Consider the following 72,089-nt stretch of genomic DNA (forward strand, 5'->3'; position numbering starts at 1 on the left):
AATCCTGCTAAGCATTTGTTGTTGTTGTTGGCAGAGAGGTTTGCAGATTTATTGACTTCGGGTTTTCCCATAGTGAAAGAGGGGAAATGCAGTCAGTGCTAAGATATAACCCAGCATTACAGAGCAGCATAATACAGATTTCAACAATACAACTGAGTCGGATCACTCTAAATGCTTCAAGTAACAAGTGAACCTGAAACATGGATATGTTAAAGCCTGCTCCTGCTACAGGCTTGGTAGCCTTTGGTCTACTCAAAGGCCTAGTTGGTGAACTATGGTACCCAGGGGGGTCTCAGTTATTATCCATGTGCCAAAAGCTTTTGTCTGTGCTCATTTCGTTCAATAAAGAGACAGGGAAAGAGAAAAAGCTTTCTGAGCCAGCTAGGTTGTTAACAAGGAGTTAATTAGCAACAACTGTCAGCTATTTGTAGCACAGACTCCACTGTGATCCAACATTAAACTGCTTTCAAGCAGGTTGTAGGCCAACATTGGAGAAATAAATTAAACCGAATAAAGTGACAACAGATTTGTTTACACTGACAGTTTGCTGCAGTTTTGAGAGTCAAAGTTCATCTGAGCTCAAAAATTCAATTCAGTTCAATTTCCTTTGTATATGAATCATAACATACATTAATTCAAAGCACATAGTAAGGTTGAGGGAAGGCAGTCTTCAAATCTTTAAATATTTGTGTTAAACGGCCAAATCAAATTCCAGTGACAAAATCCTTAGTCAGGTACGGGTCTATAACCGTCCCATATTATTATTCTAAGCTCCTTCCCCTGTTCAACAAACTTTCACGCAGTGTTTATAAGCTGCTGCTAAATCCGCAAAATATAAAAAGATAAATGAGGGAAAGATGGAGAGAGAAAGAGAGAGAGAGAGAGAGGGAGGGGGGTTGGGGGTAGGGGGCAGAAAGGAAGAGCAAATGACGGAGGGGGATAGAGAGGGATATTCTCCTCTAAAGCCTCTTAACATTAAGCATTTACAGTTTAAGAACGGCACTGGAAGGTCAGTCAAGGAGGTGTGAGGCAGGACGTTGCTGACACACTTTTAAGGCGAGTGGAGGAGTGTGGCTGAGTAACAGCTGTACCGCGGAGGCAACTGCCTTTTTTACGTAAATGAAACAAGGGGGAGTTATGGGGGAGGTAATTTGTTTCCCTGCCCGTCTTCTCGTATGACTCTCCAGCCACTCGGGTTCCTCTTTAAACATTCACCTGATGTCTACTGGCGTCATCGGCTTTTGAAATGTAAAACCCAGGAGAGAGGCTGAATGTGATAGGAGAACGATAGTGGGGGTAATTCTGGCTTTAATCCTGCTGCTGTTGAATTTGTATCTCACTCTCTTTAATTAAACAACTTTGTCAGGGTAAAAAAAACACGTGACTTCCTTACTAAGAGTTTTACCCGAAGCGTTCTTCTGAGAACACAGAGTAAATACTGAATATTCCCACGAAGGTCAGGAATGATTCACCGTGAGCTCAGTCAATTCCATCAGCTTTATTAAAACAGCGAGGCCTAATAATTGAAGTGAGAACATCCATTTGCAGTCGCCTGTCAGAACAGCTTCATGTCAAACAATTTTCAGTAATTTTATTGCAAAGTGAATCAATTTCCTGCGTTGATGTTGACTGAAAGTGACTTCCCCCACCCTGGCTGTGGCCCCCCCAGGTCACCGTATTACTGTAGGTGCTGATGTATGTTAACAGACCTGAAGGTGTTTATGATGAGCTGTGTATGTGAGCCGCCCCACTCTTTTTCCAGTATTTACTCCTGGATGTGTTTAAGACGGAGAGGTGGGTTTAAGTCTGGATTTAAAGCTTGTGAGACCAACCCAGTCTATTCCACACAGAGGCTGAACAAACGCGTCACCGCCAACTTCATCACCAATGAGTCAGCTGTTTATTACACCGAGGGTATTGTAAATTCAATAATAAGACACTCCAAAGTGGGGTAATTAAGTCTGCACACACTAGGTTATTTTATTACTGGGAGCTGGACCAGTGCATCTGAGAGCAGTGTTACTGACACGTGTCTCTGAGATGTGAAGCAGACTAGTCCTTCTTTTCATCCTGGTTAAATGAAGCTGTATACGTGAAGGAATTACACTGAAACTCATCATCATGTGGATGCAAGAATACATTCACTTTTAAAACTACTACTACACAATAATTCTAGGCTCCTTTTTAATCTAGTTTCTACCTGGATGTCTTCAATCAGATACTCATGTGTACCTTTGGCCTCTGTACTGGAGCCTTTCTTCCTTTCTGTGTTTTTAGAAAATACATAAACTTTAAAGTATTATTCATAGAGCTTTCAGGGGGCTACAAAAACATAATCAAATAAGCTTCAGTAAAATACTGCTTAGCTTGCTGCTACTACCAAGAATTTGATTCCTCAACATGGACCAATGCAATGCTGATGATGTAAGAAACCGTCCATTAGTAAATGTTCGGTTTCCGTCTCCTGCCAGATGGACTCAACCACAAGGGTGAAAACGACCTCATGTTGCTACTTTTACTAACCTCCTGGTTTAGTTGCTGTTGAATATCATACTTGTCTGAGTCTAAATCAATTATTTTGAAGGATTCGTCACTCACACATTCACAACTATACGTTCTACTGAAAAGTAGTGAGTATCAGCACTTTTTTTATTTGTTGTGTAAGAGAGTGACAGTAAAAGTGAGAAAGTCTTGCCTCCTCTTCCGTCTCACTTTAGTTACTCAGCAGATTTGTTTAACCTGGTGTCTTTACTTTGTGCTTTTAACTGTGATCCTGGGTCTTCAGTCAAATGTACTACTGCGCTGCACATTTCATATTTACACCTCATCATATTGAGAAAGATAATGCAATGACTATTTTTGTCAGCACTCAAAAACATCTCCCATGAGTCTTAGTCATTGACACACTGTAGAAGGCTCCTGGGAGCAATTTTTAAAAAGCTGTTACACTCCAATGAATGTGTTTGCACTCAGGAAAATGTGGGAGGAATGGAAATTAGATTCTCTGCTCTAAATAAAGCAGTCTTTTCATGTGTGTGCGTGTACATGTACAGAGATATTTGTGAGGACCATTCTGACTTGAGCTTACATATAGAGGACATTTTGGCTGGTCCTCACTTTTTTCAAGATCTGTTTGGGGGATAAGACTTGGTTGTAGGGTAGGAACAAGTGTTAGTGTTCAGAGTGCACGAGGACGCATTAACCTCCGCCGCACCGCGTAGTGGAAAGCCCCACGCGCCCCTGCACTGAACCCAGTGGAGATCTCAGCATGAGCCGCGTTCTAAAAGTGATGTCAGTCAAAATGGACCGCAGTCAGAAGCAGAAGAGGAAAGGTTGAGCAGAGTAAGAGGATGAGAAAAAGAAATGCCTTGGCTGCAGAAGCAGCAAAAAAATACTGTCAAATTACGGAAATGTTCGCCAGCAAGGGAGCAGCAGGTCAGTCAAAAACACTTCATAAAACAGACACACACAACATACTCAGTGTGGCTAGCTAACTCTCATTAAATACTCCCACTTTGTGGAAGCTAATGGGGATCCAAAAATTATTTAAAAAATATAGTTTTTTAAAAAGCAATAGAGCAAAATCTTAGAATGACGAACTAGTCTGGTACCCGTTGCATCACCAATTTATCTCACCATATTGGACTGACACAGACATTCAAGGGGATAGTAGGTATCTGATCTCTGACCGGGCAACAACATTCATAGAATCACTTCCAGCTTGGCAATTTGTTGTTTGTTCTGTTGCTGCAATGCTTTATTTTAGGCCGAATTACAGAACTTTCATTTTGAAAAGATGTCAATTAAAATTGTCGACATTTAATGGATGAAAAATTCATTTTAAGTTTACCAGTTAACTAAATCATTGTAATATATCAGTCATATTTGCGACACAAACGTGATCAGCAATAACGCAAAATCTGATGAATCTTATGAAAAAAACTGAGCGACCGAAAAAAGAAATCAGTTAAACATAAGTGACTTTTACAATTTCAGGAAGAATGCTGCAACTGGTACATTATAAAAAAGACATTTCAGTTTTTCATTTTATCCCTTTTTATTTTACACAACATAACAACACAGTACATGTTGCCTTTTTCTGTACAGAAGCTTTCCAGGAGCTTGTGACCGACCCAGGGCGTAGTAAACCACAGTCTGTGAAAAGCTCGCAAGGTTTTTATGTTCTTTTTTTGTAATTCTTCGCTTTAAAAAATATCAATTTCATAAGAGGTCCGTTAAAGTCTTTGTCCGTCTGATACTTCTTGTCCCAGTTTGTGTCTCACCGTAAGTCAATAAAACGTCCGTACTCCTCAGTGGGTAAGAAAGGCTATGTGTGAAATCACTCTATTCCTTTGTTTGTCCCCCTCTTTCGTCGATCCCTTCTTCATGGAGCCTTGGTGGAGTCATAGATCCGGTTGTATCATGTGTCAGAGGGTCTGTTAGTGCAAAAGAAGGCACCGACTGCTATTCTCTTGCCACCGCGTGGACGCACACTTCCTGTGGCCGCGTGAACATTGAGATAGGTGCGCTGCTCAGTTCTTGTTTGTGTTATTTATCCTGTGATGCTTTTTTTTCTTTTTGTTCCTGTAATATTCCCTTTTCGTGGTATTTTCAGATAAGGTGAGTGTGAATCTGGTTAAGACGTGGCGAGCCCATTGTCTTGTTTTCTTTTTGTGCTATAAAGTGGAACCGATGAGACGACTCGAGGACGCTACGAGACAAGGCAAGTGATCCACTCGCTGGATGACCGACTTCGAAACAGTTAGGAAACTGTCTCAGAGTGAAAAAAACAACAACTGTAAGATGCATACAAACAGTCGTGAAGAGTATGAAAAATTATAATTAAAAAAACAGGTTGAAAAATGTCCAACAGTTTGGACGCAGAAGACACTCATCCAGCCGTAAAACTAACATGAACACACACCAAAAACACACACTCTAAACGGCAAAAACGTGTCTGACACACACACACCTTAACTTCACTCACACGTCTATTAACAAATCCAAACGAACACACACACAGACACGCCCACACACACACAGAGTGTCAGACACACGCATACAAAACAATAATGGGTAAACCAAAGTTTATTTCATGTTCCATCTTGTTCCCGTTCAAACTGTGCTTTCTAAGATCCAGTCTGAATCACACCGCCCTCTGTCCGAGTCTCCATCCCCATCAGTAAGGAGCAGCATCCCGCTCATTGATTGGCTCCTTTTGTTACGCACTATGCGACCCAACTTGGGCGCTCCTCCTCCCTGATGGGAGTTAGGGTAAGAGTGAGTCTTTGAGCCTCCTTCACTGAGAGAATTCCTCCTCCTCGCCCTGCTCCTCCCTCCTTCCTCTACAGGGAGAGTCTGGTACTTGGCGGTGGTGGTGGAGGAGGCGCGCGGAGCCCGACGCAGAATGGGTGTCTCTCTGAATCTTATTGAAGGGACGGGGCTCGGCGTGGCGAGAGGGCTGGAGAAAGGGAAAGGGACAAAGGGAGGTGGGGTTTGGTTGAGAGAGGTGGAGTTGTTGCGGTTGGTGTTGAGGTTCTCCAGACCGATGGAGGGAGGGAGGAACACAGAGCAAGCAGTGGAGGAGGAGGAGGAGGAGGCAGGTCGAGGGGAGGCAAGATTCTCAGGGACAGCCGAGGTATTCAAGCAAGCCGAGGCCGGCTTACTCGGAGCGGGCTTCCGCTTTTGCTTGGGCAGAGAACCAGTGGTACCGGTTGGCGTCGAGGCGCTGGCCTGAGCTCGATCTTCACCTGCTTTCTCCTGTTCCTCAACTCCTGCAGTCGGGCTTCTGGCCGCCCAAGGCTGGCTGAGAACTGACGTGGCCGTGGAGCAGTCAGGCAGGGAGGAGTCAGACAACTGAGTCACTGTATCTTTGCCTCCGACTCCTTCTCCTGCTGCTCCGCTCCGTTTCTTTGTGCCTCCGGAGAGGTCGTCTAATCCGATTGAGCCGTGTTTAGAGGCGCTGGGAGTCACAGTGCATCCCTGCGACTGCTGCCCGTTGGTCTGTGAGTGGACGTTGGTCATAGACATAGAAACACCTTTTCCACCCTCGCCAGGGTTACACACCTGGGGAAAAAACAGAAGGGAAAAGGGAGGTTATCATCCTTTCCAGACTGATAAAAATGCTGAATATGCAAACATTTCAGAGTGGTTAAGATGATAGGCCTAGCTAAAACTGATGAAGTGCAATAATTCATCAAATTCTTTCTCACATAGGTTTAAATGTCAGCAAACAGTTGTTGAATAAACCACATGATCATTTTGTAGGACGTAGCGTGTGGTGCATTGACTGGTATAAGTAGGTTGGACACATAAATAGAAGCTACTTGACACCCTGGTGTCGATAGACATTAATGTGGCAGTTATAATGGACTATCTTATTTTTTATTTTAACATCAAGATTTGTATTTGTACCGCAAGTGTATGTTGGTCCCACATATTGGTTATCAGTCTCCTTGAAGACAAATAATTAGTAACAGCCCTAATAAAACCCTATGGATCAACCCCTTCACTTGTGTCTTGGTAAAATGGTAAAAAGTATGAAAAAAAATTAGTTTTACATCATGACTCAGCTATTTCAATATGCATCACTACAAAATTACATGAGTTGCAAATGGAAAATCTACTTAAATAAAAAAACAAAATTAACTTCTTCTAAATCTCTGGAAATCCTGCAGAGCAAAATGTGCAGCCAGGGAGCTGGATTAATGTGTTGCATCATTATTATGACAGACTATTGGTTGGAAGTAGCTTCTGTTCTGTGATGTAATTGTTTGTTTCGTAAATCAATCATTGACAGCATTTAGAAGTGTCTGATTGTAGTTGCCCCGTTGCCATTTTTCACCATGAAAAGTAAACAAACAGGGGCAAAGGAAAACTTTCATGAGAACCATAGAGAATCAATGGAATTAGTTGGCTGCTGTGTTATAATGAAAAGCTCCCTCCTCTCGTTCTCTCTCATTTGTGGCCAGAGAGGATTATGAGCGACGGAGAGAGACCCACCTTGTACCGTATCATCAGGATGATGATGAAAACGAGCACCGAGGCCACTATTATCCCTCCGATGATGATGATCATGGTCCCGCCGAGGAACTGCGACTGCATGAAATGACACCTCATGTACTCCGTCTCAGTGCTGAACTGCACACAGCCGACCACTCGTGTGGCCGTCAGGGAGGTGATGATGTCATCGTAGATGGCCAGCACGCAGAGGTCGTACTGGGTCCCTGCTGCCAGGTTGTTGACCAGGAAGTTCTTGCTCGATGGGGGGATCATTCTGTGGAATGCAAAAATGGGGAAGGGAGACACAGTTAGGATTATTGTCCAGACTCATAATGTTGGAAATATTTATTTATATGGCATGACGTCAAATATTATAATTCTAGAAATTTCCAAAAAACTAAAATCTGTCTTACAGCCCATGTGATATCCCTTAAAGTCCTCAAACAACTTCTTGCTCATTATTTTAAGTTTCCCTTGGTACAAATGTTAAAGTTACGGTAACAATCACCAGCATAAAAAACTCAACACGACATAGTACAACCTTTTCAGTTGATGTTATATACTGTAGATAACAATGTGGTGTAGCAAACTTTAGACTATTTAAACATCAATGTTCACGGTCTTTGAGCTCTGCTTTAGGCTCCACCTACTCCTTGTTGCTAGATGCTAATTGTGTTTGTCTGCTGTTGTTGCTGAACAGTTAGCCCACAGTGGGTTTGAGACTGGAAACAACAGTTAGGAGGACAGAGACTGAACCAAAATGTTAAAGCTTGAAGCCTTATTACCAAAACAATGAGCTAACAGATAGTGAAATGCTCTGTGGAGTTGAAGGTAATATTTATTATTTTATTATATCCACTTTAAACAGATCTCTTCAACCCTGTCTTGCCTGATTATTGTCATTTGGGGCACCGACAGGATAAAAGATGATATGTTGTCATAGCAGATATGTTGTACATGATGTGTTTCCTGTTCCTTCTGCACAACCTAAGTTACTAATTTTCCCTGAGGAAAAAGGACAACAAAATATATATTTTTTTTTTTAAAGAGAGGAATGTAGAAAAAACAGAACAAAAAAACAATACTTAACAATGAGGTAAGAATTAAATTGTAAACGATTCAACGCACTCAGCTCTACTGTGTATTGATGGCTGCTGAGCCCTCAGAAACTGAAACCCCAAAAGTCATCAGCAGGACACGAGTCCAATTACATGATTTATCACTGCGCTGGCCCCTTCCTGCCCAGCGTGCAAACTGTGTTCCAACCGAGTAACAATCTGCTTTATAACATCATCTTTTGGTGTCAGAATCCACAGCAAAACACACAAAGGGGAAATCCTTAAATTAATTCGGCCGAACACAAAGTTTCTTTGTCACTCGGAGCTAATGTAAGTTATTCTTCGCTGGACATTTGTCACATTGATTAAAGGATTTGCACATTTGTCCTTCAGCTTCCCCAAAACTGCTTGTCAGCTTTCCCGGATTTCCTCTTTAAAATGCTAATGGAATTCCTCATTATAACCACAGAGGGTTGGAGGGTTCACAGTGAGCGGCCTCTCGAGGAGCAGAGGGCTATTTGTGCCTAGGTTAAGCCTCAGGTTTGGGGTTTGAGTTGAGACATGTTGAGGTTTAATGGTTTGTATTAAGAGCGAGGGGATGAATTTAGCTGTAGGTCATTAGTGTGTCCTCCGTGGCACAAGGCTGCAAGAGTGTATCTGTGTGAGCATCTATATGACATCATGAATACTAAAAGGGCCACGCGAACACTGGGTGACCATGAGAGTTCACCCCTATGCTGCTCTTTATGCTTTCATCAGTATGGTGGTAAACCTTGGCTAAACACACACACACACACACACAAACACACACACACATTTATACACACACGCACGCACGCACAGTGACATCGGAGTGTGCAGGTTAATGATAGGGGCGAATGTCCCCAGTAATTACAAGCTCACATACAAGCAGTTACACATACATACACAGACAGAGATTCATTTCCACATTATTGCCGTGGCCTTTGGCCTCATTTTTGTCCTGGATTGTGTATGTGGTTGTGTGTCACATCAACTGGTAAAGCATTAATATCTTTATGTTTGTTTTATAACTCCTGCTCTCCATTAGGTTCTCCAACAGAGACCATTGTTCACTGATGCATTAATACTGCATGTGTCTGAGATGTGCATTTATATAAGAGCATGAATATTCATTGGTTAGTGGGGACATTTCTTGAAGTTAAACAACTCTACCTCTTGATTCTCTTATGATTTAGACATTTTGGGAGCACGACCTTAACCACTATATGCAAAAACAGGCAGATAAGGCATTTACGCACAAACACACAGGAGATACCATAATCATGCTAAAAAGGTTAAATTACCTGTATTCTCAATAGGAAACAATAATGGTAAATATCAATCTAATATTAACCCACTTGATAACTATGAACTTTAAAATGTCATCCTTCAACAGAGAATAACACAAATTGGAAGGGACATGAAGTAAATCCCTGCTGAAACATACAATAAATAAAAACCTAACAATCTATTTAGGTTGACAATATGAATATTCTGAATGAAGAGCTGTAAATATAAAAAACAAAAGAGATTTGATGATTTGTTATTATCAAAAAAAAAAGCGGTTGTTATCGAAATGTCAAAATTCCGAAGACCTCTGGTTTTACAGTTCCAAGCCTTAGCAAATAGCTCATAGGGCAGCTTAAAGCGCTGCAGTCAGACCTGTGACAATCAAATCTCTCCATTACCCAGAAAGCCTCTTGTGGCTGCACAGCCCGACAGCTCCTATCTCACTGACATCATCTGATCAATCAACGATCTCAGATTCAAAACCAGATCCTCGGCTGGATAAATGGTCAGAGGGTGAGTTATCTTCAGGCTGTTGCTCCACTGAAATATGACATATGAGACCATATGACAGAAACATTCAGGGCTCTGCTCCCATAATGGTAGCTGGTCTCCGTGGTGTTGGGTAAAAAATACCAACATAATCTGCATAATGCTTCACTTTCATCGTGTAAAGCCAATTACTGAGTGAATGAATGAAAAAAATTACCAAGCACTAAACTGTTTTAAAAATGAACTGCAAGATAAATGTAGCAGGGGGAATGCTGTGCATCACCAGGGGTCAGTCCATCAAAATAACTTTATAAACGAAAGACAAAATGAGATTTTTTAAATTTGAAATGGATCCTAATATGAAATGACTACCAGTGGGTGTTATAAATGTTGTATTTATCTTAAAAAGTGAGAGAATGATCTCAATCCAAAATGGAGCAATTCTATTCAGTAGAAAATTGCCAAATTCTACAATATTATTAGAGGATTTTCAGAAGGAAATATATCAGAACTCCCTGTAACACTTACCAGGTTAAAGTTCAAAATTAAATTAAAAAAAATTTGAAAACTGAATAAAATTTTTCAATTTTCTTTTGTTGGAACAATGTCAAATTAAGGTTTTGAAGCAATTCCTCAAAATTTACATTTACATTTTTTCAGGCTGTCAGAGGAGACTGATCTAAGTGTCTGACTGCTTGTCCCCCCCCACCCAACTTAAATCTGTTTGGCGGGAGTTTTTCTCTACATCCATCCTGTGGGTGACTCTCACTCAAGAGGACGAGAGAGTTTATGTAAATGTTCAGAAAATAGCTTGACCGCCATATATACAGTACAGAGACTTTACTGTATTATCCAGGAGGAAAAAGCTGAATACGTTAGCCTCTGAAGCTAACATTAGGCATGTAAGGCCAGCAATATTCCACCAAGCGGTTGACTGATCTTTCTGACACTTCTTCATTTTCATGCAGTAAACACCAACAAAGGTGACGACACTTGACAAGATAACCATTTTACTTTTGTGTACAAAACTCTCCACCATGATAGTAGCTGTCAGCCTCTGACAACGTGCCCATTGACCCTGTTGACCACCCCCGTCTGCCTCCTCCAATATGTCTGTACTGCATCTTGCAAACACGTTGCGTTTATTTTTGAGGACGTACAAAACACTTACCCATAGATAACAACTAGTACATTCCAACCCCTTCACAGTGATACATTATCACTTGCTGCTGCAGCTTCCTCTCCTTACATCAGTGTAAGAACATACTTTCTATTCTGTTCCTCAGAATATCCTAGCTCCATTATAGTGAAAGTGATAATACAGATAGTATAGTGATTATAGTGATTAATTATGTGTGTTTGTATGTTTAAATCTTAACCATGATTCCACAAGAATAGATTCCAAGAAACTTTCAACTCGCTGCCTCCTCCTGGACCCACTTGGAATGTCTCTAAGCGAAGCCCAAGTTAGTAGCTGCTGCTGCTCCCGCCAATGAAACTCTTATTGCATGGTTAGCTTTCATTGTCAATGTGTAAGGCCAAGCTGTCATAATTTATAATTCATAGACACATGGAACAATCATCATACTGACAATGTGTGGCATATTTGGACTCTGTTCCGCTCCACGCTGACTACACAAACTACATTTTCATGCAAATCTGCGTTTTTCTTATTTTTTGGGTCTTGAATATGATTGCTTCTTGACTGTGTGAGCCGTTAGCAATGTGAACTCATCCAAACTGACTCATTCATTGTGGCAAAATTCTTTGTGTCTGAGCTGGATCTTGCTGCCAGTATTTGAAGCCCCACAGTGGGCAGATGATTTCCTTGGCTGAGACTATTACACTAATCTATCTACTCCACTCTGCCAAACCCTCAGCCCAGGGCGCCCGTGTGTGTGTGTCTCTGGGTTTCATTGTCTGTGTGCATGGTCCTCTATGAGTTTGCATTTGTGTGCTTATGTCTACATGTGTCTGCAGTACATACTGAGTGTGTGAGCGTTTGTGTGTGTGTATGTGTGAGTGCGAGTTCCATTACAGTAATCGTCTCCTCCCATGTCAGCCTCCTCTTCCCAGTGGCTGTCACTGTGTCTGGCCTCCTGCCCACAGTCATCACTGATACAGCACTACAAGCTGCTAAAGCCCAACCTCGTATTGTGTGTGCATGTGCACGGATGTGTTGTGTGCACGTGTGATTGTGCGTGTGTTAATCTGCTCCCCTCACTCCAGCCCGGACAAAGCCAGGAGGCCAGTGTGATCTCCATTAGTCGCTCTCAGCTTTTTGTCTCAAGACAAATGATCGCCTGCATGCACAGAACAGTGAACTATGATACCAGATTGTTCTATTCGGGCCATTGCACTTGATTAAATATTGGACAAAGGCTACAGGCCACAAATGTGCATTTTTCCAGGAAGGAAAAAAAGGCAATCATGGCAATGATTCAACACACAAGACCAGAGCTTCCAGGTCGACCTGGAGCGCTGCGATAAGGGGCCAGAGCTACTAACAACTCAGCTGTAGTCTTCAGTCAATGGCTCCCACATAGCAGAGCCCAGTCTGACCATGTGTAGCACTGGTTGAACAACTTTCAATTTAAATGGATTTCGCTGCTCTAGGCGACAAATGCAGGGGAATTTTAATTTTTTTTAAATATTTCATAAGTGGAGTGGAAGTTGTCTGCTTTTGAACGTTTGGTTACCCTTACATAATAATCATAGATATTAGAATAATAATAAATATTAAGGTTACAATAATTATATATTTAAAATAATAGTAAAGTAATACGACTTTTCAGTCTGCATAGAAAGATATAAAGTAGTGCAATTTCCCCTTATTGCACTGAAAAGTATTCTTAGAGCCAAGTGAAACTAAATTCTGTATAAAAACACAGCAAAGAGGGTATTAGAGAATTATATGACACAACCGAGAATATAAAGTTTTTGGTCCAATAAATAATGAATGTTAAGTGAACTTTTATGGTGCCCAATACAATTGTATTTTCCAAAATCTTGAGAGACCTCAGGTGTAGGCCTAAGCACGACAGACATTTCCCAATAGAAAGTGTTGAAAGTGCACACACTCCATAGCTACATCCAGCAGATATCTCAGCTTAACATGGGTCTCTCTAGCTGAAGCAAAACTCTCCTCGCAGCATCTCTAAAGGTGATTAGACACAGACGTGTAAAGACAACATGGTTTTACAGTGGGCTCTATGCTGGATGATTTCTTGGTTGAGTCGAGCAACTTCCCAGGATACAAATTTAGCATTAACGATTGGGTTTTGGAAGTGCTGCTATGTGAATTTTTCCTCCTTTGCATAGAGGCATGCTAAGTGTCACTTGGTATTGCCATTTTGCAAAGCTAAGCTCACCGGCTGACTGAGGCATAATATTATCCATAGAGACAGAAGAGTGGTATTGATCTTCTAATCTAAATCACAACAGAGCAAATGTGCATATTTTTCAAAATTAAAAACTATTCCCCAAAGAGAAACCAAAAAACACTTTCAATATCACAAAATGTGTCATTTCATACCTGACACGTATGTTTTATTCAAATCTTGTGTATTCTAACCAAAATAAAATGAAATTTCTATTTTTCCTAATTCTATCTGCTGTTGAAGATCATATAATGTGAAACAAAGCTCCATTCAAAAAAATGACCTCAAGGTGAAATATCTTTTGCTTTTAATCCACAACAACAACGCAAACTCAACCTGATGAGGATCATCTGATTCGATGAGGGCGCCAGAAAAGCCAGAAAATACACAGCACAACCCTGATCATAAGGCAGTTTGCGTCCCTTAAATGTATCTGTGAAACTAAAGGAGAAAAGTAAATTCAGTAATATAAGTAGTACATTATTTCTACCCACTCTTGTTAGAGGTGTTTGAATGGAAAAACACTCCTCTGCAGTTTTGCTCAACAGTGAAGGGACCAGAATGTGGGTCACAGATATCTATAAGTAGGTTGTCCAATTATTTCAGAAAATGGTATTCAGTGCTTTTGGCAAAAGGGTCCCATACAAATGCAAATCTAAATCAAATAGCCTGCATCAGGGAAAACTTTGTCAGATACTGCATCAAAATAGCACAAAAAAGCCATATTGAGTTTAAAACAAAAAAAAACTAACTTTCTTTACACTGCACTTAACATCTGTTATCCCCACGTGCCCACCTGTTTCCTCTAGCTTTTACATAATGCATACGCTAAAGAGCAACATTACATTTTCATTTCATTTTCCATGTTCATTTCATCAGCGATCAAGCAAACCCTTGCAGATGACAGCACAGCCCTCTGTAAAGCACACCAATGCAATCAAACCAGTGAAGGAATAACTGGTTTTCTGAGCACAAAGTGAAGAGGATTAATGGTGGCTCAACTTCTGCTCCATTACTGCTGACCTTAAAGCTAATGTGGCTTACACAGCAGATGGCACAATGCCAAGCTAATAGGTCTGAGTCTCTGAGGCAGACAGAAAACATTGCACTTGCACACAGCTAGCTTCTTCTCTCTGTGTTTCCATGCATAATGCCCCTGATGCCGGAGCTAACAAGCATCCATAAAGCTTGTAGTCCGAAGCGGAACAGGGGTAGTGTGCTCCTTGTTTAAAGTTCACACAAAGTTAGACTCGGGTTGAAAGTTTGGCACTAATAAAGAAAAAAAACAGCTCCCACTGGTGGTAATAATTTACCTAGAACAGGGGTCTTCAACGTTTTTCAGTCCAAGGACCCCAAACTGATGGAGAGATGGAGCAGGGACCCCCTACTATATATATTGTAAAAAATTGTGTTTTATATTAAACTTGGCATAGGGCTATGTATACACATAGCTTCCCTGTTATTGTGCATTTAATTCTAAGCTATTCAAATAATACACAGGTTCATATATTAATGTTGTTATTTTTGTGTGTCGCTGAATGAAAGATGACGTCTTCTGCCTCCATTTATTTGTTGCTACAATATGTTGGATTAGTGTTAATGTGTATTTGAATACATTTAAATTTTTCGAAACAAAAATTTAAATTTAAAAAATATAAAAAATTGGCTAATCAACCAAAAATTTTGCGACCACCTGAAGTAACTCCGCGGACCCCCTGTTGAAGACCTCTGACCTAGAAGATCAGTGTTTCCCATTATTTATCTAGACTGCGACGGCCTGCCATATTCCTGCTGGTTTAATAATGAATTAATGTCTTTACACTTGGAATGATAACATAAGAGGTACCAAAACTTGGTGTTTTGGTCAGTGCTGCATTGTGTAGCTGTGGGCAGCGCTATTTGCAGCGTTCTTGCTATTATCCATAAAAGTTTTTACCGTCCACGCAGACAGTCCGACCTCATAGTTTCAGCTGCAGTTGTGTACATATCCCCAAGGAGCATGGAATAAAGTTCTCTCTCTCATGTGAAAATGAGAGAGAGAACCCCCGCTACCACCATAGAATGCATTCGTTGGGAAACACTGATCAGGGGAATTTTCCCATCAATAAACAGTTTACAGTCATGATATTATAGTTTCCGGGTAACACAAATTGCCACCTCACTGAAATGCCAAAGTTTTGCATAATTATTTTAAAACTTTAATTATCCCCCACCCTTAGATTTGCTTTGCTCATAATCATCCCCGCACACTGAAATAGCTGAGAAGGGGAAAAAAGAGAAGCTCTTTTATGTTGAAATATTCCCTGTGAGAACTCTCTTAATTATGAAAACAGAGCACAGAGACATCAGCGCTGTTTGTTTGGCCCTTATCAGGTCACATTAGACTCCCTCAATGTAATGTTGGATTTAATTTGAAGTTATTTACAATGTCAAGTGAATATTATGAAGACAGACCTGCTTTCATTTATCTAAAACCCAGTCAGTGTCTACATCTCCAGCTATTTGCTGAGAAGGATTTGGGTAGTATGCTGGCCATTGTGGTAAAGCAAACATGCAATTAATCATAAAAAGAGTTTTAATTAGGAGCTGGGAGGGTAAGTCTGAGGTTTATTAAGGAATGAAGGGGACTAGCAGGGGTTCTGGTAAAAAAAGCGAGGATGCTCGACACTCAGCTCAGCATTGCGAGATCTCGTTAATGCTGAGCTCAGTGCAAACACGCGCCCCACCAAGTAGACGTCAAAGTGCCGAGCGGCGAGGAGCTGTCCCAGATGTGGAGAAGACTTCTCAGCACTATCTGTAGCCGGGTGTAGAGCTCCATCTGCCCACCTCAGCTCCATTCCTCCAGTTTAGTTGACTCATCTACATCTATTCTTAATGCTGTGGTTGGCTCCTCCTGTGCGTTCTCACGCCCTACCATCATTTATTCACTCATCTAACTTAATACTCCCTTTCTTTTCTTGCCGTCCTTTCAATCTCATTTTCCATTTTACCTCCGATCTCTCTGCTCCCCAATCTTCCTATTAATCTTAGGATATCCTTAATTTCTGTCTATCTTGCAACCTTTCTGCGATACATTCTTCCCTTCTTTCCCATTTGTTTTCTTCATGTTCTGTTTATCTCGGTCTGTCCTTCTTTTCTCTTCTAGCTTCCGTTGCTGCCTTTTTACTTCCTCTCTCTCCTCCCGCTGTAAGACTTAGCTACGTTTAAAACCCCATAGACTACTTATAACCATAACACTCTTACATTAGGCCCGCGATATGTTTATGGTGCTATAAAATCTGAATTGGAACATTGCAGCATGATAAAGGCAGAGGTTCTTTCACGCCTTAAGCACAGCTGAGCTAGGTGTTTTACCTGCAGGGACCATTTGGCGTGTGTGTATGGTGTGTGTGTGTGTGTGTGAGGGTGGCTTTGGTTTTAAGACTGGATTCATCCCCAACCCCCACCATGTGTAGCCTCATAAAAAATAAACTTGCCACACAATTTGCTTGATGTGTAGTTTTTTTGGCAAATGGCCACCATCGCCTGTAGCTCGATGGGTGTGCTGGAGTGGAAAACAACTGCTGAAAGAACACGGCGGTAAAAGGAATAAAACACAACAACAGACGGAGCAGACGAGGGCTGGAGGATGGAGGGCGGATGGGGTTTTGCGTGCAAGTTTTCATGTAACTTAGTAAATGTCAGAGGAGAGTTTGTGTCCTGAGAAAGAGTCTGAGATTCTGCACACAGTATTTTGTAGCCGTGATGTCTGCAGGCCTGTTGTGGAGGAACTTTATTCTATGTGAATATTCTTAAAGCATGAAAAACAGTGTTTTTCAATATTCTATTGATTTAGCATGATTGATTTGTCTTTTAGTGACAATGTCAACTTTCACAATCTTTGTCTAGCAGCTCACTCACCATAGAGATGTTTACAGCAATATTCAGATAATAACCTGATTAAGACAATAGTCTGAATACGACACTGTCATACAAACAGCATTTTTCTTAACCAGAATAAGGTCATCATTTCAGAACAGTTACCAACAGTTTCCTAAGTGAACATGAACCCACTAAGAAAGGCAATTGTCTCGTTTCCTGTTGCCATTAAAGGAGTTTTCTGTTATCTTTTGGATCAATCCCCTGGTCGAAATCAGTGGCAATGATTTCTTCGTTACGTCTTCAGTGAAGAAGTAACTAACCTGTGTCTACTCTAGAGTTTATATGACCAAGGAGTGAATGCCGATTGAATCCATTCTCATTTCAGACAAAAGCAAGATGTTAGTAGTTTTATTGACTAATGGAAAATGGGCTCAAGATGAGAAAATAATGAGGAGTTGGAGTTTTTACAAAATTAAAAAAAAAACACTAAAAAGCGTATACTTTCGCATTGTTCGTTAAACTATTCAGCTTGGGCTTTAAAAATTCCGGCGGGAACATCTTATGTATGACCTAGTGGACGTAATGATCAGAGTAGGATCAGTAAAGTGTAAACACTAACATGAAAAGAAGATTCTATTAGCAGCTCATTCAAACATCATAATCGGATTAATGACTTATTCAAGAAAGATTTTCGGTGTTCGTGCAATCATAGCGAATGATTAAGAGGAGTGGGTCATGTAGAGTTTTGCAGGGATGAAGATGAGCATTCATTTCTGAAGGAATAGAAAATAACAAAAATGAATACATTTTGCAACATCCTTAATTATCTGTTAAACTTTTCTAAAATAAAAAACAGGTTGCTTTCCTCTGCCTCTCACACCTCACAGACCTGCAAGCCAGCATGAGGATGCTGCTCCACAATAGAAGAAACAATCCAACCCAAATGCTGGCACCTTATTAAAGACGTCCTATTAATAAAAAAACAATAAAACATGCTATTATCATGTCAAATCAGGTACATTTTTATTAAAAAGCTGTTTCCATCCCTCTAACCTACTTTCCCTGTTCAAGGCTCACATATTTTTAATAACCTTTTTAACCATCATTATTTTCTGCAGCAAAACAATAGATCTTTTCATCTCATAATTGGGGAATTCATATTTTCTATGTTCCAACAATGGCTCGCAATCAACGGAACCCTTAATTATCTTCTCTTCATGTGAAATAGAGCACTATTACACTCTGTAGCGGTTTTATGGACGTCGACATTAGTGCTCGCCGTGAGTTTCACTATCATCATCGACTACGGCTGTGAATTGTTCAATAAACCCAGCAAGATGTAAATGCCAAAGATTGCTGTGGGAGGACGTGTGGAAAAGCTCGGCACATTATGTCAGTGACATCAGCCTTACCTTGACCTGACCATGAAATCGGGAGTTAACAGCCGAGGCTCAGAAAAGGGCTGCGAGGACGACTCAATTTAGTTCCTTACAGCTTCCATTTAGGAAGGTTAATTAAAAAAGGTTTCACTTTACAGGAAAAATACAAAATATATTGGAGTTAATGAGTAGACGTAGCAGAGAATTGGCATGCTACAGGTAAATTCATTTTATTAAAAACCTCAATGGATCCACATGAAAGAAAGATACAGTGCAGGTTTTATACTGATCTCTGGTAATCAAAAACAAGATATTAAATGAATATCTGAAATATGAAATAATAATAAAGTAGATTTATTTCAAAAATATAGCAAAGAAACACTCACCCATGCAAGAAATTACCCAGGAAATGAATATGGGCCAATTCTGACCCTTGTTGTGCATTAGAAGGGAAGTTCTCAAAAAGGATTTTTATGCAAAAAGTAAGAAAGGAAAAAAATTAAATAAGGATTTGTGATGATCAAAAACAAATTAATTGAGGAAATACTGAATGACGAAATTAATTTGCTGTCTGGTCCCCTTTGAACGCTGTTGTGTATCAAAGGGTTAAGAAAGGGGTCTTTATGAAAAGATATAACAGTAATATGAAATAACGACATGTCTTTGAATAATAAACATGTTTTCATAATCCTTAAAAAAATGGTAATGTTGAGCTTGACATGCAAAATGCAAAGTGATCTAGGCTTTTTTAAAGCATAATACAAGTGTCCTAGATTATAAAGTAATCCGTACCAGATTTTAAAACAGATCTGAAACCTGTGCCTTGTCTCTTCTTAATATGAAATCTCAATACTTTCTTCTGGTGTGGTTAGAAAACATGTTAAGGATTTCCGAAAGGTATATGGCCTGATCTACTATTGATTTGCACATGTAAAAAACATTTGCAAACTTGATTTCACCTGCAAGAAAACGGTGCGCACTGAGGACTGCGTGAAGAATAACAGGCGCTGGCCATTTAGTGCGTTTGCCCGGAGGAGTAGATGCTGAGGACGGAGAGAATGTTCTTTTTCTGCTCGTATAAACACGTTTGGATTGACAGCAGAAAAATAATCCATCTCTTGCCATGGCACTAATGGCCCTCAGAGTGTCCAGTCTGAGCGCTGGTGCCACAGAGGACAAAGCTCTCACCTCCTATAAATATTGGTCAGACGCATCCCTTCCACAAGCCCCCCACCTAATTAATTTGCCGCTGTTTTAATATGAGCAGTTTTTCTTTCGTTCTTCTTCTTATGTCCTGCTTTCTTCTCTTGATTTCATCGGTTTTGGTTTTACCCACAGCATTTACTTTCTCGCAGATACTCTCCCATATCGAGTTTCTTTTCATTTATAATAATATTTCTTTGCTGTAGCTCAACAATATGTTTGTTTGCCTCTTCCACTAACACTTCCCATTCCCTGACATTCAATATCACTTTGCGCTTGCGGTCACTCTGCTCTCCGTAATTCAAGTAATTTAAATTCTACTGCCTCTACCATGTATGCACCTGTTATCATTTACACAATTATTTGCAATTTTGAAGGTTTCATATTCATTGTTTCACCAACTCACAATAACTAGGAGCAGAGTACATCATTCACTCACTGCAGCTTGATAAGATTCTATAAATTATGCATGATATAATTAAAACTGGCTCTTTGAAAATGGCACTTTGTCAAAATGCAATTTAGATATAAAGATGATTGATGCGTCAGTGTTTTTAATAGTAATTATAAGGAAATGCTCATCATTACTTTAAGAACTTGTTTCAATTCTGAAGAACCTGAGCTTGAGTGAGCCTGCTGCTCTGCGGGGTTTTTACTCCTGTGACCGACAGGCCTCCCTCTGGAAAAGAAATATAATACTGGAGGCTGGAGGAGTGACATTAACACAGCGGAACTGTGTTCCTGTCTGTCTCCAGTGTCCTCGAGAAGGACACTGAATCCCTGTCAGCTCCGCAAGTGCTTTTCTGCAGCTGACCCTGACCTCCCTGTGGAAGCAGCCGTGGGTGGGGTTTCCCTGCGAGGGATCAATACACAATCAGGCGCTACAACATTCCAGAAGTGCTGCAAGTACATCCAGAACAGGAAGGATGTGTCTCTGCGAGCATTAAACTATCCATCAGGTTTTCATCTGTTTAAACAGAGAGTTTGAAGGAAACGTACAGAACCTCCTCCTCCGCCCAACAACATTATGTCGAGCAGGTGCAGAGTTAAGTGCACAATGTCGATGTGCCGCAAATCAGTTATATCTCACTGAAGCTGAAAAGTAAAAGTTGTGTCTGTGACAACAAGATCAGTCTTCCATTCTGTCATCCGCTTTTCCTCCCACTCTCGCTTTGACACCTCCGTCATTCCCTTTCGTTTTACACTCCTCTTCTCCCTTCATCCCTATTTTCTATTCTCCTTTCTCCCTCCCTGCCCCTCTTCTTTGTCTTCCCTGTGTTTGGGTAATGAAAAGAAAAGAGCACAATCAATGGGCGGCTGTTGTGTGCCAGCAGAGGTGTTGAATGGAAATCAATTTGGGTATCTAAAGACAAGAAAGCTGCAAAACAACACGGAGACACACAAACGACTTCCCCACTTGAAGAAAGAGGAGGATGGTAGAGCTGGAGGAAGAGAGGGAGGGTGAAACAACAGGAAGAAAGAGAGAAAGAGGCTGATTGATGTGGGGTGGGTGGTGAAAGCGTTTCTAATCACATCTCCTCCGTATGTCCCCTCCTCAGGAAGCTGTTTTTTTTGTCTATGCTTTCTACTAAATACTTTGCACAAGTGTTTTAAAGTCTGGGGCTAAAAGTACAAACGTGGCCTTTTGTAGAGTGAAAATCCTTCAAACACACAAAGGCTTCAGTGTGCTTTGTGAATGAACGAGGGAGCAAAAGAAAGAGATGGATGGATGTGATCTACGATGTTATCTTGATGAGAAGAATGTCGGCTACAAACCTATCGGCGCCGTCTTCGGTGATGCCTCCTCTGAACAGGGTTAAGTGCTGATGAATTATGAACAGAGATTATGGAATAATATGGAAGGCGGATAATACCATCAGATTCTTATGTGGGTGATCTCTGTGTGTTAATTATAGGCACGGAGATAAAGACTGCAAGAGATTAAAGATTATAATTCATAGCTTGCAGTTAAATAAATAAAAAAGGAACCAGCCCTCGGAGATGAATTCTATAACAACCATTGGGAATAGTCATCGTTGTGACCCAGACGGTCAGTCCCTATGCTCAGCCAGCTCTCGATGATGATGATGATGATGATGATGGGTACCGATGCAGTATGCTTGGGGGATTAGCGGCGCTATGAAAGGCAGATAATACAGGCAGATATCCCTACGAGGGCTCTTTGTGTTTGTTAACTCCCCCCATTTCGCCGGAGCAAATATTTAGCGCAAATAACAATCATCCCCAGCGAGATCCATCTTATCTCTGTTATCTTGAGCAAATGGCAAAAGTCAAGAAAGACGAGCGGCGCCCTCCCTGTCAACGCCCTCTCCCGGTGAGTCAGCAGGCGGGGGTGAGACCACGTCTTCTCTTCCATCAACAACTTTCGCACGTCTCTCTGCAAGTCTTTGTTTTTCTCCTCCCTGTTTCATCCTCATGTTGTTCGACTTTGAACTGATGTGTCGGAGACTTTGACATAAAGTCTGCACCTATGCTCAGATAAGACAATGCACAGTCTTCAGCTTCACCGGGGTTTTGACAAGAAGAAAGTGTTTATAAGGGTACGCTAATGAATAATTCACACTTCATTATTTCATAGCTCTTTGTGTTAGAATCTGCTCTTTTGATTTATCTCGTGGTGTCACACTTCTTTTTGAATTTATAGACTTCATTTCAGGATCTTGCCTAAGGACACCTTTCGGCATGCTGAATGGGGACGAACCGCCCACCTTCTGGTTAGAGGACAATCCTATTACCCGTAGGCGTGAACAGTTGTTAGGCAGTGTATCTCAGGGCCGTCATACAGAGACAACCTGTTCAGGGTGTAACCCACCTCTCAACCAATGGAGGCTGGGATTGGCCCTAGATTGGATAATGGATGCACTCTGAGATTTTATCTTTGAATTGATTTACTGTCTGTATTCCTCCATCTAAGTGTTAGCAGGATTTCACCAAAACTTCTGGACAGATTCTATGGAAACTTGGTGGAAGGGTGCGGGACGGGCCAAGAGAGAACCCATTAATGTTTCGGGCAGATTCAATAAAATAGCTAGGTGTAAGATTTTATTTTAACTCTCTTTAATATTGCAAGATAGGGCATCAGCGGAGCAGAGGTGTTTGCTCTCCGTGGGCCCTTCTAGTTTGTTAGGAATTCTGTTCTGTTTACCCCATCTAGTTAAGTGCTTCTGTTCTGCTCCCCGGTCATTCCTCCCGTCTCCACTTTGTTCTTCTGGAGATATGGATTTCTGTTTGCCCTCTTACCTGCCAACCTGCCTACTAAAGACTGTAAACCTCTTTTCTATCTGGTCTGTGGTCTGCAATTTGGGTCCTGTTTGCTCCATTATGTAACACTTAATATATTTTTACAACCCTTTTCTTTATAGTATGTTGCCACAGTTATTTCCAATTGTAAAGGCTTGGTGCATGCTGTCCTTTTTGTATGTATTTAATTTGTAGGATCGGAGGATTGTAGCGTCCTCGTAGAGTTCTATAGTACCCTTGTAGTCCCTGTGTAGCACTCATGTAAATGGTAAATGGTTTTGTATTTATATAGTGCTTTTCTAGTCTTGATGACCACTCAAAGCGCTTCACAGTACAGTCTTGCATTCACCCATTCACACACACATTCATACAGTGCATCTATTCGCAGCACTTTGTTATTCTATGGGGGGCCATTCGGGGTTCAGCATCTTGCCCAAGGACACTTCGGCATGCAGATGGGTCAGACAGGGGATCGAACTGCCGACCTTCAGGTTGGAGGACGACCGCTCTACCCCTCAGCCACAGCCGTCATGTGGTGCCCTGGTTGTGAACTTGAGGCCTGCTGGTTGATCCCTCCTATCACTGCTGTTAGCCTGTGTTAAGTTTCTAATACCTGTGATCAGATTTTCCATCAGGATCATTAAAGATGCATTTAATCTACTGTAATCTAATCTGCAGAGCTCAGACTTGGGTAATCGTCTACCTCCACACAGTGCAAACAGTCTTACCATGACGCGGGGGTTCTGTCAGTCTTACCTGTACACCAGCGAGTCGTCCTGGCTTCCATTGTACTGTATCTGGAACATCCTGATGCCCGGAATATTCCTCTGGAAGTTGAACTTAATCAGCGCTGTCGACGACGTGGCCTCGGCCGTCACCACCCTCTTGTCCACCCCGCCCTTCACGTCGCCTGTCACGTTGCTCCCGTTGGCCCCGCCCCGGCTCGACGTGGAAATGTCTGAAGATCCTGGGTCAGGTTCCTGGATGTTGTTGGTGTTGTTGGAAATATGAGGGAGTTTGATTATGACCAGGTCGACCGTTTGGTGGGCTTCACCGGCGGGGTTAGAGGAGATGCAGGTGAAGGAGCCGGTGTCTTTCACAGTACTGATGACGATGTCCAAGGTCCCGTTGGAGTACACCAACGTTCTGGAGGAGTTGGACACCAGCTTGCCCTCTGGAGAGATCCAGTGGATGGCCGGCTCTGGATCACCTCTTGCCTTACACCTTTAAGGATGAAAACCAGTGGAGTGGAACTTATTAGAAACATGACAGAATGGGGTCAACTGTAGGGTAAATGCTTGATGGTGGTTTCTTGAATCCCTCACACTCTTTCCCTCTCAGACCTAAAGTGCAAAGAAAATCTGAACTGTGTCGACACAGCACATATTCTGTGTTATAATGCACTGCAGCCAAGCTGTCAAAATAAACAAAGTATTTGTTTTATTAATCAGTCATGAGTTATAGGTACAGTTGTATGTAGATCTTGGCAAATAGCTAAATAAAAACAAACTCTTTTATATCCAGACCAGCTGTCCTAAAACCCCAAAACTATAAGCAATTACAGATAATGTTAAAGGAATTTATTTGAGTGAGTGACTGACTGTCAAATGAGTTTGACAAATCATTAAGATTGGCTGAATGCCTAATTTGATTATTATGCAGTAAAAACATCAAGGACACATGAGGCTCAGTCATAAATATTAACGCAGTCCATTTAGTTAATTGTGCAAAAAGGAACTATTGTCATTTTGGTTAAATATTGAAGGTTAATTTTTACAACGATCTTCTGTAGGTGTCTGACTGAATTCACATGGCTGCAGTCATTTATCATTTTTAAGCCATTCAATTATAAGTCTATTCGGCAGAAATGTCGAGGTCGTTTCCTGTAACAACAGTGAGGTCTAATTAAGTAAAACAGATTACACGCTGAGGAAAATGTAGGAAATGTAGTTTTCCCGGTTGCTGCAGGGTCACATTGTACTAGGGCTCTGCACACGAGCAACAGAGCCTGTCCATATATTTCAGAGGTATAACCTTTTACCCAGTAAGGAAAGGCTAAAATAAGAAAATAATCATTTTAAAAAAATGAAATAATCTGCATTAAGAAATCATTATCAAGCTGTCCTTGTTTTTTGCAGTTCTCTGCATTTTAATGTTGAAGATTACAAATATGAGATACGTTGACTCTGATGTTCTCTACCTATGAAGACGACACAATAAGAGACAAAGTAATGTCCTCCCATTGATTTTCTTTGCCCTCTTATTCTCATTTTCATCACATCTCCATATTTGAAAGCATAACATGTGTCATGAGTGGAAGCATGCAACTAATATATATGCAAATGGAGCTGTCTTCATCTCTCAGTCCTGTTTTGTCCTCTTGTGCTACATTTAATTTGAATGTAATGCCCTTGTTTTGTGGTTCATTGAACAGATGACTTTTCATATATTTTTCAGCAGCTTAAAACACAATGGACAACAACATCAATTAAAAGAGAAATTCATTTATAAATAAAGTATTAATACTGATACCTTAGTGCGACTCGCTGCCCTTCGAGCACCCTCATCTCATGGGAGAATCTGGTGATGAGGGGGGGCTCACACAGGAACTCCTCCTCGGGGACGGACCAGAAGTATCGACCGGCGAGCTGCTGCGGTGAGGCGCACGTCTCCAGGTCGTCCTCCCTGTTCAACCTCCTCAGCCACAGCAGCTCACAGTTGCAGTGGAGAGGGTTCCCACCGAATGACAGTGCGAAGGAAGTGGGCGTCATGAACCCAGACGTGGCCAGGACCTGGTCGTATAGAACAATAATTGCATTTTTAAAAACTTTAGTTGTCACAGAAAAAGTACATTTTTCCTGTAAGTTATTTCAAATGTCCACCTTTGCTGTGGAACCTTAACCCTAATGATGGATGGGTGACTACATCACCAGGACCAGAAACTAAATAAGAATTTTTTTTAATTATCAACATTATGAGAGAGTTGTCCCTCCTATAATTTCCCCACTGACTGCCATTCATCTATATGCAACACATGGGGTTGCTCTTTTTACCGAGTTGCATTTTTGCTCTCTGCAGTTTGTTGTTTTTTTATCATTATTTCAAAGCTGTGCTGCTTTTGAATAGTTTGTGTAGAGTAGCTACCTGTGCTCGTTGGAAAAGAGGGTCCGGTGGAAGCTTCTGCAGTTTGTTTGAGGTTACGTCCAGCCGGTTGAGTTTCTGTAGCAGCGAGAAGGTTCCCTCAGGAATATAGTCCAGCATGTTGTGGTCTAAACTCAGCGTGTGGAGGCTCGTCATTCTCTGTTGAAAAGAGAAAGAGTAAGATTTTGATTACCTTCGCACATGGGGATATTTTCTCATTTTTCATTTTGTGTATTTTCTCTCCCTTAGTTTGTGATTTCTGTTCCGTCTGCAGATAACAAAATGCCACTCAGAGTCATCCATCCATTATCTATATCGCCTATCCTTCAAGTGTCATCAGCCCATCACAGAAAACAGGCTCTAAGTTTCACTTATTATTATACTTATAACAATCAGTCTGACAGTGCTTGAATAGAACAGTTACGTAACTTTCTCTCTCCACTCCCACATGCAAAAAGAGAGCTTTCATTTAACATGCTCATATATTTGGTGAACAGGGAACCGAATGTATAAGTTGCAACTGCTGAACAACGCTCACGTTTTACAGCATCACAAATTAATAAATTTAATTTCGGGGGCTAACAAAATTGTTGCAGTTGAAGCCCCAAACCTCTGGCAATCCATAGCACAAGATCTGAACATGATGTGTTCCACATTTTAATCTACATCACGTTATCATTTAACTGATGCTTTTATCCAAAAGGACTTCCAATAAGTGCAGCTCATACTATACTAATGATATTAAGCGAATAAAGCTAGAGAGGTTTCAGTAGGGACCGCAAAGTGAACTGAGAAGAAGAAGAAAAATAGTAGGCAAGTGAGAGCCACTGTCACATCAAACCAAAAGTAAAGAGTGATGTAACTGAACTTGTTTTTATTTCTCAGCCTCTGTGGCAGAAGCAGGAAATAAAAACCACATATAAACTCGCTCGAAACATAAAAAATCTATAAGAACATAACAAATTACCTGAAAATGGTGACAAATGTGTTTCAGTCATATCCAGTTTCCGAGGCATTATTCACAATAGAAAGGTTAATGGTTTTTATTTCATGTTTCTGCTTCACAGGCTGAGAAACAAAAGTTTGAGTGAAACCCTCAGGTTTGAGGAAATGGTTTTCAGACTGTGCTCAGGTTAGTAAGTTCTTGCTTATTGTGGGAACTGTTTTTCTCTTTAATATTATAAGATATCGACCTTGAGAAAATGTATGTAATGATTTGGTGCTTTACACATGATATTTGTTTGAAAAACAACGTTCCTTGATCTACAATGGAGGTATAAATGTAAAGCTTTACTAAGTTACATTATTATTAACATGTCTGGCTGTGGGTGGACACTTTCAGTGTTAGAGCAGCTCCCTATTCTTTTTCAGATTGCAGAATACTTCAGGATGATGAACAACAGAGGCTGTGACATTTAGATCACATAAAAATTGTCTGTTGACCGACAAGGAACGCTAATAACATTTTTACTGTCGGCCATGAAAAAACATAGGAATGAAAGAATCTCAAGTGAAACAATCAATATCAAAGTGCATGCACTCTTATTGAATTGTCTATTAATGGCCTCTGTTCTGTCCAAAGCCCATAAAAACTTTTTTCGATTTTATTTCAAAGAAATGGCCAAAAAGGTTTTATGGCCTTTTTTTATTGTGCTTGGGATTGACTCATTATAAAGCCCTCCAGATATAAACAGGATTGAAAAGGATGCTGCAGATTAAAGAGATCCTGACCTGGATGGCTTCCCAAGGAATAGAGTCCAGATTATTGTAGCTCAGGTCCAGTTCTTCCAGCGCCAGCAGGTCGTTGAACGCTCCCTGGTGGATCAGCACCAGCTGGTTGTTGTTCAGAATCAGGTGGTGCAGCTTCGACATCCCGCTGAACGTGTCGTTGCCGATCCTCGTCAGGCGGTTACTGAAAGATGTCGAAGAAATGAAAACTTTTTTCGAACCCGCAGGTCTCTGTAGCTATGGAGATAAAGTAGAATTAGCCCGTGCTAGGTCAAACCTGTTGAGGTGTAGGGCTCTGAGGTTTTCCAGATCAGCAAAGGCATGAGGTGTGATGAAGGAGATGGTGTTTCTGGATAATGTGAGGTCGACCAGTCGTGTCATGTTTGCAAAGTCTTTCCTCTTCACACTATGGACATAGATGAGAACAGTTAAATCAGCAAAAGGACAGACACACTGTTTATCAATGGTGATATCCCTCCAGTACTATGACTATCTAGGTTTACAGAAACATCATTAACATAATGCATAAAAACAGAAAAGTAAGAAAGTGATAAAACATTATAAAGGGCGCATAACTTCGGACAAGTTTAAGATCTACTTAAAGGCTGAAGTATAAAAACATATTTTAAGTTTTCTTTTGAAGGAGTTTACGAACTAGCTTCTCATATATAGCTGCAGTCTGTTCCATAACTTTGGAGCATAGTTTAAAAAAGCTGCATCTTTCATAGACTTGCTGCAGATGATCTCAGTTTTCTGGAGGGAATATAGTTAACAAGAGAGTCAGCTATGTAACTCAGTCCTCGCCCATTCAGAGCCTTGTATGTGAGCAGGAGAACCTTAAAGTCAACTAATACTTATGTGTTCTCTCCTCTTGGTTCTGGTTAACAGCCGAGCATCCGAGTTCTCAATGAGCTGGAGTCTCTCTATTGTTTTCTTTGGGAGGCCTGTGAAGAGTGCACTACAGTAATCCAGTCAGCTAAAACTGAAATCATGACTCAGCTTTTCAGCATCTGTCTGATTTATAAATGGCCGAACCTTTGCTATGTTTCTGAGGTGGAGAAATGTGGTTTTGATCACCTTGTTAATGTTGGTCTTGAAACTCAGATCAGAGTCTAAGATAACACATAGTCTTGTCAATTCTGTGTAAATCCATAGAGTTAGCTGACCAAAAAACTATTTTCCCAGCATTTGTCTATTTGAATTTTACCCTCATTAATCTTAAGAAAATTATTGCACATCCATATATTTTGGTCGAAATACATTTGGCTCAGAAGCAATGGGCAGTTGTGTACCATCTGTGTAACTATGGAAACAGACGTTAAGCCTTCGGATGATATCAACCAGTGGCAGCATGTACACGGAGAATACTAACAGTCCAAGGCAACTCCCCTGTGCAGCCCCAACAGCTGTCATGTTTGTCCGACACGTGATCTCAAACGCTGACATAGAACTTCCTCTCTTTAATGAACCCGCGTGAACAACAGCGAACCGTTTGAACAGGGAATGGACCACTGGGAGTTGAAAGGGATGAAAAGGGATGGTTGCTCAGTTTCCGCATGAAAGTCGGCTAACATCCATTCTCTTTGGCTCACATTCGGCCATTATCGTGTTGTCCTGTTTGCTAATGACTGTGAGTGCTTAGTCAAACAGTTTAAGATCGGTGGTGCACCCTGATAATACCCGTGCATGAACTTGGGCGGTGGAGCTTCTGGAGGAACAGTGGAGGGACGGGTGTATTTGTTTTCTGTCTTTAGCTCATATATCAAAAGTCATTCCCCGGAATCGCTGAAGATGCCAGAGTCAAATTATGGGTGAAAAAATTCACACAACTATTCCTTTTGAGGTTCCTGCTTCATGTTTGTCACTCACGTTAATAGTATTCACTTACACAGCCAACTTGAAAGAGATCTTCAGGGGAGAAAGTCTTTCAACATTCAAAATAGAAATTCATTCTAAAACAGAAGTCACATTTGCTATTCCTTTTTTAACTGTTCAGCTCATTCAATATGTGTGAGCGTGAATGTCTTTCTCTCTGAAGACTACATTCCCGAAACTGCAACGCCATCAGGACACAGCCTTGAGCCGCTCCAATGACGAATCAGGCTTAACATACTCTGCAGCCTTGAAGAATGTGCTTCTTTTCTTTCTAAACCCTCAAATGAGTTTCATTTCTCTCCGGTGCCAGGGGATAAGGACCCAGCGTGATGTTGCACTGTCCAAATACTCTAAGATTTATTTGTCTGTAGCGCAGAAACTTGTCCCCCCATAACTTCGAATTTCAGACGCTGAAGCTGAGGATTCTCTCATGTTTGGACTGAACTTTCCAGAACTAACACTAGTACTTTTTTCTTCTAGTATCCACTAAGTAGTACTGGTTGTTAATGATTGAATGTCAGTGAAGTATTTATTATCACATTAAAGAAAAACTGTGCACACGTCAAAACATGTTCTTCATCTTTTACTTGGAAAAGGTTCAATGACATAGCAGAGACTTTCTGACGACTTTCATTTAACCAACTATTTATTCTGTTTAAGATTTAGAGATTTATTCCCACAGATGTCAGAATTTAGTGTAAACATTTTAAGAAGACAGAAAAAAGAGGGACCAATTTCGAGGATGTACAGCACCAGGAAAATCTGAGCAGGATAAACGTAGCACTTTTAAGCCATTTTCAGACCTTTCAGACTTTTTACACAGATGAACTCAGGGTCAGAGGTTCACAACTAAATGAAAAAGTCAGCCCCACCGTTGTCTTTCCAATTTCACATTTTCATCTTCTCCTTCTACCTGTATGGTTCGTCTTGTTCAATAGAATTCTTCTTATTTTTTCGAGTTTTTTTGTCCTTCGCGTTGTAGAAACTTCATCAACACACACCAATTGCTTCTGCTGTAGTTTGAATTGAATTGTTTCCTGTGTATTCTAACATTGGCTCACTCTTTTTCCAGATATTGTTGCCGTCAATTGCTTGCAACTGTTAACAACAGCAAGTAATTGACTTAAACATTTGGGTCCTCACATACATCCCTTCTGAAAACTTTCAGGAATATATGTCCAATGAGTAGGATTTATGAGGCTCTATTAGCATAAAATAAAGATAATATTATTAGTGTTGCTTTCATTTGTGTACAATCATCTGAATTCAGAATCATTTTGTTTGGATTCCTGTAGATTGAGCTAATAATATTAAGTATTGAAGAGCAGGTCCTCCATATTTCTACAGTAGCCCAGAACGGACCTCAAGCCTTAGAAAGTTAGCTGTGAGGGGGGGGCGTATTCAGTTGGTTGCCATTTGCACAAGTTGCCACTAAATCCTACACACTAGTTTGTTTAAGGCACAGTATACAGTGCTGCACCAACATTAATCATAGCCATTGAAACAAACATGCATTCAGTCATATTAAAATATAAAAATATCTTGAATATCAATATTAGTCAGAGTCAGTATTTTTTTTAGCTGTTAATAATTGTCCTGCCAGGGTTAATAGCGTTAACAAAAGAAGCAGTTCTGGTGGCAGCAGTAGACTTTGTAGAGAGTATCAATAGATTTGAATTGTAACTTGCTCTCCCAGCAGAAGTAACCATTGTACTTTGTACATTGCACTGCGATTAGCACTGGACATCATTTGTTAAGGGCGGTATAGCATTAGCAGGTGTTAGAAATCTGCATAATTGTTTTTCAAAAGTCTCCATTTATTGTTCATCCAGATAAAAATGTGATATTGAGAGAAAATGGGTCCAGCACTTGTTTCTGGAGTCCCTCTTTTAGTGGCTGGGAGTTTCTTTCAACAGTGTGAACGGCAGGCGTTGACATAGCAAAACTGATGTTATAAAACTAAAAGGCATTAAGTGGATAGCCTCAGTATCAGGAATCGTATTCCTGTGTTAACAGAAGCAGAACCTGGAGGGTGTAAAACGTTAAAATTATGTGGTTTTGAATGTGTCCCTTTTGTTGCTGTTACCTGGTGACAAAGTTGTCAGCCAGCCGGAGTTCCACTGTGTGCCTATCAACGTTGGGTGGTACAAACAGGAGGCCTTTCTTGGCACACAGGGTTGCCAGGTTGGGCGACAGGATCTGACACACGCAGCGCTTTGGGCAGACCTGTGCCCGCACCGCCATGGCAACCGCCAGCATCACACACAGCAACAGCCTCTCCATGGTTACCACCCCACCTGGACACAACACCTGTAACATGAGACAGAGAGAGAAAAGCACAAATTAACAACACTGGATTTTGTCTTCCGATAGGTTTTTCCGTCTACCTACTAATTCCACAAATGTCTGTCTATGTGTCGGTTCGGGTACTCAGCTCAGTGCCAAGTTTGGTGCAAAACACAAAACACATTTAATAACCAGCTGACCAGTGCTTTGCAGCAGACATTGGGGGCGGGCTAACATGTTAACAATCTGTGGACCTAGTTAAACATGTCATCTTCCGTGTCCTGTCTATGTGATAAACTCCAGTTGCTATCGACAACTGGGTTCAAACCTCATGCCAAGGTCGTCGTCTTCACTAAAGTAAAAGCATGTTTGTTTTGTTGCTGAAATCCTTTATACGGAACATACCTTTATGAAAAACACTGACATGAAAATTGTCACTGCTGATAAACCAGGTAGGATGAACACAGAGTTGTCTCACTTCACTCTGCACCATAGACTTTTTATACAGTACTGCACACAATGTCCAGCACACAAACAATACAACCTGACAGTATATTGTAGAACTGTTTGAGGGGGGACTCACTAAGGAATAATTGTGAAGTAGCTCAAGAGCATCATCACAGGTCAAGCAAACAGCCCATTCACATCGACAGCTTGGTTTAGAACAGGCACTGCACTAGCACTAGGTAGTAGAGGAAAAGCAATAAACGTATATCTCCCTAGTGTTTATGTCGTCAGTCTGCAGTACAAGAAAAACTCTGCTTCAGTTCTCTATAACTCAAACACGCTGTGCTGAACTAATAAACTACCTGAATGTACTTTCAACTGAATCAAATAAACTGTATGGCGAGTAGAATGTTTATACAGTCAGGTAGATAAGATAAGGGCAGTGTAGAGAGGATTAGTTTAAGGCACTCTGTTAGTATTCATCAGGAGTCACTTTAGATATGTGTGCCTATCAATATAGCTCATTATTACAGACTAATTACACTTGGCAAGTGCAGTGAATCTGATTTTGATGAGGATAAATAAATTAATGACCAGACTTGACTACATGAACCCAAAGACCACACCGCCGACTTTCAGGCATAACTAATCAAACCACAGGAGATGTTTATTAGTCCTTGCCCAGCAGCGTCACAGACAGAGACACGCACACACACACAAACACACACATTGTGAGGATATTCATTGACATAATGCATTCCCTGGGCCCTTACACAAATCTTAACAATATCTTCATACGTTAACAACACACACACACACACACACACAGTGGGTCATCATTAGTAAGCATCAGTGTTGTAGTTAATTAGGAAAGGTTTACAGAGAAAAAGAGAGAGACAGAAAGAGGGAGAGAGAACAGGATGACGCAGGGAGAGAGAAAACGCTCATTAATGACAACCTTGAGTGGTGTTTGAAGGACGTGGGAGAATCAGGATTAAAGGGATCACAGTACAAATGCATGCTGACACACACACACACACACACACATGCGAACCCTCTCACATACGCATGTGAGAGTGAAACAACATGAGGTTTTCACCTCAGTGAACCTTTCTCACACTGTCTCCTGTAAACAGAGGTGTGAGCTGTGGAATGGTGAGGAGAGCAGAGAGATGTGTGATGTGTACAAAACACACTTCCTTCACTGCTCTCCAGGCAGTCAACCTTTCTTAAAGGTTTATGTGGTAATTAATAGCTTAACTGATAATACCAATCTATCAGTGCTTCATAGAACATTATTACCCATTGATGAGCACAACTTTCAAGTTGGGAATGATGAATGCAGACTTTCTTGGCATGGCACTTACTTTATCTCTTTAACTCTTATATTGATTATCACAAAGGGTCAATGAAAAAAAATATGAATGACTCGGTAGCATTTGTAATTCTAGAGGAAACCAGTGATAATTAATATTTAAAAGGTATAATTACCAAATAAGCTTAAACACCGGCAAGAGGGATGTCATTTACAAGGTGGAAACACTGAGCTTTTTCTGAGTAAGAGCTTTCAATATATTATAGGTAAACGATTCATCAACCTCTAATAAAACCATTAGTTGAGACTCATTAACCCTTTATAAAGGGTGTGACTAGACCCTATCAATTTAAACTACAATCTATCACAACAATACAAGCAGAGAATCAATGACTTTTCAAGGGTTAGAGCCGCGTCGACCATTATGTCACTGTCTATGTCTCTACACCTCAATTGTACCCGAACTGACACTTGTCATTTATTACATTTTTGCTGACACGCAGAAACACACTGACACCGTCTCTGATGTCTCTGACCCACTACAGTTTAAACATTGATTTGTTTGTAACCTCATTATCAACACTGATCATCACATGATGATTGATAATTTTCTCAAATCAGTAAACTCCTTCCTCATAGCTGCACCTGACTCCTCTCGTTCGCCTCCTCTTTGTCTTGAGCTGACACACATACACACCATTTCATCTGACATATGGACATAACTCAGAGAGAGTAAAAACAATATATTTTGGTCTCCACTAACACAAATGTCGTGTTTATCTGCATACAGAACAGGGAAGATCCGATCCCATTGGACCAAAACAATGTTTTTTGTTGGTTGCCCAATGGGATCGGCCCCCAGCCTCTAACGTAGGCGATTCTTCTAGATCAGCAACAAGTTGGTGCTACTCTTGAACCTGTTTTTTTGGCCGCAACACAGTTCTTTGGATATCGAACATTACTTATTGGTTCCAGATAAGGTTCTGGCTACGAACCCGCCCTGGAACTGCCCTGGTGGATAAGACGTATAATAAATATATAATAGAGGAATAGATAATGTCATAGAGCTGTAATTTCTCCACACTGAGCCACCAACAGTGAAGGTGTTAAGATGAGAAGTTTGCTCTGATCTGTGGTGTGAACTCAGCGTTCCCACAATGCACCTCTCAGACATGGAGCTGTCAGTCAAACTGTGGTACCTGGACTGAGACCATCACTGCTCATGTTATGGTTGGTGGTTTAGATAATTTATCAGATGTGTTCAACTTTCCTGTTGGTGGATCAAGTTACCTCTACTGAAGACATGTATATAGTTTCACGATAAATGCATCCTGTATAACTTATGTTGTAAAGAATGATTGGATTGTGCTGTGCTGACTTACATGATCACATTACCACACTCAGACACCACCAGGATGAACGCAGTAGTTGAAGAAGATATTTGGGGGAAACTCTGAAGGGTTTATTCGTTAATACATCAATTAATGATTTGCAAATCAGTCTTTATGGTTTCAAAATAAACTATGAAGTTATGAGTTGTGTTTAAGGAACATGTCAGCTTTGACTGGTGCATTGTGTTTTTTATAGATTTGGGCCAGTAACACAGCTCTCTGGCAGAAGGAACAAGCTACATGAGTGTAATACATAGGCAACACATGTTGTTCGAAATCATGCATGGATTATTGAACAGGCCAATCAGGTGCAGACACACACAGCTGGTCTCGTAGGGCTCAACACTATGTACAAGCTGCAACTTCAAAAAAGACACAAAATGACTAGAAATAGTGAAAAAATCAACAGGTGCTTACCAAGGGGCCCTTTGTCTCATAATGCATCCATGTCTTGATGCATTGTTGGTTTTGGTCTTTTTTAAAAGACATTTTAGGGAATTCTTTCTTATTTAGAGAAAAGTGTGAATCTTAAAATGGAGAGAAAAAATATGGGAAGTCACGCATCAAAGAGCCGGGTCGGAATCAAACCTGTGGACGCTTTTTCAGGTTCATCAGTGTCTTGGTTGAGTGTGAGCTAACTGGCGCTTTGCATCATGGGACATGTTCTAAAGACAATTACAGAGTATATTGACTGTTTCAGTCATTGACACTTCTCCTGTTGCCAAATCTAAATTAAGACTGTGATAAAACTGCCGCTGGTCTAGAAGTGATATATATTTACGATACATCGAATCACGACTGACTCTCTCCCCACTCTGGATATGCGCTCATGTCTAACGTCTGTGTGTAATTACTGGAGCTGAAATCTGCTGCGATGTCGGAGGTCACACAATCCCTGTTTTTCCTTTCACTCTCCATTTGAGCGCACACAAAGACGGAAATAAAGACCGAGCGGCGGCTAAATAGAGCGCCGCATGACTCATACGCGCTCGCACTATACACAGAGAGAGAGAAAAAAGAGGGGGAGAGAGAGAGCTCATGACCTTTGTAACCCCAGAGCAGATATCAGCTCATTAATTAGACAGAGGAATGACTGTAATGAGGGTGAATGAGTGAGAGAGACAGAGAAATGGAAACAAGGGAGAGTTATCAGAGAGGGAGAGAGGAGGTGAAAAAAGAGAGATCAGAGGGGGAGCTAATTAAAATGAGTGCTGAGGTGTGAACGGGTAGAGGGACGAATTTCATTTAGCACGAGGAAGGACAGATGATGCCGCAGTCGCACTACTACATGTATACGTGACACGAAAACCACATTCAACCAGAGGAGAAGATGTTTCGGCGGTAGAAATGAATATTCCACCAGTCCTGAGATCAGATTTCACACGAACTAACACGCGGGACCGCTGGGATCAAATGGAATGGCGAATTAACTGAAGGGATTATGGGTAAGGAAGACAAATTTAAGCTCTGTTCGTGGCGGCGGGGTGTGTAAAATATGATTCCGTTCCACACGTGCGCAGCCTGCTTTATCCACTTCTTTGAAAGCCCGGACACCCCAGTTCCCCCCACCCGCCCCGGAAGGTCCCATGGAGCCAGCTTCACCCCCCGGCTCGCTGGGCGATGAACAACCGGCTTCTTGGACAGCTCAACGGGATTCTCTGCACGCTCCACATACTGAAACTGATCTTAGGCTGCATTCAAATCTCACGGGGGGATAACCAGTGGAACGACTTGGCAGCTAAAAGAGATGGCTTGGGAGCGCTCGCGCAGTCAAAGTCCTTTGAAGCTGCCAAGAAGCTGCAATTTTAAAATGACTGTTCACTTGTTTCAACCAATCAGCTTTTTTACACTTAATACACATTCATTTAGCCAGGGAAACATTCAGGCTCATGTGATTTACAGCAAACCATACAGTTCAGGATGAAGAGCAAGTTAAATTGAAATTTCCCCCTTTACTCTCACCCTTATTTTCACGTCAGAAGCTGAGGTAAAACGTTGTGAAGGCTGTTGTTGTGTTATTATATCAGCTAATTCAAACATGTGTTATCTTGAATGAAATTAAATAATCCATAATCTGTTTAACCTCACTGCTGGGTTTTCTACTAGACAATCCCTGTATGCTGCAGGTTGAAGGTCAAGTTAAAATCATTCATCATGTAGGATCCTATAAATGTCACACTAATGTCATTGTGTAATTACATGTGAAAGGTGTGAAATGAGCCTTGATTCATTTCTGACTTCAGAGACGGGGTTAGTGACTGACTCCGTTACCTGAGGCTACAACACAGAAAAAGAGACTAATTACCGACGGAATGTGAAATGAAATTGGATCTGACTGTGTGTTGATACTGCAGGTTCTAAGAGGACAGAGTGAAAGATTTGCATATTCTTTGTAATGAAAATACATATATATACTGTATATGCATGTATTCCTCATCAGTTTGTGATACGGTCAGGTGAACTGGAAAATCAGAAAGCTGAAACCAATTTGGCTCTTTTTTTCCCAGTGCATGAACAGCATCAGAATTAGACGATGTTCCCTCTGAACCACCTGCCCGGCTGATGTGGTTATAAGGTAACTTTACCTGACGTTTAACTGAGATTCACAGATTCATTTTTACTGAATAATCATCTTATTTCCAGTTATATTTCTGTATTTCAAACAAACCCAGTCTTTTGGCCCTAATAAAATATGCTAGGGGGCACTACACTCTTTTTTTTCCGTGCATATACTTACATTTCTCGTTACTGAAGCAATTTTTACATTACACTAAATGCTGCTTTTAAAGTCATCCTATTTTTACCTATTTATAGTCAAGATTATGATGACTTGCTCAAACATGCACTTGTTTGTTGTATAGCTTTGAAAGAAAATAAGTCTTTTTGAATTTTGAAGTATTCCTCTCTTCTCTATGGCAGCTAAGCTTACCAATCTTTTTGGTTAAATAATTAAGAAGTAGCCCGCTGGTATGTCAAGCCACAAGAAAATAAATATGTCAGGATGAATTTTTATGAAATGTGTCAAGACGTGGGATATTTCCATTTGAGGGTTTTGTGAAACCTTATAAATGTGAAGACCCACAATGCACCTCTCAGACGTGGAGCTGTCAGTCGAACTGTGTGACCTGGACTGAGACACTGCTGATGTTATGTTAACATCATTTAAGAAATGGAACAGGCCAAATGGGATATATGTTGTTACAAAGATTGTGTTTTGTACATTAAAGCTGTTCAATGTCAATATTAAGGTGTTCAAGTTAGGGTTAGTGATCCTGGAAAAGCTAGCAAGAGCATGCTACATGTTAGAAAACAATGCATCCCACCTCCTCCCATCAGCTCTCCTGTCAAAGCCACGCCTCCAAAACATGTAAACATTCACTGACAACTGCAAGAAGACGAGCAACACATTTCATTCTTTACAGTCCTGTGAAGGCACCAGCTCTTATTCTTCTGTTTTTCAGACGACTATTTATTGATGTCTGTCGGGACGTAAAGAGAAAACACAAATAAAACGTACCAACCCTACCTTTAAGTAGGTCTCAGTAAACATTTTTTTTTTTAAATATTTACTCCGAAATGTGAGATGAAAGGTCTTTTTTAATAATACTGGGACTGATCACGACATGATGCAGATGTGCCATTAGCAGCAGGGGACCGCTCTGCCTTCCTAAAGTGCCATCCAGTGGTCCGCAGCGCTCTCTGCTGAGGAGAGTCAGGTCGTTTCCTATAGGGTACTTGTGCCGTTAAAACAGATTAGTCATGTCGGAGTTAGGAAAACACTCCATGTGTCAAAGTGTTCTCCAACAGTCTCGGAGGACCAGGCTCTTGTTTTGGAGAGCGACGTTGTTTACTGCTACAGATGAGGTTGGATCCAGGCACAACCACAACCTCCACACATTCAGGTCGTGAGAACATCTGATCTCTCCCTTTTAGATTACTGTACAGATATTATAATGGTGATGTAAATAAAGAGGCTTATGCAGATGTCTCCTTCACATTCCTGCTGGTTGTAGCAGAATAATATGAGATTATTCCGATGCATCACTTGATTTGACATGGAGCGTTGCTTCTGTTGTGCTGCTCTCAGCTCTTATGGAGAGATTAACATCCTATTTATACTTTATACTGTAAAATTGGTGACTGAATTGTTGCAGAATGTGGATGTGCATGTTTCTCATTTGAATTGTCATACGCTAGGTTTGGGATTAAATCAAAAATAAAATAATGCAAGGTTTAGTTCACCTAAATTACAAAACTGGTATTTAGGTCTCACTTACCATGTTTGGCATTGAATCATCTACTGTATAACCCAGAAACCTCTACCTCTCTGTCTGTCTGTAAAAAACTCACATATCTCCAGAATTATCCACCTTATCAGCTTCACACTTGGCCTATGTATTGTGAAGGGCCCAGGGGAAGGGCTGGTTTCAGAGCTGACTCTTGACCTTGGCCAATTTCACCACAACATCCATTTAGTAGCTTTTTACAAAGCCTTAAACATTTAACGACACATTGTTTCTGTTAAAATGTTATCTTGATTTTTTTTGTTCCTCTATGTAGCCATACATTGGTTAAGTATTTCTTTTTTTGATTGTGGAAAAATTAAGTTTAACACTGTCTCCTCGCAGCAAGAAAATTCCTGGTTCAAATCATGTCTTTCTGTTTTCTTTTTTCAAGTTGACATATTCTCCCTGCGTCTGGGTTTCCTCCGGGTACTCTGGCCTCTTTCCCTGTTACAGCTGGGACTGGTTCCAAGTAACCATCATGACTCTCAAGCGATAAGCTGCATGGATGGATGGATGGAATAAATTAATTCAACAAAAGACGAAATGTAAACATCTGCAGATCAGTGGCAAACAATGTGATATGGTTGAAAGCTCTTGAGCAGCTCATAATGGACCCTGTGGTGAGATTTTCTCAACTGAACATAGACAAATGAGATTATATTCATTTGTATTGTGAGATTAAAAACATCCATTATGGATGTAGCCTGACGTTTGAGGTCAAATAATATCCACAGGGCATTAACATGGTATTATATGAGTGTTTGTGTGTTTTTGGTTATTTTATGATACAAAACACAACATTTGGTAAAACATATTAAAATCCCTTGTTGATTTCACCCATGAATCCACCTCAGTAATGACGGGATATGTGCTGCACGCATTAAAAAAAAAAAATTGAGAGTAAAGTCCAGACAGATATGGACAAACACTTTAGGTCTTCTGCACATTTAAAGCTGGGACTTTATAGTATATTACTGTTGCTACTGGGAAACCTTTTAGCTGCTGTTTTTTTTATATTTCTCAAATGAATTAATACTTTTGATGTGGTCTACTGTGCCTTCGGGCTTGTACCTCTCTTGTTTGCACCATCATCTAATGCATAACAAAAAAGCACCGATGCCCAAGCCACTTAACCAGCCCGCTGCCTCCATGTTCTCCAGCTTCCACTCTTTTTTTCCGGTGTGTCCATTGGAGTAAACCTTATGCTTAAGCTAATGGCTTTACCCACTTGAACAACAGGGGTCAGCAGCTGCCTAAATACATCACAATTACTCTTTATTCAATTAGCTCACTCTGAGACCGCTGCACTGAGCACACCCCCACACACTCTCTCTCTCACACACACACACAACCACACACACCATGGACACACACACACACACATGGACAGGAAAATCAAACACAGGCGAACCCTGCAAACCCACACCAGGCCCAGCAAAGGGGCAACCTACCACCAACAAACAAATGCGTGCACACACACACACACACACACACACACACACACACACACACACACACACACACACACACACACACACACAGTAAACAGAAAAGTAAAACAACACCCTATAACACAATGACTCTCATCACTGCTTTGCATTCAAATCAGGAGCAAATTATAATCTGTGCATGGTTGTGGAAAGTCTCCCTCGTTGCACTCGCCAACTCTTTAGCGATCAGTCACTTCCAATTCATCCACTCACAGAGACCTGCGAGTCGTTTAGCACATGTACGTCTTTTTTTTTTTTTATTGCATCAAGGCTGAGAAATCCTTCTCTCACCTGCCTCCTCCTCCTTCATCACTCCGTCTCGCCCATCAGGACCGAATTGGACTTAACGGATGGAATCAAACCAATCAGAGGCAGATACAGCCAGACGGATGATTTGTTGGAGCACATGAGCTGCCAGGAATACGAGACGCTCCTGCCAAGGTCAGTCTGATAGCAGTGGAATGGGAGAACGCACAGATGGACGTGCACATCTGCGTGCACATGCATTTAAAAGCTTACGCCTGAAACTCTCGAATACAAATTCAAACATTCTATACGTATAATGCACAAGGCGCAGTAAACCCTGGATGTACATCAAACATACATGAAGTACTTAAGTATTGATTTTAGGAGTTTATGCATAATGTTTACAACTGGGAGAAGCACTGAAAGACAAAAGAAAACCAGAGAGAAGGATGTGTAATGGGATATCTTCGCACTGAAAGTCTAACAGTGGTGCTCTAAGTGCCTGATTCATGATGGGGCTGTGTAATATCTGGTTTACAAAGCTATTTCCGCACCATTACATCACAGAACTATTTTTCACAACACACCAGAGTGCATCCATCACTGGCTATCAGATGATATCGTGTTCACAAGACAATTTCCAAGCCATAACATTCCTATCAGTATCCCTCAAAAGGCACACGAGTGCATACATCAGTGCCGCTGAAGAGTATCTGATGGCGTCTCAGCTCATTGTTTTATGGAAGATAAAGGACATTAAAATACAACAGCCATCTTTTAAGACATATAGAAGTCCATTCATCACTGAATTGGGATAAAATCTCAAGCATGAAGCTGTTTCAACAGCATTACACCATGTGAGATAGCCTTTAGCAGAGTGTCATAGAACTGAGGGGAATAACTAATGTAAAATACCTTTTAGCCACATTAGTGGATCAGAGAGTGCCTAGGCGGCGGTTGCCCTGCTTCTGTACAGAGTGGAGAAGCTAAATAAATATTGGATGGACTCCAAGACAGTTTGTACAAACACACATGGTTCCCAGACATAAATCCAGATGACCTTTGTGTTTCTGTGATTATTAAATTTTGCACATACAGTCATTTTTACGTTATTTATTCCCTGGTGATGGTTTGCTGTTAAATTGTGTAGGTTGCCCTGCTGGTGTTAGCATTTAGCTGTTTAGCACAAAGAACCAATATGCAGGCTCACAGGGTCAATGTCTAATGAAAAGCCATCTGAAGGGATTTCAGTGTCAGTTCACTTTTTTTCCTTTGACATATTTTGACTTTTTTGTGGTCATCTTGCAAAACACATGAGAGCTATGACCCACAAACTACCTATAAGATTGAATGTCCTTTTCTAAGAAGAAAACTGATAATGATAAATGTGAATGCATAAATAATAGTGCTGCATTACTGCTTATTGTTAAAACAGCTAGAATGACACTCAGTAGAGCGCATACCTCCACTGAGGCCTGACAATTCCCTGATGAAACCACATTTAAATTTACCAGATCTAGATTTTTATTTGGATCTGCACCAAATCACACACACTCACATATCAGTTCCCTAAATGTCAGTTTTTTCAAGATCCATGAATTATTTCCTAAGAAAACAACATAAATGTTGATAAACAAAGATAAAGAAAGGGATTTCTTTCCAGAATTTAATAAATTAAACGGGTTCTTCTATGACCCATACTGCAATTACTTTGGCAACGGTTGAACCTTTGAATATGTTTCCAGTCTGAGCTACTGTGCATTAAGTGAATGGATAAAGTGGATTTCCAGTTAGTCTTGTGTCTATTCCCTTACATCGCTACACATCCCCACCAAACTACACAAGTATAACATCTTTGCGAAATCCCTACACATCGAAAAAATACTGGCTGACCATGAGGAGTCGATAAATAAAAGATGCTGAAAGGATTCAGGTCACATTTCTCACAGTAGAAATTTGAGCTGTAATGCTGACATAGAGCAGCGTTAGGTCAGCTGTTGCATGTTCAATGTGTAGCAGGTAAGTAATAGGCATCATGTGGAGCCATAAGTACAGCTCGAGGGCAGAGCATTGATCCTCTTCAACTCTCTCTTAAGGTTAATAGGCTTTGTGCCTGTTGGGGCATCTGTGTGTTAGCTGGGTGCACAACACAAAGGGATGAAAGAAGCGTTGGCCACAGCTTCGGCCGTTGCTACAGTACAGCGGGAAACAACTGGATCCCTTCTGAAATGCAGTGCACTATTGATGGATCGTGTTTTGCCAATATTCGTTTAGAAACAGAAAGAATAAACGAGAATGATCTTCTGACTAAAGCCTTAGGTTCCTTGATTCAAAAGGAAAGTGAAGTAAAAAATGGAGCTGGAATGAATGCATGTAGAGATCAGTGGAAAGACATGGATAGAAGGTCCAGGTCAACCATTGATTTTTGACTCCTGGTTTTACTCTTAAATGTGGCAGGGGTCTACTTCGATTGATAAGGTTTTATCTTGAGCAAAATATTAACGGTTATCTTGTGTTGGCTCAGCAAAAAGAGGAGGATCTGGGGAAGCAGGAACTGGTAGAGCTCCTGAAATTTTAAAGTCATTCATACATACAAGGGCTGTCGGTTTTCCAATAATCAAGTTCGAACAAATTCGCCTTGACACTATTTGTTTGGAATATATTTTAAATCCCCGCAAACACACACACACAAAGTCAGACAAGATCGCTGTTGCTCCGCTCATCTCTGCTGCTTCCTCTGCTGCTCTGTGAGTCCACTGTTTAGTTATGCAGCAGTTGCATAGTAAAAAGTCGACAAACAGCCTCACTTTTGATCGTTACTTTGCCGTCTAAGGTGTAAAACCCAAATTGCTTCCACACGCTGCTTCTCAAATGCTCTGGTGTCATTATTGTAGGCTCACAACGGCCTTGCATCCTAGTGTCCTCGATTTTCAAGGCAAAACTACAAGATATTACTGATCAAGAGGGCGAGCTGACCGTAAACTCCCTCAGCTGGATCAGGACACAGAGTACTTCAGATGGTCTCATGTCGACTGTATATTCTGAATTCAAACAGGACATTACAGGTCAAAATGTTCCCCTTATTTAAACAAATGTTTGAATTACAACAACACACAACTCGCCTGAAAGGAGTGTGTCATTAACTCAGAGTAGACGACTCACATGATGCTTAGCTCTTCTCCGCAGCTGCGGTGGATTACGCTTTCAAAGCTGCAAGGTCTGCTCTGAAATGTACTGACACACCAGCCTCTCACCAAGGTTCCACTGTGATTACAGTTATCTCACACACACAAAACAAACACCTCCAGGGTTAAAAGACCTTCTGCAAACCAAATAGGTGTGAACAAGCCTGGAGCATGTGTCGGTTGTGCAATGCAACATTGTCTTTGACTGCAAACACTGTGATTGTCTTTTTCCTTCTCCTATCGCAACAGAATGCATCAACGTATGGAACACAGTGAACACGTACTCAAAACCACAAGTACTAATTTTCTTTGCTGTAGGTGTTTTCATCCTCTCAGAGGCACAGAGGTGTTTGATGTTTAATAAAAGTATTCTTTTTTTTACTCTGTCATCCAAACTGCCCCAGCACTGAATTCCCACCAGAAGACATAGGGTGAGGCTGGGATGTGTGCAAGAAAATAACGCATCCAGTCATTGCAAACACATATTGTTCTTAAAGACATTTACGCTTCAGGATGCCCAAGGCAGATTTGCCATTTTTATTTTACTCATGCATATAGATGGAAGCTCATATTTTGCTTGAAGCAATCAGGCGTATTTCCCTTCTGAGACCGAACCTGCCAAACATACTCTGCTTCACAATTCTGCATCTTCCTGTCTCATTCACACAAGCGATCACCCACATACACCCACAAATTCACTCCTTCGCAAAGTCCTAGGATCTTTTAACCACATTAGTTCAGGCATAGGATTCTGGGCAGACTATTTGGAAAGGATAGCCGACATACAGCATGTCTGTGGGTTCCATATAATAATCCAGTACAGTGCCTGCCTGTTTGGAAAGGGTTGTTCTCTTAACCTGTGTTAAAGCTAGTGAGTCCTATTCGGACACTTCTACAACATACTGTCATTTAAAAAAAATTGTGTCTTACACTTTGATTTACCGCGTTATAAATGAAATAAATAGAATTTAGTGACTTCCAGCGGTGAGAGACTGTTTTCCTTCCCACAGATTCAACCTATTTTAAGCAGTTTGAACTCATTTGGGAACAAAGTGAGTGTCCAATTATAAAAAATTATGCAAAAAAATAAGGGATGATAGCCTCAGTAAGCATGAATATTTGATTATCAGAATGCACTGAAGTTCCAGTGGAAAAATACTTAGGAAAATTCATGAAAATGTGAAAAAATATAAATTGGCCAAACTGAGATGACTAAAAAGGAAATCAGAATAAAAGACTACGGAACATACACAGTTAAAGGACATTTTCATAACAGGCTCTCTAGAGTGAAAAAAAGTATTAATCATGGACTGGGAAGGGGAAATTAATATTTTATTTAAGCAGTCTAAATGAGGTCAGGCTGTTTTATATTAGAGAGACAGATAGTGATAGTAATGGACTGAAATACAGTAGTAGGGAAAGGGATCATATAAGGCTGACACAAAGATAAAAAGAGACCAGGACCAGGGGTGATGTTTCCATTCAAACATCCAGAATATTTCAGACAACCGTTTGTCGCTATTAGCAGCTGTACAGCTCAATAAAATGCATATCAGCCCAGAACTACTTTGAAACACAATAGAAAAACAAGAACATGTTAAAATAAATGAATTGTTCATTGAATGATAGATATGCTTCTTTCACATTTTTGCTGAAGCATTCTCCTTTTGTTGGTGTTTTGGTCTCAACCACCAATGAAGGAAGCTGGAGCTTAAGGTTTCAGTTGCTAAATTCATCTAAGTTCACTAGCTTTAGTTGCTTATTTTGTCTGTTTGTTATTTGGTACTTGTTTTTGTTCTAATTAGTTTGTTTACCAAGGGCCTGATTATAGGGCATGATTAAAAGTAAGTACAAAATACCAGTTTATCTGTAGTAGCTCAAATTAAGCTGGATTTTCTAAAAGCTGGTGCCCAAGAGGTTTGTAGATTGCTTTGTAATATGAAAGTTGAGTTTAGAGGAATGATTTACAAAATTAATGCAAAGTGAAACGAGCATGAGAAAATAACACTTATTTGTGTACTTTTTCCTCTCTTAGAATTTAAATGTATAACACTATGATTTTTAAACTTCAAGATTAATGGAAATTATGTTCCTTTTTATTTTTTCAAACTCTGAAACCCACTGAAACTGATTTTTCGGCCACCAAGGGGCAGTGAAACCAATAATATTAATATATTTTAGTTAATAAGGTCAGTTTGTTTGCCATCAGTTGCTTATATACATCCAGAAGTGTACGCATTAATCTTTCTGCTGGATGAATTTAAGTCCAACATCTGCTTTTTAGCTAAATGTTTGGTCTCTACCGTCCAATGAGGGACAATTCTGACCTTTTAGCTGCTAAATGCTAATGGCTAACTGTGGATGATTGCTGTTTGATGCTGAGCAGGTATTGTTTAAGGCAGGGGTCTTCAACGTTTTTCAGTTCAAGGACCCCAAACTGATGGAGATATGGAGCAGGGCCCCCCTTATATATATTTTGTAAAACATTGTGTTTTATATAAAACTGGGCCTAGTGCCATGTATAAACATAGCTACCCTGTTATTGTGCATTCAAAACTAAGCTATTCAAATAATACACAGTTTAATTTTCATTTTTTTTACATTTTAAAAATATAAAAAATTGTCTAATCAACCAAAAGTTTTGCGACCCCCCTGCAGTACCTCAGTTGAAGACCTCTGGTTTAAGGTATTGCAGAGTGACTTTAGCAGAGAGCAGTTGCCTGCTGCCGCCAACAGAAACAATGTTGCTTTAAATCTCAATGAAGCTATCCAGGGCTATAGATATGTCCACGTTCTTTGTTGCTTCATCATTACAAACAATGCTTTTCCCATTACACACTGTCCTACCATAAACGATCAGTTTAACTTGCCTCTCTTCGTCTGTGATTGGTCAATTTGGGAACAGTGAGACCAAATTGCTCGCAAGTTGCTGCACTAAATAAGGCTAAGTGCTCTGAAGAGGATGCCTAATGGACACCCAACGATTGACTTTCACTGAGCGGGACTATTTCCTCTCCCATAACTGTAACAGCTTAAAGCCTTTCAGTTGGAGACGTCACATTATATGTGATTCATGCAAAAGTATCATCTGAAAATAGTCTAACGGGGACCAATGAAGCTGTTCCTTTTTTGACTTTGATTCACTGACACCTAGTCTCATTCTCTCATAGTGGCTGTTTAGAGGAACTGCAGTGTCTCCAGACAGCCCTGAGGATCGCTCCCTCGCCTCCACTCTGGAGTCCCGCACAACAATGCAATCATCCCACACTGTGACACTGTGTCACTGTTTGAGGAACAAACCCAAGGCGCACATCATTGTTGATATGCGTTTGAAATTTCATAATTAATTGGGAGTTTGTGTATGTTGGCACAGTCATGTTACCCTGGAACTGTCTCCGCTGTGCCAATAAAGCACTTGGGTTTGAATGGGTGAAGAGAGAGAGAGAGCGGGAAAGAGCGAGACGGAGAGAAGTGGGAGGATGACACACACTTTCCATCATCATCCTCGAGGCAAGAGGAGGCTGCGTGCTTACATAAGAATACACACACACAAAACCCAAAACAAATACGCTCCTACACACAAGCACACACACGCATACAATTTGTTCAGCTATCCTTGTTAAGACATTGCATTGACAATATTCACTGTGGACAGCACAAGCCACATTAACCTCGACCTCAGAAACAATCTGGTCCTGACAAGATTGGGCTTTAAACCAGAAAAGACTCAAAAGACGTAACAAAATACACACACACACACACACACACACACACACACACACACACACACACACACACACACACTCTTGCTTGTTTATTTGAATGCAGATCAGTAAATGGGGTTTGCCTGCGGAGCAAAGCGTTGTGGGAGGCCACGGCAAACATATAATGGTATTAGCTCGTAATGACACATTGTTCCTTCACATCCTTGTGTTTGTGTGTTGTGTCTGAAAATAGCCGGAGTGAGAGCAACACGGGCCGAGGAAACATAAATCTTCTTCTCGCTCTCATCTCTGTGCCCGTCTCCCTCTCATCTTATTTTCTACTGTACTGCACCGCCGCCTTTGACAGCAGAGATACGAGGCGGCGGGTGAGGGAGAGCGAGCGGTATGGCGGTTGAAATGGTAATCTCCATAACTTATTCTGTGACTTATTTATATTACCTGTCTAAAGTCCTTAATTGTAGGTGTTGAATGTAACAAGAGAACATTCTTCAGCGGAGAGCTATCTTTAGCAGCAGAGAGAACAAGGACTCCTGGAGCTGATGGTATTAACCCCCCCAACAACCCACCCGCACTGTCTCATGGACATTCTATTGTTTTCCAGAGCACTACATTAAATAACAGCAATAAATAAATAATGTTGCAGGATTCTCACATCCACAGGCCGCTCTGTGGTTAAGGTTACTGCAACAAAAGCTCTTTGGTTAACGTGAGGGGAAGACTCTGGGTTTCATTAAGTGTAAATACACATGTTGTGTCACTGGGAGCTTTTGCTGTATTAAACTAAAGCATCATCTCCACCCACCAGGGTGATGTGAGACTCTGCACATAACCATAACAAGTTTAGTAAAGCTGTCAACACTACGATTACATCTTGTACCTGAGACACCAAATATTTGGGCAGAAAACGAATATCCTGAATGTTTCATTATTGTATTTCTGAAGACAGAAACTTAAATCGAAAACTCTCAAGATTAGAAATATCACAATCTTTAAAAGAGCAGTCTTTACTGATATCAACTTTTTTGCTTCCATATATTTCTTTGGTTCCTGTTGAGGTTGACTTTTTCTCATGGGCAATTTGACTCAGTAATTACCTTCTTTATTTTTTCATTTATAGTCATTACTTTGTAATTTAATGAGCAGTAGCCTAATGTACCTAAAATCTCTTTTTGTGTCTGTGTGCGTGCGAGTGTGTGTTTGTGTGTGTTTGTGTGTCAGTCAGAACACAATATTGGCGGGTTCATCAATAGTCGGAGCTCATTATCAATGGCCATCAACAGAGAGGTTTGTTTAATTAGTATTTCACCTTCTCTACGCTCTCTGTTCTGCCCGATGAACACACAATCAGACTGAAAACGCATAAAGGGGATGTTGTGTTTATCTTTTATTTTATAAAGACATTTGCTAGAGGAACAAAATAGACCCCCAAACACTTTGCCCATTTGACATTTCTTTATCATCCACTGTGTATTTGTAGTTAAAGGATGACTACAACACAATCCAGTTGTTTTTAGGCAAAGTGGGGTCAGCAGCTTTTCCCAAGACTTTCTGTTAGTAGGTCTACGGCTCCGGAGTCGTGTGGATGCCAGGCTTAAACAAAGCAGAAGGCAAATGGGATGGGTTGTTAGGTTTCTCCACACAGAAACAGGAACCTTTTCTCTGTGAAGCGACAGTGCTAACTGTTTCACTGTGATCAAATAATGACGTTGACAACGGATTTTGTACATGAAAAGTAAGAACTCTCCTTGATGATTTTCATATACACATATATATATATATATATAGCACGGCTGACAGACAGCCTACTAACAGCCTACTGGGACGGTGTCGCTTTGTCAAATCTTTAAAAAATAAGATGTGAACTTCTGAGATTGATTGATTGTCAGGAAACAAGGCTCAAAGAAAAAGAGCAAAGTTCCTCTGCAAACTCAACTTGTAAAATATAAATGCCAAGGCAGAGCCTAAATAAAACAGAGCAGGAGTATGTACTGGAATAAACCGTGGACTCCTCCCTGGGACCTGCTCTTAATGTTCCTGCATCATGCTGCTATCAAAGTTACTAAATAAAGACTTTTCCCCCCCCGTGTGAGTCCAGCTGGAGGATGCGCTTCAGAAACCGTCAACTTTGAAAGCGACTATGATAACTGCTGGTCCTGAGCCAGCCCGCTGAGATGTTTACTGCCTGCGAAAAAAGAAAAAGCTGTCTTGAGCGTGTAATTTTCAACCGAGGATACTCAATAAGGGATGAGATACAGAGAGCGAGCGTGCGGAGGGACGGGCGGACAGAGAGAGACAGGTAGAGCTGTGGCGTGCGGGCAGGACGTCGCAGGGGAGGAAGTGTATTCATGAGCGCTTGTGTGTGTGTGTGTGTGTGGCCTGGGTTAAATAATTTACCCTGATCCAAACATGAGCGCACTCTTTCATTATTTACACACCGCACATTTAACACACACAATCACACACACACACACACACACAAATGCCAAATTTAATGCATAACCAGAAAGTAAAGGTAAATCACAGCAAGAGACACGGCGGGTAAGAGAGAGCGGAGGATGTGGGGGGGAAATATTAAACTTGCATAAAGATTTTTTTTCTCTGTGTTTACTTTGCTCCCTGTGTCCCATCGTGTCATAGCAATAAAAATAGTCCGAGTACTTAAAAATGAACAGGGGGGGGGGTGGTGGTTGGGTCAAGTGCTGTGTTTCCAGTGCTTTATTTCCCTCAAGCAGATACACACACGTGCCATTACTTTCAATCAAACTCCGTTTATTCGCTCCATGAAAGTGAGTGTTGCACTCGTCCTCTCCTCCCTTCCAGCAGAGTGAAGTTGTACTAAGTAGCTCCCTGGTGTGTGTGTGTGTTTGTATGTGTGTGTGTGTGTGTGTGCTCAGTTGTATGAATGTAAAACAGCTTCTGGAAGAAGACAGACTACATGCATTTATTTATGACAATAATAAAAGAAACATCTTTATTTATGTCGCGATTCTTCAAACTACAGCGCACTTGAGAAATACTTCAAAACAGAGCAAATCAGCAGCAAGAACAATGGAAGCTGGAAATAGCAACAAGAAACCATTTTAACCACATCGGCTCGGAATATGTACTTTATCTATTTTGTTTTATGTAAAATGCTTTGAAAAGTGCGGGTAGTCTTTGTTGTGTGGGCGGAAGCTGCTGACGCTGGGGTTGGTAATGGTGGAAGAGCCGACAAGAGCAGGCTACACTTTGAAATCATGCAACCAAAACATTCCATCACCTCCTCTCGGACCCTCGTCACAGCTACGGCACCAATAGATGCTAGAAGACGACTTCTCCATGACATCTGCTGTTTCTGGCTATTGTCTCTGCTTCGGTAGAGTATGTCTCGCCGGTCATGCACAGTGAGAGCACAGGTAGGATGATAAGTGACAGACAGGTGCACCAGACAATCATTTCATACAGTCTGAGAGGAATGATTGGTCATGTTTATTGTACCTCTTTTTCACAAAGGTGATTGACTTGTTTCCCATTGTCAGGAGAGGAGTTCACCTTTCGTTTTTTTACCCCTGGTGCGTCATGTTTGACATCATAAATGTTGTCATCGTGAAATTGTTCACCCAGGTGTCACGTTTCCATATATGATAAAAGGCTTAGTCCACTACAGAATCATTTGACCCCGGAGTGAATGATGATTGCATCTATTCCCATTGCAGACAAAAGCCTGATGTCAGTGAGTGTAAGTGAAAAAATTGATTTGCAGTCCTGCGGGGGGGGCCAAAGACAACCAGCGTTTTGCTTTTTTTTACAAAGACAATTTTAGTTATTGATGGCTTTCAGGACCTGAAGTTGATAGCAATAAATGGAAATAAAAGAAACAACAATAATTCTAATAAAAAACACACAAAATAGTCCATTTGAGAAATAATTTAAAAGAAAAGATTATTAAGATTTACTTATTTTGTAGACTGACCTCCTCTTCCACAATATTCTGGTCTGACAATGCGTGATACCAAAATATCCGCATCTTATAAAAACGCTGTCCATGTGAGTTCCTTTCCTTAAGACCTGCAGAATATGTTGCTAAAGTAAAGAAGTGAAGCTTTTTCCACATTGTTATCAGCAAATGTTCTGTTGGAGGCCTTCACTGTGCAAGATGGATGGGTCAGTCAGCAGATGTGTCACCTCTGGATCTCATACAGTCGACAGTCGAAAGAACAAGTAGTGTCAGTCGGGACGATGCAGCAGGACCGATACGCTGATCTAATCACTTCCTCACATTAACTCACACAGCTCTTCAACTGGGCCTTGGGTTGTTTTGATTTGACAGTTTAACTTGAGCTCGTCCCAGAGATGCCAAGTTTAATTGTCCAATTAAACATGTAGATTTTAATGACATAATCATGATTTAAGCTTTAATTTGCTTATTTTTCCTAAATTTGTTGCACAGATTCTGACTCTTTCAAGTGTCGGATCCTGTGGTGGATTTTTTATAGTCAAATCTATTCAAAGTTGACTTTTGGAAAAGATGACATCCTGGATATGTTGAGTCACTCAGCTGCACTTCTGTACCTGACCTTGACGCAGAGAACTCTTCACAAAGATGGGAAGTTACAAAATGTCTTAAGTGTCATGTCAACCTCATGGTGAGTGCGTGTATCTAAATGCCATGTTGCTTTTGATGTGTCAGGGACTCTGTAGCCAATGACTAATCACCATAGTATGTAGGTTAAATACAGATCACTACCGAGTGTGTCTGTGTGTGTGTGTGTGTGTGTGTGTGTGTGTGGTGGTGGTGGTGGGGGGGGGGGGGGGTGTTGTGTGTGTGGTTATGCAATTGGTTTGCATGTGTGCACAATACAAGCACACAAAAATAACCAACACAATAACTAGGCTAAATAGAGCTTGCGCCTTTGTGTTCACGTGTGTGTGTGTGTTTGTGTGTATGCATGTGTGTGTCTGTATTAGCCCATGACATTCCAATAGCCGTGTGTGATCACTTCCTAATACCTAGAAGTGTGACTTATCTAAATTTATCCATCAAAAGCTACCTGTCACTTCACAGTATCAGAATCATTCACGGGCTACTGTTAAAGATGAGGTGTGTGTGTGTGTGTGTGTGTGTGTGTGTGTGTGTGTGTGTGTGTGTGTGTGTGTGTGTGTGTGTGTGTGTGTGTGAATAACATCCTGCGATTCCCTCAGAAATGTGGTTTTATCTATATATACACTTGTTTAAATCTGTTTAAAATATTCCATTGTGTTAAATCTTAACATAGCTGTATCATATTATGACGTGTAACACTGTTTTGTGAAGCATCTAAATATATTAATTATCATGTGTCATCAAACAGGAGGTTTTCTTTTTGCCTAAAATCAGCTCATTTTCAATTTATGTTGATTGAACAACACAGCCAGGTTTAGATATGAGCTGTGCTGACATGAGACGGATTCCCATGTGACGAGAATGGTAGAAAATTGATCAAATCTGAATTTCCAATGTAATGCCGATTCAAGTGGAGCCTAAAACTCAGTCTGTCGACCGCAATTATCAACACATGTCTCCAAAAGCTGCTCACTGGATTCACCTGCCCTAAAAATGATTTAAAATAGTCTGTGCTGCCCAATGAAAATGTGAGTGTTGTAAAAGTCACAGCACAGTTATTTTTTATGGTGCTTGAATTGATGATAACTGCTGTAGTATAACTGCTGTAGTATAACTGCTGTAGTATAACTGCAGTAGTATTACTGCGGCCGTGATGTGTAAAGAAGCTGAGTGTCTGAATGTGGGACAGCGCTGCTTGAATATCATCCTCCACCACCGAGGCTGAGTCGAGTGTTAATGTTGAACAGGAGCAGGGAGGAGCTCTCCATGGTGCTGAATGTGCAGCTTAATGCTCAGCATAGGGATGTCAAGCCACTGAATGTGTCAGAAAGCAAACGTGTTGCATTTACTTAAATGCAGAAGAACAAGGGGATCTCTCGCCACCCTGTCTCAAAATCGATATGAATGCAGGCTGGCTGGTAGGCATCAGGTGACGTGGATAATAGCATTTTAGACAAACCAGCTGATATAACATATACGTGTAATAGCTTGGACACAACAAGAATTACAGTAAAATGTGACAAAGTGCAATGGAAACCCACCTTAACTGGACTGACATGAGCAAACCATCACCAAGGCCCAAAAGTCACTTTATAAAACCACATTTTAATGTACCAGATTCAGATCCACACTCATAAATATCTGTTTCCTAAACATGCCTGATTCTTTTTCATCAAGATCCATCAATTATTCTTTGAAAAATTAAACAAAATGTTGATGTCTAAGCCGTGCTGTAGTTTTTTGCGTCATTTTGCTTACAAACAAACAAAAGAAAAAGATACTGGGTGAAACATTACCCCCTTGGTGGAGGTAAAAATCATTACAAACATGAAACACTAAACACCTGCCAGGCAATAGGTAGACATGTCACTTAGAGGTAATATAAATTTCATATAGAGTGTATGATACATCTGTTAATTATTGCATTTAAAAGTGGCCCAATTCTCTACTGGCTGACATTTGCTTATCACATCCTGTACTTGATGCTAACCATTTAACTTAATGTGAGTGTTAGATTCCCTTTTTTCATCTTGTAAGAATATCTAGGTAACTAATGATCTTGATACCGACTGTTCCAAAGAAAATACTGATTTCTCGTTTCCATGACCATCAGGCATCAAAACAGGCAAGGTTCTATTTTCACATCTTCAAGAAGCATGGAAGTGTCACTTCTCTACATTAACTGTAAGTTAATAATATTCTTTCATGAGGGCCCCTGGTTTAGAGAGACCATCCACATCAGAGTCCAGTTGTCGACTAATTTTAACCAGTGTTTCTCAGTGGGTTCCAAGGACTCTCATAAGTTTGCTTATTGCTTTGCCATAAATCATAAGGCAATTCTGTTTCATAGTGTTTATCTAAAGATGGGGACCATTGCACCAATACAAAATATATAGATAGCCAATTAAAAACTCTTATATGATTGTTAAAAAGACACAAATCTGTCATGAATCACTCACACAATTAGGATGCATGTGGTGCACTGTTCATAGTGCTGCAGCCTTGCTTATTAACCTATAGGTTCGTGAGCATCAATAGATATTTCAATATTTAAGTTAGTCCACATCTTCAAAAGCCAAAACCAGCTTAACAGAGAAAATATGACAACAGATATCTTCAGTTTGGTTTTATTGAGAAAAGCCACAGAAGACCAGGTGCCTTCAGGTTCTAGCAAATTAAGCCATTTATCAAGCCAAGGTGAAGTGATATGTGATAACAGGGAACCCAGAGTTCAAGAACAAGTTTTTCCTGGCACAAGAGCAAGGAATACAACCGCAAGAAAACAGGGGTGACGAACTTGGCCACAACTTCAGAGAAAGCAAAGAAGGCCTCTCATGTGGTGGCTATATGGATCGCCACAAGCAAGAAGCAACCATCAATGGCACAAGAACTTGCTGCAGTTAAAATGTGTGAAGCTAATAAACTGAAACTGTGCTTCTTTCAAATGACTGTGTTGACAGGGGTCCATCTGTCTTTGGAACTATTGTTCCTCTCACTATCAGCTCTGTGCTCCAGCTGCACTAGGATGAGGCTGGAGACTTTTCAGAGGATGCAGCTCCTGGGCCTTGTGAGGAATTCCCAGAGCAGAGCTGAAAAGGCACTCAGCGAGACACACTCACAGTTCAGGTTGGAAAGTCAAGATAACATCAAGGCTGTGTCTCTGTCTCCTGAGCCTCATGTTATCATTTAGTCCGGACCCTACTGCAAATGTGCCTCTGGGATCTGGGACTGACCGCCACGGGCCTTTTCCGTGGCGGCAACAATTATTGGCTTTCAGGTGGTTATGGTAAGCCCTATGCTGATTGGGGCACAAAGAGTGAATTGTGAGAGAAAAAAGCACAAGTCAATAGTCTAATAGCTTTTCCTCATTATGATTCCTGAGCAGCATCCAAAGTGACGCTGTTTCAAAACAAAATAGTGTGATATTAACTCTAATTACCAATGAAAACCTGACACAGGGCCCTCACCGCCCACTATCTCCGTTTCGCTTGCCTACCAGATGAGAAACAGTAAACAGAAAGCGAGAAAATGTTGTTGGAATTAATAAGCCAGTCAATATACACACACAGAGTGATAACACATTTGCTGCATGGCTATGAAGTAAAAGAGAGAAGTCTGAGCTAAAGGCTGAACATAATATTTGAAAGATGGCCACCTCTTAACCCAACAGTTCAGTTTGCTTCAGCATCAGGCAGGAGACGCATAAGGGCAGATTATTCTTTTGTTGATCTTTTTATACCGGTTACATTGATTGACATACATCAGCCCATATGATGCTCTAAGTTGTAGTTAAGTCTACAGCCTGTGCTGACACACACAGACACAGACACAGACACAGACACAGACACAGACACAGACACAGACACACACACACACACAAGCAGGAGTCATTAAGAAAGCGTAGGCAGTGCGTTTCCTGCTAAGGGAGTTCACAACATATTTCTCCAGTGATTACAGTCATCTCCGTCCATATTTGGACAACCGCAGAGCACTTCCTCTCTCTCGTGTTCCACATACATCAGCAGTTAACAAAGGCAACCTGGGACAGAGAGATGGAGATAAGACAGCAGAGAGAGAGAGAGAAGGAGGAGGAAACAGGGATGATGTTTTTTCAGGACACACAACCAGTTCTATGTGTGATAACAAAAATATTGTCAGAGAAGAGCTTGAACCCAAGAACAAAAACTAAATTTTCTTTCACCCTGCAGCCTGATAAATACATGAAACAAACAGAAATTCCATATTTTCATCACTCTTTTTCTCCAACTGTTTAATGACGGTTGTAATGGTAGTGTTTTTTCATTTTGACAGTTTTTCCTACAATTTGGTAAAAATTGTCCTCCAGTTGGATGGAAACCTGGCTAGTCTCTTCATTAATATGAATAAACCATTGAGCTGACAATATAGGATCACACCAATCCCCCCAATCATTGGTGAGTTATCAGCGCATCTACACAGACAACATATATAAACATGTCCAAAACTGCACCCAATACATTGTGAACAATGAAAGTTCGCACATGCTCTCGAAAAAACATCATCCAAATACTCAAAGAACAGAATATCCAAACAGAAAGTAAGACAATTGTCAATGTTGTGAAGCAGACCATTCCATTTTTGTTGTTGACGGCTGATTTGGACTGCCCTTCACGGGGCACTGCCGCTCTTTACTGAAAACCAAAGTAAATACCTCTAGGAATCAAGAGCAAAGCATGTGGCAGTATGAAAGGTAAAAACTAAATAAACCGTCTTTTTGTGAAAAATTCTATGTGTTCTGTGCATCTATTTTTACCACTGGAAAGATGCCGATGTGAGACGTTGAAGATATAAAGAGGAAGGTATGCAGATAGGCCGACAGCGAAGTAAACAGCGAGCCAAGACACAGAGTGCAAAGACAGAATAAGATTAAGAAGAAAGAAGACAATACCCGATAAGAAATTATCTAGAAAGACAAAGGCAGAAAAGGGTGGATGATAACTACTGGCTGAGAGACAAAGAAAACGAGATAGAATCAACGTATCAGGAAGAAAAAGGAGGTAAATCTGAGAGGAGATAAAAAGGAACCGAGCACAACAGAGGCCAGAACTGTGAAAAAGAGCCAGACATGTCGGCAGAGACACATTTAGCTTGAGGGGAGGAAGAGCAGCATCTGCAAGCTGTCTGACTGAACACACTGGGTTTTAAAGGGAAAAGGGAGCATCTGAGGGAATGTAAATGTGCAGCGTCTGACGTGCATTAATGAAAGACCTCCATAAAAAGCACAACTGGGAATATATAACCAGTAATGTTGCACATGTATCACACCAACTCATGCAGCATTTAAACTGTAGATGTGACACAACCTGAGCTGTGCGATAATTGTTTTTAAATATTCACCTGAGATTATTTCTGCTGAATGCATTCCACCAAACCTCATAAAATTGTTTACAGCTTATAAGTAGGATCCGAAAACCGACCCGTGCAAGGATCTAATTTAAACACTGTTTATTATTATTAATATTATTAGTATTATTATTGCTATTATTATTATTATTATATTATTATTATTATTATTATTATTATTATTATTAGTAGTATTATTATTATTATAATAATTATTATTATTATTATTAATATATCTGTTTATAATTATTCCTTGTGCCCTGAACCCCACAGGAAGTCTGCCCTTTTCTATTTATTTTCAAATATTAATCAGATGTGCAGCTGTGGCGTAGAGTGGTTGTCCTACAAACAGAAGAATGGAGATCATCAGTCTCCCCTGCATGCCGAAGTTTTCTTGGGCAAGATACTGAACCCCTAAATGGACTCAATGTTAAATGCACTAATTGTAAATCGTTTTGGATAAAGGCGTTCGCCTAATTACTTCTAATGTAAGGTCTACAGCCAGTCAGCGTCAAAAAGCAGACACAGGAAGTGGTAAAAACTGCCACACATCAAGTCCACTGCCCCACAGGCAGAAAATAACAGCGTGCTTGCTCCTTGTCATGGTGGCCAAAGTTCACGGCTTCAGCTGGTGTCACACACCCTGACACCGGATTTGAGACTCCGATCAATACCACTTTCAAATTGTTAACTTGTTTAATAGTTTCTTTATTTCAGGAATATATTTACAGTTGAAGCATTTATATTTTGAATATGCCAAGTGTTTAAAAGTGAGTGACAAAATTCAATTTAGGCTCCTCAACAATGCGTTCTCAAATGCGACAGCATTTAACCTTTTGTCCAACGTATGGACCCGGTCCGTTCAAGCTAAGTCAGGTTTGCATTCATACTGCTATCACTTTAAGTGGTGGTGGCTGGACATTTAAACCATGTCTCCTACTGTGCAACTGTCCCGATGTCACTGCTCACTTACTGGTGAAAGGCAGCCAGTCGACTGTATCTGATGGTAACAGTACTCCCTGGTAACTAGAGAAATACCCCCTGCTTCAATGTTTTCACGTCATGAAATAGAGAACAGATGCGTGGGGGGGTCTATTAGTTAATGGTTTAAATGGCAGCAATTCCAGAGTTTACATTTTCTTCACCCTGTCTGTACCTACACAAGATAAAAGAGCAGTCACATCTATCACATACACATACATTAGTGTGTTCCCACAAAGGTTGCAATGCTTTTAGAGACAGATGTACAGATGTAATCCCAAGACCAGCAGCACAACGTCTCATGATAGAGTGTTAAATGTGTGAGGGCAGCAGAGAAGGAAGAGTGATGGATCTGACACTGATGGAAACAGAGAGATAAAGTTGAAACGATTCAGACAGAATAGAGAGAGGAGAGCAGAGTTGAAGAGCGTTGACTGGAAAAGGAAGATAAACTCTGACATTATCATAGTTTGAAATGTGCTAGACGACAGAAACTGTATCCTGAATACCACACACAATAGTTGATTGTGTGTGTGTATGTGTGTGTGTGTCATTTCTATTATAACAATTTTAATTGTATTAGCAACTGAAAACTGAACAGCAAAATGTAATCAGTATTGACTTTTAATGTTCAATGTAAGTACAGCAAAATCTATATTTTGAGAATAGTTTTACTTGAAATCTTTATCTGCCTGCAATCTAGGATTCTTGGTTCGTATGACTGAACATCAGGATTAGTGCACTTCCTCATCTTAGTATTCATGGTCTCCATTGGATAAATACTGCTGACCATGGCTGCTTCCTGACTTTCCTTCTAGTAACACCTTAAGCTTACAATTGATTTACATTTCAAAGTAAAACATTTAACTTAATTTCCACCATAAATCAGTTGTGTCCTGGCCTATAGTATGTGACACATTTAGGAAAAGACACACATCCAGGTTGGATCAAGACAGTAAACCTTGTCCCCGATAAAATCAAGTGGTTTTTTTTCACTAAAATCAGTGGATAGCATCAACATCATATATGGAAAGGAAATTATTATATTTCTTCTTAGAAGTCAAAGTCACATAAAAAATTACAACTATAAATCCTAATATGAAATACAAGCTTGCTCGAGTGTCGAAAAGTATGTGTATGTGCTCCTTAACTGAAAAGCTATTACATTCCTGCTTATGACGTACAACTTTTCCCATTTTCTTCAACTTTTTTTAATTTAAAATGTCGTCGCGGACAAAAAAAGCGTGAAGTCCAGCTTCTGCCGGGCCTCACTGTCTCTGATCATTGTCGTCTTCTGTCAGTGGTTTCCAGCCAGGCCCGGGGCTTCATGTAGAAAATAAACAAGTATGGCTACCCTCACATCCTGTTTCACACTCTCCATTTCCTGCCACTGCCTACGGTGAAAGAACAGTGTGGAGACAGAGAGAATAGCTAAGTAATTTGGAGAGGAAGTCAGAGATAATACAGCCGTGTGCAGCGTGATGAGGCAATGATACAGACAGAAACTCACTTACTATATCACAAATAACAAAATGAAAGGGAGGGGAATTCTTTGTGAAGTTGTAGTGCATCTCCAAATCTCACAAACAAGCAGAAATGGCCTAAATGCAGCAGAGATAAGAGGATTTCTCTGTGTTATCTACAATATCCTTTTGTTGTAGTAGACTATTCAGCAAAACAAGTACAACTACTACTACTACTACTTCAACCTGCAAAATCAGTAATAAGTGGTACCATCACATCTTAGTATCACCGCTGTGAACATATGAAGATGTGGTCATGCTGAATGGAAGTAACTATCATAGTGATACAGGTTTATTACTTCCTGTCAATCCCCTCATATCCAGGTATTTTCTGTAAATGTTGAAACATGTTGCAAATCAATTTTCTATCACGCTTTTTCGTTTTCAGAATTTGGAAAAAATTGAAATGTTTCGGTGAAGACGACAAATATGTGTTTTAAGCAAATATCAGCTGAGTAGATATAGTGTTTGCTGTGTGCTGTTGAAGCCGGTGGCATATATGCAGTGTTTGTTGGTATACAACAGTGTAAATACATTTAAAATGTGTGTCTGGTACTAAATTACAGAGATTAATTCACAGTTTACAGCTTATTTATTTGATGTAAACATACATCAACCTATCACACTTTGATGTGTGGGCAAACAGAAAACCGAAAATGATGTTGCTAAGCACCAAAGTGAACAGAAGCAGTTACACTAATGGTCTTTATCTACTGCATTTGAGAATAATCACATATCAACTATTTCAAGATTTAATACTTTGTTTTATTCTTTGCTTGAACTAAGTATATTCCCAGTTTATTGGTGTGCAAGAATACTCAAATTATAATCAAGACAATGGAATTTCTCAGTAGTTGATGGCTGTGCTCATATTGAGAAATAAAATATCTTCCATGAAACCAAGAGCTTCACAAACCAAATAAAGACTCTTCACTCTTCCAGTCTGTAAGGAGGCTGCTTGGTGCACTAGGGATTGATATAAATACGACTGTATTAGGGTTACACGATGCTAGCTCCATAACCAATGGCTGACAGAGATCTTCATGTTGATGAGCACATCAGGATGTGATGTCTCACACACATCAAATGCAAAAGCCGGACAGACACTGTGTGATTTCAACCTTTTTTTACCTGATTTCTGGGACACTGCTAAATTTAATGTTTGATTGAATTTCAGCTTTTCTTGTGCGTTGTTTGAGGTCAGACGGGTGGATGAATTTATGACATGTCAGAAATGTTGGTCAATCATCTTCAGGCTCTCGCACAGTTGAAGCATATCACCACAAGTTAAGTCCCCAAATCCATCCCCTTTTTTTGCTCACTGCATCAATGCATCCGTGCCAAAATACCAGAGAGAAATGTTTTTGCATGCAGAAAGGCACATGTGGTTTGTTTCTCCCTTGTTAGCATTTGTGAAAACAAAGAAACAACGACTCCTTCTTGTTCTACTTTAACATTAGTCAGACTTGTCAAGAGCTGCCGACAGATACGAACAGTTTGAGCAGTCCAGTCGTGACTTGATGAATTCAACCAGACCGAAGAGTGTGTTCTGGCTTTCCATCATAGACGATTTACTTGTACACTGTGAGATGGAGTTTCACATCAAAGGGAAAGTTCACCCAGAAATGAAAATTCGCTCATTATCGCGTCTCAAGGGTAAACAGTGTTAGAGCAGAATCCAATACAATGAAGTCAATGGTGAACGATTCTTCAGACGTAATGATGAACACAAAAAAAGAACATGCCTCCATTCTGCTCGTGTGGTATCATCAAAGTTGCTGCAAGACCCGACACTCAAGTTCGACTCAAGCCGAGGTTATTTACATCGTGATTTTTAAGCCTTAATGTCTGCTGACATTTCACTCATGCTAACGTCCGCTAGCTTAGCCACTTCTAGTGGACTTTTGAGCTTAAAACAGGGTGAAAATGACCTTGTTTCGAGTCAAATATGAATGTCGGGGCTTGTGGACACCACGCAAGCAGTATGGAGGCATGTCATGGTTTTTCTGTTGTTTTATTACGTCTAATGATATGTCACATATCAGCTACACTGTTTACCCCTGAAACTCCAAAAGTATTATGTGGACTCAAACACTTCACCCACCCCCCCATCGCCATAGGTGTGAGTAGATAATGACTGATTTTTCATTTGTGGGTGAACTATCCCTTTAACATTATGCACAGTCTATACCCAGCTTAATTTTGCAGACATCCCCCAGATTTCTGCCTTTATAATCTGATCGTGACATTACTTCAGAGACCTCTGGGCTGCAGCTGCTTGGTCAACCTGACAACTTCCAGTCAGCTGTGTTTATCCTATTGTTTTTTGTTTGTTTCAAAGTAATAGTGTAGATTAATAATTCCATGGTAAATTGTTACGGTTGTTGTTTCGGTGTCATACTGAGAGTGTTTGTCTGCTGCTGCTGCTGCTGATGGGGGGTAAAAAACAGAAAAGAAAAGTAAAGACCACTTTAGAAGTTCACCATGACTAACAACTGTACGCAAAAGCAACAGAGGGAAAGAGAGGGAAAGAGAAGGAAAGAGAAGGAGAGAGAGGGAGTCTTAAGCATGACTAACTAATTACCTAAGGGTGTGTGTCTTATGTATTTGCATTTCCTCTCATGTATGAATTATCCCCCTTGCTTTGGGTTCCTTTCCCTTTTATCTCTCTTCTCCTCTCTTCTCCTAGTCCTCCTCCAAACCTCCTAACACAAACTATCGCAAGGGGGACAGAAGCAACGCAGGTTAGCATGATGACCCAGGCTTGGCTGGGTTACCATGCCCCCCCACCCACCCGCCTGCCCTGAGGGATCCAGGCGGCCTTTCAACTCTGTGGGACACAGTACACAAGCACAAACACACACACACACACACACACACTTGTGCTGCCAGAGAAAAAGGTAAAGAGGAGGTTAACGGAGGAGAGAAGGACAGTGTGTGATTAACAAAAAAGAAGAAAATACTAGTAATATTAGCATATATAACAACGTTTTTACAGATGTAAAAACAGAGTGTAATTACACAGTAGGCTACACATGAATTAGATTCAATACAATCAAGGACCGGAGATAATGGTCGTTGAGGATAGATTAATGAGCAAAAGCAACAAAAAGGGAAACTCTAATTTAGGCTATTTTGTACGAAAAAAAATTCACATGCGTCATATTTTAAAAAAAGATTTAAGGAAGCGGAAAACAAATATGAAGGAAATAGGAGCAGAGAATCAGGAGAGAAGCAGAGAGGGAACATTTTAGGGAGGCAAAAAAATTTGATATCCTAAATAATAATAACACTAGGTTCATCTTCAAAATGTTAAAAAGCGATTATAGTAAAAGGTAAAATAATGGAAGAGTGAATATAATATCTTGATCGGGTCAAATGTGAAGAAGGTAATGGAAAGGTCGCACCCATCCACCCACCTCCTTTCCTCAGTTTACTTGCACCTCACATACTTAACCCCTCCAATCCATCCACATCAAAGTGAGTAGAGGACAGAGAACCTACTTGGATATGTATGGTTGAGCAGCACATACACGATCATGCTTAAAACATAGTGAGATAGAGAGAGAGAGAGAGAGCGAGAGAGAGAGCATTAGTTCCAGTTGATGTCAGCAGCTGGAGGGTTGCGGGTTGCATTCCCTCATCAGTGTACAGGCCTCTAAGTGAACTCTGACGTGTGGAACGATGTTCATTAAAATGATAAAACAAACAGAGGCTGCTGTTTGATCTCTCGTCTCTCTCTGTCTGTCTGTCTCTGCATCTCTCTCCCTCTATCTCCCCGAAGCAATAAGAGCAAGCAAAACAAACAAACAAATAAACAAAAGACTTTGTGCTATATATATCTTAACAGTCTGCATGCTGCTCGCCCCTATTTTAATTCTCGAACACTGTCACTTATACTTTTGCCACAGAATAATATAAAATGAATTATTAAAGACTTTCTCATAAGTATTGAGTACAGCTTGGTCTGTTTGATGCATCAGCTTTCTAACTTCAAAAGGATCAGCTGATGATGCCTTCAGGGCTGCAGCTAACAATTGTTTTTATGTTTGATTAATCTGCTGACTGCAATTAATATTAGTCAATCCTGGGTATCACTTTATTATAATTATTCAGATGCTTTTCATTCAAATCTTTGCAGCCGGTGAAAGAAAAGCAAGTTGTACCTACTTTCCAAGTTTCTCTGTAGCTTACAGTAATATATAACACAATTTGATAACTTTTTAATCAATTGTTGTGTTCATATTTTGTATTTGCAAATTATTTGGTCTAAAGCTTAAATGTTTTGGAGTGAATCAAAATATTTCCAATATTTGAATGTGTTTGATGTGATATGAAGAGGTATAGAAGTGACTGAAAATAAATATACTCAAGTCAAGTAGAATTACTGCAATACTGTTCTTACATACAGTAATTGAGTAAACGTACATAGTTACTGGAACATAGATTTTCTGTATACATTCATGTGGTTTGATAAAAACCTGAAATATGCTCTTGAAAATGTTCATGACCACCAAAACATGCCAATTTATATAATATTTCTAGCAGCCTAACCTTTCTCGTTATAAAATCATAAAACATGTTTATAGCCTTGACAGGTTGTGACAATAGAATAATACTGAGCCCTGTGTAGAGAAAGAAGGATGAACACAAACTGTCTGAAACTAGAACGCCACTCAGGGCCATCTGACTCTGCCACAGTCAAAATACAATATGTCAGTGGAGCTCCAGTAATAGAAAAATGAGAACAAAACAGTTTGATCACCTGCACCAGACTGTACAAACACACCAAACTCAAAACCATAAACCAGTCTCATAAGGACCCAAAGATTACTTCTTGAAAAACTGATGAAAATGTGGAAAAATGTTTTATTTTACAATGTAAAGGGACGTGATCAAAAACAGCAACTAGAACCCGTTCAAAGAGATCAATTCAATAATTGTATAGGTCCTTGTCCCTGACCCATCCCTGCAACATGTTGGCTGCATATCTGCTCAGACACTTTTGCTGCTGAGCAATATACAAAGTAGAGTGGCACTCAGTAGAGTACTGTGACATTCCCCTAAGTGATTTATTTCATCTAGATCCATAAATCATTCCCTTGGAAATTTTTGACTAAGTAAAAAAAAAAAAAAGTTCATCCCTGATACATATCGCATCATTGCATAGAGTTGTGTGGTAATCTACCGAGGTGCTTTAGTGTTATTCTGCTAACAGACAAACATTAGGGAAGATGAAAACGTTATCTCACTGGGTGAGGTAACAAATCAACACAGAGTCTATATATGTTGGAGGTAATGAAAGGGTTCAAACTATGGTGCACTATAGTGAGAATACAAATTCCACATAAGTGAGACATTTTTAATTTCCCATGTGAGCTCTTACTGAAGAGATCCAGCTGTTGTAATGAGATGTAATAAATGTCAACAAAGAATTTCAATGTGCTACCATGACACACTCCTACTTCAAATGCAACATTATGGGATGGGATGATGGGAAATGATGAAGACATCATAGAGAAACAACAAACACCTGTATTGGTCCAAGTCAAGAGCTCTGAATGGCATGCTGTGAATATCTTCTACCTTCTGGCTATAAATATTTCTCCACAAACACCCTTCACATTCATGTGTGTGCAATTTGTTCTGGTCAGAGCAGATTTCACATCTGCCTCAGGCATTGTGGGGAATGTATAGCTCCCACACACACACACACACACACACACACACACACACACACACACACACACACACACACACACACACACAGATGTAAACACACTATCCTCTATATCTCATCCTCTGTCACTGATAGACGGATAGAACAGGGTGTTGACTTTCTCTACCTCCCTCCCTCCTTCCTCGCCACACTTATCCCCTCTCTCTTCTACCCCTTCCCCATTTCTAGCTGAGTTCAGCAGGCAGCCACATCCCACCGGGACGCATCGAGGTGTGGAGTGTAGATCTAACAGCCGAGTGAAGAAAGGGAAAAGAGAAAGTGAGAGGGCACGGAGGAGCAGGGATTATCGGCAGAGTCTCAGGGGGTAAGGAGGATAGACATGGTTTTCTGACTAAGAAAGCCGATATGAAGATGACAGGGTGGCATGAAACCATTATTGAGGAGATAACGTTGGAAGAGGAAAAACCATAACAGCATCGGTTAAGACGAAAAGGTATTGCTTATTCTTACTGAAACAACAATTGTAAGGCAAGCTCAGTATCCAATACACATTCGCACTTAGTTAAAAGACCTGGCTTCCGCTAAAGGGCAAGGCAGGGCTAACACTTTCCATGGTGATCTCACACACAACTACGTACTCTCCACTACATCTCCTTTTCCACTACAAGGCCAAAGGTAAGGTAACACACCCAAGGCAAGTTGCTATGACCCACATACAGTCTCCCTCTGTTTAGCAAACAGCTCTAAGGGGAGCACAATTCTTCTAACAAGCTTCCACAGCAGAACTGTCAAAGGAATACATGTCAGTAAACATTCTGAGTAATAAGGGTTTTGAGATGAAAAGATCGTCACTCCTCTCTTCTGTTAAAGACTCGAGCCAGCCAGCTAACGATACACTTTAAGACTGCAGCAATGCATGCAACCAAACACCAAAATCCACCAACCAGCACCTTTTGTCTCATTTGTATTATCTGTACAAAAATTGTAGCTGACTGTCAATTTAGCTTTAACTGCTTGTAAGTAGATTTTGTAACTTGTGGACAGAGTTCGGTGTAACAAACCAAGCCAGGCCCTTTAGGAGGGTGGCATGGTGGAGAGTGCAGTTTTCTTTTGAGCTACAGCAAAAAAGTTTCTCTGTCACCTCCATTTCTTTAAGTTACCTGTTTTATGAGCACCAGGAACACTGAGTTTCAAGGCTACGAATGTTCTCCATAATTCTGCAATAAAGTGCCCTCTTTCTGCCTTAAGATTGGGTCCAGACTATTCTAATGATACCATAAACCTTCGAGGCTAAGGTAAGTGTGAAAGCGTAATACTAGAAGGCTCCTTACTTTGATTTGGAGCCATAAAGCTGGTAAGCTGTAACTAACCTTTAGTAGCTATTGAGCTTTAAAGGTGCTTGCCAGTAGAGTTTGATGCTTTTGGATAAAAAAGAGGATGTTACTAGCCCTTTAGGAAGGCTTGAGAAATAGCCTCAGTGTTGTAAGTTTGGTTTTTAGCTGCAGTCACGCATAAAGTTGCTCCATCACCAATGTTAGCAATCAGTATTTATGGCTGACAGTGACCCAAGGCAAACCCAAGTGTGCTAGCATGATACCAGAGGTGGGGGGTCACCTTTACCTGAAGCTGGTAAGGTAAGAGTAATTGTTTCTATCAGTTTCCAGTGTTTATGGTAACCTTGAGTTATTAATGCTCTAGTTATAGCATCACATTTAACAGACCAGAAAGCTGTCAAGCATCTCATCTAACTCTCAACAAGAAAGTGAATAAGTGTATTTCATAACTAGTCCTTTAAGTAAAATCATGCTAAAGGCAACACTTACCTTCAGAGACGTAAAAGCGGTTAACACTCTGCTTCAGGTATCACATGTTACCACCGCTATAACATCATGGATGAGGGTGCAGGTCCAAAATCTTCTGTCAGGTCTCACTCACTGAAGAGAACAGGAAATAAAGAAGAATAACTTAGTCTTCAATAGGTCTACAAAAATAAAATCAGACCCGTGTCTCAACACCATATTTGTTTGGCCTGCAACATCTTATATAGTGCATTTGATGTCCACTTTATTGTTTTGCTATTTATTCTGTAGGCTGAAAGCACAGTATGAGGTCTACAGTTTTCTCCAGTGTGGCCAGGAACTGCTTACTTTGCAATTTTGAACTACTGAACCAAGTAAAAGTGGGAAAAGTTTAGAGCACACATACACATACACACACACACACACACACACACACACACACACACACACACACACACACACACACACACACACACACACACACACACACACACACACACACACACACACACAGCAAATCTGCCCTCACATGCTGTTGCTACTGGGTATCAATGACTCGAACAACCCCGACCATTGATCCAAAGATATCCCTCTTCCTTCCTCTCCTCCCTTCAACGTCCGCCCCTCTTTTCCCCTTTTGCCTCTCTTCATCCTCCCACGCCTGCTCTTCTTTTTATCCCATTTTCCCATTTGGATTTTTCTCTCCTCTCCTGCACGTCCAGGTTGCACTTCTTCCCTATACCGCCTCCCTCTCTCTCCCTCCCTCTCGCTTTTCAGCACTCCTCCTTCAAAGGATAGAGGGCACAGCTGAAACAAAGGCTGCTTCTGTACCAGCTGAGCCAGCAGGACGGAGGGAGGGGTTGGAGGGAGGGAGGGAACGGATCAAAACGAGGCAACGGAGGAAGAGAATGAGGGCAAAGAGTAAGGTGAAAGGGAGGGTGAGGAGTAGGACAGGGCTAAGAAGAAAATGAAGAGCGGGGGCAAAGGGATGGCAATGTTGGGAAAAAGGTTAAAGATAGAAAGTGATGTTACAAAAAAAGCGGTGGAGTGTGAAGGAACGTAGAGAAATAGAGAAACAGGACAACGGGGATGAATGTGAAAGTGAAGAGGAGAGAGACGGAAGGAGATAAAGGTAGATGCGGAGAGGAGAGTTGGAGTTTGTTCTCACATCAATAGTGTGGCGGTGTCTGGTATCAACAGGATCTCGCACACACAAAGAGTTATCAGAGTCGAACTATAATTAAATCTGCCGAGAGCAGCACAAACGCACGCTCTCCGTTTTATCACATAAAGAATATCTACGTTCCCTAAATCTGACATTGGTCTGCTATCGCGGCTTTTTATTTACTTCTGTGATCACAACTGACAAGATGCACAGCGGCGGAGGTATAACACACTTATCCAAGAGCTTATCAGGAAAACATATTGCACTTTAAAAAGCTGGATGCAGGCGGACACACAAGATAGACTGGTAACATGAGCTGAATGATGCATAGGGTGTGTGATTTATTTATTCTACCCCTCTACTGACTATGACCTTGGGAATACACAGAAGCTCACAGTGAAAATTATACGGTGATAAAATAGCGTCCCTTTGTCAGCTAATCTGCCGACAGCGGCAGATGTGATTGACTCTGTGTTAATATGCGGGACCACACCTTTAATGCAAGGGCATGAGCTTTTAAATCTACGGGCACCTCAAAAGGACAAATGCTAAGAGATGCCTTGCATTGCAGATGCTACGTGCGCTGGTTTAGGTTTTTATTAAGCACTGCAGCTAAATAACACAAATTACTTCATGGTTGATTCAATGAATTAATCACTGTCTGTTTTGTGGCAAGTGTTCTACCAATTTGTCTGCACAGCTCAATCTAGTCCAAGGCTCTTATATAACTCCACACCTAACTTTGTTGCAGCACCTATTTATGGAAACAAATAAAAGTCCTTCACCTAATCTGATCCATCTCACCTGTAAAGAATATGATAAAAGCTTTTGTGTCCTTGTGAAATATTAGTCCCAAAAAAAACATGTATGCTGCCATCAAATAAATGTTTCAGCAATCCGAGCATTAAACTTTGATGTGATCCATAAAGGCACAAAGCATTAAAGTTGCACCAGACAACCTTTCTACAAAATCCCTGGGTCAGTGGTTTGCTTCTCGTAAGATACCCAGTGTGACAAGACAACTGGTGCAGTCTAATGAGCCTGCGTCCCCGGGGTGAGACAAGCGTTCACTCAGTTTTGGGGCCTGGACCTTGAGAAGAGAGCATTAATCCTTTAATGAGACCAGGTACCTGGAGTGAAATGCCACAGTCACTTTACATGGCTTGCTGAAAATCCCCCCGCATGAGACGAGTACCAAGGAAAAAAACATCTCCCAAATACAATTACTTTCAATTATTCAAGATCTTATATAACTCCAAACTAAGAAAAGGCTTAACCAGTTTTCAGGAAGTCTGTGAAATATCTGCCTGTTTAGTCTTTATCTTAGAGTTCATAGCATGGGTACAGTACAGAGACGCCACAGAGACATCATTTATTTATGGTTCATGCAGTCAAAGTGAGGACGTACTGAATGTACCAGCAGACCATCCCACAGTGCTTTAACAATTTGACAGTAACACGAGGTGCATGCTGGCCCATATTTTACCACATGGTGCCATATTTCACTTAATTACATAGACTTCTGCAGCGATATGTGAAGGAAGCGGCACAGAGAACATGTGAGTGAATAAATAATTTGACTGAGAAATTACAAAGTGTTTCATGTCGAGCCACTGAGTCCTCAGATGTCTGGTTTTGTGACACATGGAGCTGAACGTGTTGACTTCTTTCAACTAATTTGTTTGATTTGCATAGATATTAAAGTAAAAACCCCAAATGATCTTAACCAAGATGGTAAAACTACAAATATGACAAAATAGGGCTGGACAAGTAACTTAAAATGTACAATTTATTTCTAATTCCACACTGTACTATTCCTTAAAAAAAGCAACTACACTATATATATATTTTTACCCAACATCAAAAGTAAACTTGCAACATGCCTTTCGTTACATTTAATAAACAAATCAAATCTAGAATGGTGCTCGGAGAGTGCACCAAGCTCTGCCAAGGCTCACACCCTATCTCGCCAAAAGGTTATTGGTTACAATTGGTTATCCAGAGCCACATAAAAGCCTAATGGTTTTATCCTCGGGGTCAGGCCCCAATGCTCCATAAACATTTCATGGCAATCTGTTCAGCAGACAAACAAACGCTGATGAAAACATAATCTCCTTGGCGGAAGTGACAAGACTATTGTTTAACAAGGTTAGAGGTTTGTTTTAGTTTTCCCCCGATGACATCTGGTTGGAAACCTGGTCATGCTGATGCTGACAGAGTCGTCTGCTTTTATAGAGGCTACACATCCTGTCCCCGCATCAGGCTATTACGTCCAATCTGTCATCTGAACGCAGAGACACAGCTGAGGTCCATAAAACGTACAGTGAGACAGCAAACAAGCCAACACGAAACATTTCAAAACAACTAAGGTTCACTCGGAAAGGTTTCACTTCTGTCATTACTGGGTTTCATACTGGATGTTTTCTGGAAGCTGGTGAAAGGAGAACTGAGGCAGCAGCTGATGTAAATTTTTTTATTGTAGACTTGATGCATCAAGGAGACCAGAAGGTGAAACAATATACAAACGCTAACAAAGTAACATGAGCAATTGTCTACCCAAAGTCTGAAGACGTCTCCTACAGCATCCCAGTGTATCTTCACCCTGTGTCACCCATTCCAACAGCACAACCATGAATAGCTAGAATTGCTGTCACTCTATGTTACATGTAGGTGTTCACATCCTATTGGATAGTTAAACCTAAAGAATGCATTCCTACATCACATTGTGTCCCTACGTCTTACCAATGGTGTAATACGCAAATGAGTCAGAGTTTGGTGCCTCTCTGTCGGGGGCATCTGAATAAGATAAGAAAGTCCATGAGTGTAGACACTACAATGTACTGTTGGTTGGCCTTGGGTATCGCTCAAAGGAGGGGAGTATTTGTGGAGTGAGACAGGCTGTATTCTTAGTGTAAAGT

At 40.7% G+C, this 72,089-nt stretch overlaps 1 protein-coding gene across 1 annotated transcript; it reads right to left on the minus strand.

Annotated features, from left to right (window-relative positions):
• Positions 1-5,115: 5,115 nt before the first annotated feature.
• On the minus strand, positions 5,116-31,974 carry lrfn5a (leucine rich repeat and fibronectin type III domain containing 5a). The gene is made up of 8 exons (XM_061083072.1): positions 31,775-31,974; positions 28,091-28,219; positions 27,817-27,997; positions 26,089-26,244; positions 25,477-25,736; positions 23,701-24,168; positions 7,003-7,276; positions 5,116-6,066 (listed from the first exon to the last, which is right to left on the minus strand). Exons 1-8 carry the CDS (start codon positions 31,969-31,971, stop codon positions 5,116-5,118), a joined length of 2,616 nt encoding a protein of 871 aa, XP_060939055.1. The 5' UTR covers positions 31,972-31,974.
• Positions 31,975-72,089: the final 40,115 nt, after the last annotated feature.

This window comes from Limanda limanda, chromosome 12 (assembly GCF_963576545.1).
Source record: "Limanda limanda chromosome 12, fLimLim1.1, whole genome shotgun sequence".
Taxonomy (NCBI): domain Eukaryota; kingdom Metazoa; phylum Chordata; class Actinopteri; order Pleuronectiformes; family Pleuronectidae; genus Limanda; species Limanda limanda.

Coding starts and splice junctions, on each gene's coding strand:
- lrfn5a (XM_061083072.1), bottom strand. CDS start 31,971: ATGGAGAGGCTGTTGCTGTGTGTGATGCTGGCGGTTGCCATGGCGGTG. Junction 26,245..27,816: donor TTCCTTGGGAAGCCATCCAG/GTCAGGATCTCT, acceptor TCTTTTCAACAG/AGAATGACGAGCCTCCACAC. Junction 6,067..7,002: donor TCCTGATGATACGGTACAAG/GTGGGTCTCTCT, acceptor TTTTTTCCCCAG/GTGTGTAACCCTGGCGAGGG.